Here is a 60,676-nt window from a genome sequence, read left to right as displayed (position 1 = left end):
ATTGAAGATAAAAGGGTCGGGACCTCATAAAAAAATCGAGTTATAGTAATATTCGAGTTATCGTACTTCGAGTTATAGCGAATTGACAATATATATATATATATATATATATATATATATATATATATATATATATATATATATATACTACAGCCGACTTTTCGGTCCAAGTGCTGAAAACCGCTACAATTGTAACAAGTGTTCGTAATTTTGATTTCACGATTCCCTCTCAAATACAAGCTAATAAGATTATCTATTTTTTATATTATTGTATTTTTATTATTTGACTACTGTTATTAAAAAATTTTTAGGAGTGTTTTATTTGAAAGAAATTGTGATGCAAGAGATTTATTTAAAGAATAAATCACAAATAAACACTTATATTGTTAACTCTGTTGTATTGAATGAGCCAGTTATGAAGAGGTTCGAAGTATTTCAGGAGAGACGACGATGTTATTTTCTTCTTTTTTATCAAAACTTTCAAAGCTTCTTCCCAAGAGGCGGAAGAACCAAGAGAAAGCATCCTCCTGCAAAAGAAATAGTCACATTAATTAAAAACAGGAAGTAGTTTATGCTTAAATTTGAAAGACTTATTATTATGTTTTCTTTGCTCACACTCTTTATGTCAGTTATGACTTATGTGGCACCATCGCAACGTTAGTATTTAAAATTTTTACAGCAATTTTAGAAAAATGAAGAAAATTATGATAGCCGCAAGGCGATCACAGGTTACCCATTGGCAAAATGGCTGTTGTCTAATTTTATTTTGGAAAATAAATTTTATTGTGTTTTCATCTTGGATATCTTTGACTGTTAATCCTGAACTGCTCGGTACACAATTTCGCAGACATATTTAAACGCAGCTCAAACGCATTCTGCGTAAATTCTTTTGATGACTGAAGAGACATTGAACAGCCAATCTAGATCAATATTAACATTCTCGGATGGGTACAATGGTGTTTGATGGAGATTGTAAATTTAAAATCTAAGCTTTTTTTCAATTTTACATGAATAGTGAATGAATCATTTATATTGCGTGGAAGACAGTCTACGATCTTGTGCAAGTTATTGGGTACGTTGACAACAGCGGATCCTTTTATCCCTAACGGGTGATCAACATCCAGTTCTCGTATTTGCATGAAAGGGGTTCGGAGAGTCACTATTCGCTTTTCGGTAGGATTCAATTCTCTCAACCACTTTAGTGATGGACAGGCTTCATGCTTGCGTTTCTGAATGGAATCCTTTCGTTTCTACGTTTCGTCTACGTTCTTTGACTTTGGCTTTTTAAGCCTCGGTAAATTTAGGCCTTGGCATCGTTTTTTTTTTTTTTTTTTTTTTTTTTCTTGCTTCAACTCTAACTTTGGGACCGTGTCAATCAGTTTGGACATTCACCCGAATAAGTATTGAAAACGATCCAGTTTGAACTGTAGGATAGAATTTCTGATTCTTAATTAAAACAATAAAGACAAAAAATATCGTTCAAATGATGAAATTCTCTTTTATTCACAACTCAAGAAGTATTTATGGGATCTCTCTTAATGCATAACAAAATTAAAAGCGAAAAAAAGAATTCTAAAGAAATTATCAAACAGCAGCGGTCGCCATAGCAACGCATGACCACTGTTCACTCTTACTCTAGATTATTGTAGTTGAAAAGTGAGGAAGCCATGTAATCCGAACCAAACCCATTTTGCTAATAGGTAATAAGCAGAATAAAAAGATTATTTCATCTTAAAGGCCATCTCCCAGTTTTATAACCAACGTTCAATAACCGATTCCATTTATGGATTTACACATCTCCACTTCCGATTAGTATCAAAATAATTATAAGCAAATCTATGATACGTAGGCAGCCAAAATTGATGAAAATAATGATTATTTTCTCTGTAAGTTTGTTTTCCCTGTAAAAAAGATTAAATGCATTTTCAATTATGATATTGAATATGTTATCATTATAATCCTATTTTAAGTATACAGTAGATATTATTTAAAGTTAAGTAAGGTATAGGGGTTATTTTTTCCTCAATTAACCCCTGAAAAATATTTATTTCAGGTTCGATACTGCTTAATAAATTTACTAAAAAAAAAAAACTTTTAAAATTTTTTCGAGTGGAGTTTTCAAAAATGTGTAGCCTAAAATTAATTTTACTTCCCAGAATTCTGCTAGAATACAAGATTTACTATCTTGTGAAAATACTTGAGAAACGATATGCGAAATTTCCTAAAATAATTAGATTAAAAAAATAACTTTGTGAGTAATTTATTAATATTTACTAGTATAGTATTATAGTAATGATTAGTATTTTAGAAGAAAAAATTCTAGATTTTTTTTTTTTTTTTTTTGCTGATCTTCAGTTTCTGCACGTAGCTTTGTCGAAAAATTTAAAATCAACATTTCCTACTGATGATTAAAAATTGAATAAACTTCCAAGAAACCTTTTTAGCAAGTTTTTTTTCTCAATAATATGTCATATAGCAGGTTGAATAACTTACTTGAGTCGCTCTCCTGCTACGTGAGATGTAAGGAAACAGCAAAAAGGATCATTTTTTGCACCAGAAGTATCACACAGTCCTTCCATAAATTCGTGCTCTAGAAATCTGCTCACAAAATATCTGGAACAAAAAAAATAATAATTAAGATTATTTTCGGAATTAGTTTAACTAGGATAATGGAAATTTTCAGGATGGAAAACTGTTAGACAAGTATTGATTTATGTTAAAATGTTAATTTGATTTAAACAGCTCAACATTTGAAACGCTTTGCTCTCCTGTTGAACAAATATTACATAAAATATTTTGGGTATAAAAAACAATGCGGATTTTTACCTCATGTACGGTATATTGTTTAGTATGTGGTACTTAGATCCCGGCTCAAACAATTCAGCGCTTTCGTCATCTGGTGGTTCTATCCCTTGAAACGCTTTTCTGGAATAAAAATAAATTCTAAGTTCTTCTTTAAATGTTAGCTTCAGCTTATAACACTCGTCCAATTGAATTAAAGTTAAAAATAAAAACACAAGTAATTTTAACGCTAGAAAGACTGAAATACCTTTATTGCCCAAAAGCAGTCAAAATGACTTCATTGTGTTTGTGAAAGAATAACTAATGTATAAAGAAATTTGTTTAAAATTAATTTTTGACATGACCTGTGTTGCCATTAGCAGTCGAGTGTATACAGGCCGACGTTGTGTGTGATCGAGACTGAGTAGCAACAGCACGAGGTGGTGGATGATGTCGCAGTCACAAGTCAACTGTTCAATATGGACCGTCCATCAAAGTAGGAGTGTTCAAATCGAAGTGGGCGTTACTGTCAAGGTAGGCGTGTTCACATCTCGACCAAAGGTCACCAATATGGGAAGAGTTGTTATTGACAATCTCAACCTTCATCTATGAAAAGGTACCCCACCATAGAACCGGGTTAACATGTCTTATATACTAGTGAATTGGAATTGTATTTTTGTAGTGGTAGACACACTACAATTTTTTACGAGTCGTATTTAAAACTACCCTAAAAAATAAACTGCTTGGGATTAACCCTTTACTTGCGGCAGGTATATTAAATGGATCAAAATGGTAGATCAAAGGTAGATCAAAATGGTTTAATCATGCTAAGCAGAAGGTCAATCTGAAAATGGGATGACTTACCTGTAATCCCACCATTTTTTAATGATATCATCGATTTGATGGGAGAAAAGAGCATATCTCCATAGTTCTACAGTTAGGGCAAAAGGAAGCAGTACAAACTTCGAAAGGGCTTGCTTCATCAAAATATTCAAATGCTGCTCTGAAAATAAATAAAAGTATTTATAAGTATTTGCGACTTTGAACCGCCATCTTCAGAGGCTGACTAAGGCAAGGGCTTATGGGGCACCCAAATTGAATAGAAAGTTTATTTTACGTTTCCTTCTTTAATGACCTTTTTTTTTAACAAAATATCAGTGCAGTGTAAAATCCATCAGTTATATGTTAGCTTCTTCATTAATCTATCGCATGAACACAAAAAATCTATATTTCGTAAATCCATGACTTTCTGGTGCGGAATTCAGCTAAATTTTTGCGATTACGATGGACAAATTTGACCTATGAAAGGCTTGCATTTTTACATATCGCAAAATGCGATATGTTTACAAAAATATGGACTCCTGATTGGCTTAGTCGAGCCATCGTCATTGCGAAAATTTATCTTAATTCCGCCCTAATGTCAGCTAGGATATGAATTTTTTGCTGCTAGATGACAAAGTTAACAATCAGAAAACTGCATTCGGTATGATGGACATAGAATGGTCAAAAAAATCAATAAAACGGAAAGGACGATATTTCGTCTGACCAGTGAAGGGGGGGAGGAGAATTTATAGCTATTTTATGTTCTGGTCAATTTTCTTGTTATATATGTATAATGAGGTGAAAAGTTTAAGTACCTCCATAAAGTTCAATTCTTCATTACTGAAGTAGTGAAGCAGAGGGGGGCCCCAAAGAAGTTTTTGCCCCGGGCCCCAATTAGGCTAAGTAGGGCCCTGGCTGTCTTATCGCCAATCATTTTTTGGTTATGTAGCAAAAAAATTTTATTAAACCCAGTGTTCAAATCCTATCAGCGATGGATAAAAATTCTGTTTCCGGTTCATGGGAGTAGAGCTGCGTCCCATGTCGCTCAGTGCCAGAGCACACCGATGGTTTGAGAGCTGGGGTAGTGAGCTCGATCGTAATGGCATACAAAACAACCGGCGTGTGTAATCAACAAAGTGCGCGTTAAATCTATTGTGACTAAAAGTCTTCTCGTTGGTTGTGGTGTGGAAATTTGACGAAAGGGGTCTTGAGCACTGTTCACGTGGCTGCGGTGAATGAATTAATGAATTTTGAACAAGAATAACAATCGTTACCTTTTGTTACCTTTGAGGAATGAATGAATTAATGAATTTAGAGCAAGAATAATAATTTTCACCTTTTGTTACCTTTGAGGAATGAATGAATTAAAGAATTTAAAACAAGACTAACAATCGTTACCCTCTGTTACAGTTGAGAGATGAATGAATTAATGAATTTAGAGCAAGAATAATAATTTTCACCTTTTGTTACCTTTGAGGAATTAATGAATTTAAAGCAGGAATAATAATTGTTACCCTGTGTTACCTTTGAGGAATGAATGAATTAATGAATTTAGAGCAAGAATAATAATTTTCACCTTTTGTTACCTTTGAGGAATGAATGAATTAATGAATTTAAAACAAGAATAACAATTGTTACCCTCTGTTACAGTTGAGAGATGAATGAATTAATGAATTTAGAGCAAGAATAATAATTTTCACCTTTTGTTACCTTTGAGGAATGAATGAATTAATGAATTTAAAACAAGAATAATAATTTTCTCCTTTTGTTACAGATGAGGAATGAATGAATTAATGAATTTAAAACAAGAATAACAATGTTTACCCTTTGTTACAGTTGAGAGATGAATGAATTAATGAATTTAAAGCAAGAATAATAATTTTCGCCTTTTGTTACAGATGAGGAATGAATGAATTAATGAATTTAAAACCAGAATAATAATTTTCACCTTTTGTTACCTTTGAGGAATGAATGAATTAATGAATTTAAAACAAGAATAACAATCGTTACCCTCTGTTACAGTTGAGAGATGAATGAATTAATGAATTTAGAGCAAGAATAATAGTTTTCACCTTTTGTTACCTTTGAGGAATGAATGAATTAATGAATTTAAAACAAGAATAACAATCGTTACCCTTTGTTACAGTTGAGAGATGAATGAATTTAGTGCAAGAATAATAATTTTCACCTTTTGTTACCTTTGAGGAATGAATGAATTTATGAATTTAAAACAAGAATAACAATCGTTACCCTTTGTTACAGTTGAGAGATGAATGAATTTAGAGCAAGAATAATAATTTCCACCTTTTGTTACCTTTGAGGAATGAATGAATTAATGAATTTAAAACAAGAATAATAAGTTTCACCTTTTGCTACCTTTGAAGAATGAATGAATTAATGAACTTAGAATAATAATAAACGTTACCTTTTGTTGCATTTAAAAGTAGGTAGGTACTTTATTCACGTCGCACTAGAGCTGCACTGTGTTCTATTGGAGACGGTCTGGGAAACATCCCTGAGGATGATACGAAGACATGCTCTCGCAATTTTGATCTTCTGTAGAGGGGATAATTACCCCTGTTTTGGTAACCCGATGACCTGCCGGCGAGGTCGAGCACTTTACGGTAGAACAACTTAACGAGGATCAATACCGTGGCGCACCATCGGACCCTATGCTGGCTGATCAAAGTGGTCACACTCTCGCTTCCTGACCGCAGCCAGTGATGCTTGACTTCGGTGTTATACTGGGAACCGTCTCTTTTTACGATCAGTCCACTGCGGGACTTCATTTAAAGGATGAACGACTTTAGAACAATAATAATTTTCATCTTTTATTAGATATGAGGAATAAATGAATTATTGAATTTAGAGCAAAAATAATAATTTTCACCTTTTGTTACATTTGAGGAATGAATATATTTAGAACGATAATAATAATTTTCACCTTTTGTTAGGTTTGAGGAATTCATGAATTTAGTGCAAGAATAATAATCTCCACCTTTTGTTAGGTTTGAGGAATGAATGAATTTAGTGCAAGAATAATAATCTTCACCTTTTGTTAGGTTTGAGGAATTAATGAATTTAGTGCAAGAATAATAATCTTCACCTTTTGTTAGGTTTGAGGAATTTAGTGCAAGAATAATAATCTTCACCTTTTGTTAGGTTTGAGGAATTTAGTGCAAGAATAATAATCTTCACCTTTTGTTAGGTTTGAGGAATGAATGAATTTAGTGCAAGAATAATAATCTTCACCTTTTGTTAGGTTTGAGGAATGAATGAATTTAGTGCAAGAATAATAATCTTCACCTTTTGTTAGGTTTGAGGAATGAATGAATTTAGAACAATAATAACAATCGTTACCCTTTGTTACAGTTGAGGAATGAATGAATTAATAAATTTAGAACAAGAATAAAAATTATTACCTTTTGTTACGTTTGAGTGTTGAATGAGTCCTAGAGTAGTGAGGCAGTGAGGGTTTTGAGATGCATAAACGAATGTTTCGCCTACTGCTTCATGAAAAGCAGAGTTGGCACCATTTCTGTAAAGCATGGGTAGATGATGATATGCCATGTAATAACGGATATGACCCATTTCATGCACGGCCTGCCTCAACGTTTCTTCATTCACTGATCCACACATCCGGACCCTGTGGAAAAATTAAAAGATTTGTGTTTCAAATTGTCGTTACTTTGACATTTTTATGCCTCATATATACAAACAACTCGGGGGACAAACCCACACAAAGTTGTTTTTTCTGTAAATATTTTTTTTTATTTCTAATGGCAGATTTAGAACAAGAAACAGAGATAACAGTAACAAAGCTAAAACTGCAGTAACTCTATAAATCGTTCATCTTATGCCGAGCTCTCCAGTATTTCTATAACTATAATAAAATAAAAAGCCTGTGTGAGTCTGTATACCGTTTTGAGTTGTTGTATCACAACTAACAGAAAATACTACTTATATTCTAAAAATTTGTTTCAAAACCTAATACACAAATTCTTAAAAAAGAAAACAAAAATGTCTCTTTTCCAATTCCTACTATTAGTTCACATTCTCCCTATTATCTTGTTCAAATTTTCAATCGTTAATTAAATACTCTTTATTCATCAACTCAAATTCAAATACATTTCTTTTAACTTGTGTAGTGGATGTCACTTGATGTTTGTACAGTTTTCATTAAATATTAGTTCATTAATTAAATTTAAATAAATAAATTTAGTTTTATATTGGAAGAAAATTTTTTAATTCTTTTATAAAAATAAAATAAAATAAAAACATTTCTTTGTTGACCTAAGTAGGAATTGAATTTTAAAACATTTTTTATAATACTTGTACATGTACAAGTATACATTACAAAAATGTATAATACATTTTTGTAATCATTCACCTTTCTTTAATAATTGGGATAAATTTTTCTCCTGAAAGTGGCTACGAATTTCACACAATAAATTGCTCGAAATATTTTTTTCCTATCTAGCGATCAGAAAAAGTGTCAGTGTCGGAAGTGGACTTGTACTTATGGTCAATGGATCTTACACTGAAAGTTTTGGAGACGGCTGGTGCAACAGTTGTACCCGGAATATTTTTTTTCTTTTTTGTTGCAAATGTATTTGATATGTAAGAGACACTTATGTTGAAAGACATTATGATGAAACAAAACAAATATGGTATAATAAAAAAAAAATATTTGTCCCCTAAATATCAAATACTTATATTTTTTATGAAAAAAAAGGACTCAGAGTACAGTTGTTGTAATAAATAAATAATTAAAAAAGCATTAGTATAAGGAGTGGCACTTTACCGCAATATAGAGAATTTTGGACTTTAAAAAGAATGTTAAAAATCTAAGACGTGCATGACTCTCCAAGTTCGTTAATGGGACACACATATATTTACCTAAAATCGTCGTTTAAGGCAAAATCGTACGAAACAGAATGGCAGTCTACGATTCGTCCATCTTTGGGTTTTTCAAACATGGATTTGTACCAAAACTGTGGGTCGAGAGCCTCCAGCCCCATGGAGGTGTACATCGTATCTGCTGTTCTAAACACATCTGATAGAGTGAAGCCTTTCTCTCTCAAAATGGAAGAGACATTCCAATTTGGATGTTCTGGATATGGCTGAAGGATATCGTTCAATCCTGACCAGTTCTCTCCCCACATGCTACCTGCAATGGAATCTCTCTTATAACTCTCTTTGGGACAATTTCAGTAACTCCATCGTTCGCTTGAAAATGAAATATATACTCAGATTTGATATAAATTAAAATGCAGACGACTCTGTTTTAATTAAATACCTTAAAGACAGCATCATTAAAGTTCGCTTACGTATTACTCTCATGAATCAAAAAAGAATTAATGAGATACTTGCAAGTGACGTAGAATGGGTATCTCGATCCTGATTGATTGTTGGAAAGGGGCATTTCTTTACGTTAGCAACTGTCTTTTTCTTTCTATTTCGAGTAAGTCAAGCCCGTTAGTATTAGTTCCCTCTTCTGACACCTTCTAAATTCCTTCACAAAGATTTTAATTTTTTCACTATATATTTGCATAGAGACATAACACAGAGACAGGCCCTAAGCCATGAGGAGCATAAACAAACTAATCATATATCAAATATGGTTAATTTTGAATATGATGAGATAGTCTCGAGCAAAAGCCAAAATAAAAGATTAATTTATTACGATGAAACAAGCAACTAAAAATGTTATTTTTTCCCCATCTAATAACGTAAATCCATTGGAAAGGACAAAGAATAATAAATAAGAAAAGTTTTAATGTAAAAGCGCAAAAAAAGTCATTTTCAGAATAATGCAAAATATTTATAGTAATTCCATGTTTTATTTTATTTTATAACCGGGTTGAACTGCCGTTCTAGTAAAACTACGAAAACCTCCCACGGTTAGCATGACGGCAAGGGGACTCTAACCCATGATCCGTAAGTCACTGAGAATATTTTACATTAGCACTGAGGTCGGTGCGACCAGCTGTCGTCGGTCATCGCTGGAATTCGAACCCAGGTCTCGTTATTGAGAGGCGAGAGCTCCATCCCCTGATCCAGCAAGGTTCTCCGTATTCATTAGGGGGAAAAACAATATAATTAGCATGGAGTGCAATTTTGGCAACAAAAAAAAAGTGACGATCGGGCGGCTATTGGAAGAAATTTATTTCATCGCCATTTTTTTATTTAGTGGGCAAGTGGTGACTGTCCTATAATTACGAACAATCAAAAATCTTAATGGTAGTGATATTATCTAAAAATATTTTTCTTATTTAGATTGAGAATTGATGATTATTTCTAATATTAGTCTTATTCATTATGTAACATTGATCTATTTTACAAATCAAATATTTCTGTTGATAAAGATATTTTATGAGAATATTTGAGAATTTTTTGTGAAATGGAAGAAGGTTCCAAGCGCATATAACAACTAACCACATGAGTGCTGGAGATTTATACATTTGAGCTTGCAGACAAGAAAAAGAAAATTTAAAAAAAAGCTTATTAACTTAAAAATGGCGCTTTCAATTATGATTAAATCTAATCATATTTTGATCAAAAGTAGTTGATTGCTTATAACAAATTGAAATTTTTATTTAATGGTTGAAAATAAATCAGCTATGACTTGCAACCCCCGCTTGGTAAATCTAATTTTAACAAACTAAAACCATATAACAGACTGTCATGTTTTTAAAAGTTATGGTTTATTGGCTATTTAATTAGTATGCATACTTTAATAACTGCTACAAATCGATATCAAATGATATCGATATCTATCGAATATCTACAAAATCAATAATAATATAGATATACTTAACTAATAAATGTGCTGGAATGTATCCTTCGTGCCTGAAGTGTTGATGACCATAGAACATACGTAATCTGTGGTTAGTGTAAGCGTGTAGTTGTCCGTAGAATCCTTTGACGTCATTCCACAAATTGAGGACGTCACTCACTAAATCCTCCATTCCTAGTTCTGCTCTCCACGCTTCTCCTGTGTCCGAATAACCTGATGAACAATAAGGAATACGATTAATTGGGTGATAACGAAGCTGTTTTTAATGTTTCTACCTTCATCTTTTCAAACTGTTAACCCTCCTAGTCAGGTTTTGGTATTGGGTGAAACTTGTATATTGCTGTCTAGACAAATGAGGTATTGTTTTCGCGGGTATGCTGAATCAAATGATAGTAAGTACGATACTATGGAATTTATAGTTTGGAAGTTATAATGACTTTACGTAGATAAGGCACAATGTTTGAATTGTAGATGGTTGTTTACGCATTGCTAACAAGATAAGTGAAGTATTGTTTCTTAGGTTTTTTTGAAGCTAACTTGATTGCGACTAAGATTATTCGTGGACCATTTGTTGCCAAATCCCCTTTAAATCTTTTCCAACGCATTTGCATTCGTATTACTGCTTGAAATATAAGTTTTCAAATTGTGTTGAAATGAATCATCATGTGTATCAAATGAAGGAATATAGTTTTGGCAAATGTAAATTTTATTGAATGGGTTTCTCCATTTATTGATATCAAGCTTTAATGGAAACGTTAGATTTTTTTTAAATTGTTTGTTGCAAGGGGAAAAAGAAGATTATCAACAAGTGTGACATTTCAGTTGAAATTAAAACTAGCAGATGAAATATTTTTTATAAGATACAAGATGTAAAAAACGTTTGGAAACGATCTAATATTTCGAGAAATATGCATGGAATCAAAAAAATTGAAACAGTAAGTATTGTAGTAAATTGAAAGTGTAACAGTAAATTGAAACAGTATTCAATATTTTTTTAAAAGCAATCCAATGATACCATCAATCTCTGGAGGTGGAGGAAATCTTAAATACGTAATTTTTTTATTTAAGATTTTAAAGTTGATCCCATCTAACCTCAGAAAAGAAAATCATGTTATAGTCTGTCTAAAGTAAGAACTGCCCTAGCCACTCGTCTGGACCCAGACTATGGTGACGAGGTATAATTATTTCAAGCAGGGGTGTTTGGTCACTGTTTAGGACAAGTTTGAGCCCGGGTCAAGGAAATCTTTTTATTCGGTCTATTGTGTTAGCCCTAGAGTTAATAGAGGCTATAATCTGTCTACGGCAAAAACTTCCCCGCCACAAAGTCTGAGGTTGTCTGCTGCTATGGAAACCAGAATAGTGCATTTCAGGGAGGGCTAGCACAATAGACCGAAGAAAAAAATTCTTTTTCTCTCGCCGACCAGAGCCAAAATCTGTCGTCAGCAATGACCCCACACCCCTACTTGAAATAGTTATACCTCGTTACCATAGTCACCACCATGGTTCCAGACGAATGGCTAGGGGAGTTCTTACTTTAGACAAACTGTACCCTTCTTGAAATGAGCTATTCTTGTTTCCATATCAGCAGATGGCCTCAGACTATTTTGCAGGGCGAGTTCTTTCTGTAGACAAACTATGGCAACGATTCGAAGAATATTTCTCGCGAAATGTTTTTAGACCTTGTGTATATTTTTCATATCTAATCATTATTGTTCTCAAATGTTAAAAAAAAGTTTATGTTACTGAAAATTTGATGAAATGCATTGTTTATAGGCTGCTCCTAAAATAGAATCCGAATTTAATGAGTTTTAATCCTTTTTGTGAGATTACTTACCACACTCAATACGAGTTCCACAGCATTTTGTCTCAGTCTCAGACACTTACGTAATTAAAGGAATACAAGTGTGTTCTCTCCGTTTGTTCTATTATTAGTAACCGCAGGCGTTTCTAAGGCGTTAATAACAAAGTTTTATAATGAAAAAAATTTTGAATAAACGAAATAGTGACAAAGAAAATACCTTGTAAAGAACAGTTGTTACTTCTAATCATTTTTACATATAAATCATAGCCATTCTTACGTAACTATTCTTACGTAATCATAGGAAAGCAAGTATGTTCTCCACTTTCGTTCTATTATTAATTACCGCAGGCGTTTCTAAGGCGTAATAGCAATGTTTCATAGTGAAAAAAAATTCGAATAAATGAAATAGTGAAAAAGAAATTACATTTTTAAGAACAGCTATTACCTCTAATCATTCTTAAATATTAAATATTCGAATGAAATATCTTTCAAGCTTTCATTTATCCTTAACCGTGAATGAAAGAATGGAAACGTTACGTTTTAATAATAATGCAGAAAAGTGAAAGATGTACTGGAAATTTTTAAAGAAAAAATTGCCGAATCCTTGATATTCGGCAGAATTCCTAACCCGGTTGAATCCTGGTTTCTTGATTTTGTACAGTAAATTGACACAAAATAAACTAATGACCAGGTAATCGTCCATTTCGCTACAGTTAACAGATTGTCAAAATAATGTTCCATAAGACTACAATAATTGTTTGTTTTGCTCTCAATAATGTTTGTTCTGTATAATGTTCTTGGTTTTTGCGGAAATTATTGACTTTTAAGGTAGGTAGGTAGGTACTTTTTTAACGTCGCACTAGAGCTGCACAATGGGCTATTGGCGACGGCCTCGGAAACATCCCTGAGGATGGTCCGAAGACATGCCATCAGAGTTTTTGATCCTATGCTGAGGGGATGACTCCCCTGCTTTGGTAGTCCGACGACCTGCTAGCGAAGTTTATGGTTGAATAGTTTAACGAGAATCGATAAAGCACACCCTCCGTCCCTACGCAGACTTATCAAAGTGGTCACTCACCCGCACACTGACCGCAGCCATTGATGCTTGATTTCAGTGTTCTAATGGGAACAGCGTCTTTACGATCAGTCCACTGCGGGATTTTAAGAAAAAGAAAACATTGGGGAACAATTACGGATGTTGGTGAGCGAAGCGAACAGGTGATTTATCCACCTAGTGCTTAAAACATGTTTACATTGATTTGGTAAGCATATCTTTTTCAAGAGTAAAAAATTTGGGTTTTTTACCTACTAGTGAAGACTGCATTTCAAACTATGCCTATTTTCATAAATATTTTGCTTTTTTAATTTTCTTAAACATTTCGTTGTTAAATTTAAATTTTGTTCCAAATGAAAACTATTGTTTAATTGATAAATTCGTCTGCCATAACATATAGAAAAATGAAGAGCTAAATTATCATCGTGGAATATCAAATGTATTGAGTTACCATTATCTCTGGCAGCTTTATTGGTCAGTTGAATTATTCCAAGGAGATGATGTTTTCCTTTCTCGCCCACTTCTTGTATCCATGTCTTCCAGATATGCTTCAGTTGAGATGGTTCTCTTATGCTCGCCATGGCAGCCATCACCGTTTCTTCACCAACCAAAGTTCTGTTACCAGGAATGGTAACTGTTGCCGAACTGTAGATTTCTAAAAGTTTCGATTTTATTTCAGAAATTTGCCTGAAATGAGAAATAATAGCTTTCTTTAAACATGATAAAAAAGAGTTCTGATGTGCTACAGCCCAAGTCAAAATTTTTGATGGCTTTTCATTGATGGACCAGCATAGTCTTGATGGTAACCATCAATAATTCCATCATGAACCATTATATTTCTTGATGGTAACCTACATAAGTAACCATCACTCCAATATAAGAATTCGGACTGATTTATGAGGGTATAACGTAAAAAAAAACACAAATTGTTTTGATGGTACATATATTCCTGCTGAACGAACAAGAATTTCCATTAAACCATCATAGAAATGTATATTGTTGTACCATTTTGGACTATCATGAATTTCCATCATATATCCTAGAAATCAAATGTTGGAACGATCATTAACAATCATCATACAAATGTAGGAATCCGGACTGATTTATGATGGTCCAACAAACAAATTTGTGAACGAAAGCAAATTTGCATATTCCTGAGAACCGACAAGAATTCCCATTAAACCATAATGGAAGTGTATAGTAGGAACCAACATGGACCATCACTGATGATCATGCATTGTTGGTCGATAAAAATCAAATTTCTCTTGATTGTTAACCATCATAGTAAAGTAGTATTTTCCATCATGGATGATGGAAGTTTGTTGACATAACAAATACCATGAATGCATAATGGAAAGTGTTGGATGATGGTGACCATCAAATGATGTTTAGCCATCATGAAACGCACTGAAACCAACATAAATCATCAAAAGTTTTTGATGGGGACATTAAGAATGAACTAAGAAGAACTAAGACATGGAGTGCACGTTGGAATAAAATTAATATTAGAGGAGGATTATATTTCACACTGAAGGCAACATAAATGAGACAACGGAATCAAAATTCGATGTGCTAAATTTTTATTTATTAACTTAACAAGAGTTTTATTTATTTATTTTTTTTTTAAACTTCAATTTGTTTGAAAGTTTTCCTATTTTTAAGAATTTTTCTTCCTTTCTATTTTTAAACTTAAATACTGATTATTTATTCAAAGTAGAAAATTTTTATGAATTTATGTAGAGATATTTATTTTATTTCAGTGATTTCAAGCAGTTTTAACTCCTGATTTTAAAAATCTTTAAAAATGATCAGGAATGTTTTTTTCCATTGGTTTAGCATTACAGATTTTATTTTATAACCGGTTTTATTTTATATCAAACGGCAAACAAATTATTGGAAGAGAAATTCTCCATTGCGCAATCCTAAGCTATCGTCTTATAATTTATTTTCATTTTGACTTTTTAAAAATTTCTTTTAAGTATTTGAAATTTCCTGGTTTACTCTAGGTTTGTCTGAACTCACTTTTTCTACACTTTAAATTTTAAATTAGTTATTGAGGTGAAAAAGAATTTGCCATGAAAACTTTCCCCCATGGTATGGCGTTCTTTTAAGTTAGCATGCTATCTGTTTATTTTTCAATATCTTAAAAAATCAAGAGACTACAATCAAACAATCAACACACTAGTTGATAGAATCAATCATCAATCAATGAAAAAACTATAATGCAAAGAATCCAACGGATTAAAATATTATTACAATTAATTGGGAATTATGCAAATTAAATTAATAAGAGTTACATACGAATTAAATTAATGAGAATTATATGCGAATTAAATTATTATATTATCCCAGGAAAACCGACAACAGCTACAAAATGTGTTATACCATTAAGAGAAACGAATTACGAGGAAATGAGAGAAATTTTAACCATTGACGAGTACAGGAAAACACTTTATCTTCAGATTAGTCATGTGCTTTAAGTGGAAACATATAGAGTCGCTAATAACTAGCACCGATTTGAATCAGAAGTTTGCAACTGAGGGGTGGTTTGTAAGCAATTACGTCGTTCCGGCACTGTGTGGTTTGAGCACAATGGTAAATTTCATTAATGAAAACCATTTTATTCTTTTTTATAGCCGTCATTGAACAGCCGACCCTTTTTTGGGGGGGGGGGTTTACAACTACCAACTTTCAACACTTAACTGTATTTTTAGAAGTTTTAGAAGCTTTAATGCCAAGGTAAATAAAAAGCTATAGTTTAAGCTCCTCACCCTTGGGGCAAAACTATAATTGTAAACAATAAAAAACATCTTGCCATAAAAAGTTATCCGTTCTTTAGAATGGATCTTGAACTTTAGTATTTTAAAGGCTTTTAGAAATTTTTTTAAAAAAATCCCCCCTGTGTGTGCCAAAATTTTTTTCACCTAGAACATCAATTTTTTTGATCACCGTCGTTAAACAGCCGACCTAATTTTATGAGTTTACGACTACTAATGTTCAACTCCGTAGCCTTGTCATTTTGAACTCAATCCTGAAGACAAAGGAACTCTTGGATTAAGTATTGGGAGAAATTTTCCTGCTTGGAGGACTTTTTGATGGAACTAACCAGCATTTCCGTCGTTGCATGGAGAGGGAAACCACGAAAAGCTCCCACGGTTAGCCAGACAGCAAAGAAACTCTAACCCATGATCCGTCTACCACTGAGGATATTTTACGTCAGCACTGTGGTCGGTGCAATCCGGGTGCGGGATTCATTTCGCCCAGCCATCGCTGGGATCGAAACCTGGTTCACCTCATTAGAAGGCGAACGCTCTATCCCCTGAGCCTTTACTGATCTGATGAATACCATTGTTATAGATTAAAATGTCATTGAAGCAGCAGTTTTACAAATTATTTAAGGAGCAGTCGAAACCACTAGAATATCCTTTATAGGACACCATACCGCGGAAGAAAATTTTCGTCGCGAATTCTCTTTATCCTTCATTACTAATTTAAAAGAAAAAAAAGTTCAGGCATGCCTAGTGTAAGTCGTGAAGTTTCAGTTGTTGAAAAAAAAATACTATACTTCAAAATATTTAAATGCAAACAAATTACTAGAAGAAAACTTCACCGTTGCATAATCCAAAGTTATCTTCTCATAATTTATTTTCATTTGTATGTTTGAAAGTTTTCTTTTCAGTATTCGAAACTTCATGGCTTGTTCTAGGTTTGTCAGAACATTACTTTTTCTACACTTTAAATTAGTAATGAAGGAAAAAGAGAATTTGTGAGGAAAATTTTCTTTCCTGGTATGGTGTCACCTGAAGGCTCGCTAAACTCATATTTAAAGTGCTTGAAATGCTGGCCAACAAAAATGTTTTCGTTTCTAAATTACTGACTTATATGCGTGAGTCCTGACTTTCTTCTAACGAGACATGTGATGAGTCATACTTACTTTGCGTCATCCGAGTTCATGAATACGACACCAGAAGCCATAATATCTAGATCCCTTTCCACTTGAGGGCTTAAATGCCTTGTGTAGCGTACCTCTCTGGCCCATAGTTTCCATTTTCTCATCCAGTCGCTGTAAGCTACAAGCGCATACTGGTGAGCTCGCGCATTCTCTGATGTGATGTTGGTTGAATAGTTCCAATCGGCAGACTGGTGAAGCCACCACATTTCAGCAAACTCATCATTGAAAGCAGCGAGTTTGGTTGCCACTTCATCAGCAAAAAAATCTGAAATTTATATATTCTTTTATTCCCTTATTTCATAACTGTTTAGACTTTGTGTTCGAATCGCTACCAAAAGCCAGTAAATCAATACCGAACACTACAAAATCATTTACAAAACTAAAAGGTACATACCGATACGATTAGTAAAGCTAAAATAACACAAATTATTTATTTTTTTATAATCGTCGTTGAACAGCCGACCCAACTTTTGGTTTTACGACTACGTGGCCTTGTAATTTTGAACTCAATCCAGAAGATAAAGGAACTCCTGGATCGAGCCTTGGAAGAAATCTGCCTTTATGGAGGACGTTTGGATGGAATTAACCAGCATTTGTGCTACATGGAGAGGAAAACCTCCAACGGCCAGCCCTACGTTTAGGGGACTCTATACCATAATCCGTCTACCACTGAGGATATTTTATGTCAGCACTGTGATTCGAGCGAGCCGGGTGCGGAACTAGTATCGACCAGATATAGCTGAGAACCCAGTTCACCTCATTAAAAACGAATGCTCTATCTCCTGAGCCACCACGGCTCAATTATTTACAATTATTTATTTCTAGTGATTTTACATTTTTTTGTAGTTAATTCCATTAAAATATCTGTATCACTTGGCATATTGCTATTGCTTGGCGCCAAGACATTCCAATATTCATGTACTTATTCTTTTTTGAGGTGTCTATTTCCACAGTATCTATATCAAAACTGCTGAGCATTAATAAGTACCAAATACACGAATAAAATATTTTGCAGGTATATTTGGTACCTATTACCTACCTAAATCGTTGAATTTTGTTCTAAATGCATTTCTAATTGGAAGCAAACCAAAAGCGAAATTAGAATTCTTATGAGACCATTGTGACCATTTCATTATTTGTCCATTAATATACCGTTTAAATTATTTATAAGTGGTGCTGGAAAAAGTTACTTCAATTGTGATACATTAAATTTAATCTTTATACATTAATATACTATATTTCCTATAACCATGTCATAATGGAGTATATAAATATATGTATATAATAGTATATAATATACTATATTTCCTATATACTATATTTCCTATATTATATACTATATTCCCTATTTGTTGTGTAGTGTATCTACCACTACAACAGAACAACTACCCGGTCACCAATATGGGAAGAGTTGTTATCGACCATGTCAATCTTCATCTATGAAAAGGTACCCAAACATAGAGTTAAGATGTCTTACATATTAGTGAATTGGAATTGTATATTTGTAGAGGTAGATACACTACAGTACTTCCCCACCAGAATTATAGCTGTTATAGAATTCGATGAACGGATACCACTAGTTGTATCATTGCTATTTATTGAGAAGCCAGTAGAGCTGTATTAAGATCACCGTACTTTTGAGTGCTGATCGTGAGAGCTGTATTAAGTTCACGGTCGTGGTTGCTCCTGTGTCGCCAGTAGCAATTGAGTGTACACAGACCGACGTTGTGTGTGATCGAGACTGAGTAACAGCAGCGCGAGGATAGTGTCACAGTCACAAGTAGCAAGTCAACCGTTTAATGCGGATAATCTATCGGAGTAGGCGTGTTTAAATCGAAATGGGAGTTTCTGTCAAGGTAAGCGTGCTCAAAACGAAGTAGGAGCATCTGTCAATGTAGGCGTGTTTACATCACGTCCGAGTCACAAATGTAGGAATAGTATCGACAATGTGAACCGTCATCAATGAAAAGGTACCCCTACATAGAATCGAGTTAACATGTCTTATATACTAATGAGTTGGGATTGTATTTTTGTAGTGGTAGATACACTACAACTGCGTTAAATCCGTTGCAGAATATGTACTTGGTTAAAACTGCACCAATTACCATAATGCCAGTAGTAAGTAGTATTACCAAAAGTAATGGCGCCAATATTAGTATAGCAATTTTTTACCGTTCCCTTCGATTGCCTTTTCTCCAATACTTTTGTTTTTTAGAACATAACTTAAAGACCCATTACCTAAATTAAGAAAAATTTCCGTGAAGAATAAGATGGCGATACTTAACATCTCTCCTAAGCGAGTAAGTATTAGTTTTGCTTCGTTTTATTATGTTTTATAAGGTATTAATTTTATTATTTACCTATTTTGTTTTATTAATTTTGTTACTTATTTTCTTTTTCATTTGAATTACCGTTGATTTTAAATGACTTAGTCTCATAAAAACACGTTTTAAAAGAATTTTTTGATACAAAATAAACGCGTGGTTTCAAATAACTTCATAAACACTAATTTGGTGACGTAGTCTGCCGAAGTTTTTGTATTAATTCGTATCATTGAATTTATCTGACATAGCGAATAAAAAATAATTTAATTTAAAGCACGTGCAATAAACTCTCTTTTTGATCAAATAGAGATATAAGCTACCAAATATCACTGACGCTATCCTTAAAACATTTGAACAAATTGAATCGTCTATAGTTTAATTTATTACGTAGGCTTAACTTTAAATAATGAGAAAATTTCATTTTTCAAATGACTTTTTAGAACTCTTTTTTCAGAAATATTTTGAATGAATTTTATAATTGGGACTGAAAATTGTTCCTTGCAGCCGTAGTCAAAATTACAGGACGATAGAGAAAATGCTTTTGGAGAAATTTCATCATTATTCAAATCATCATTTTTATTATATAATAGATTATATATCAAAGTCCCTGAATAAACTATTAGACGCACTCTGAGATTCTTTGTAAAATTTTAATTGGGTATACTATAGCCTACGTCACAGGTTGTGTTATTCCTACTAAATTTAACCCATGAACGGCATTTTCTGCGAGCCTAACTTCAAGTCACAAATAAACAAACGAAGTGTTTGATCGTTTAAATAGCTGCTCGCCAGATTTTATTGCATTATAAAGAAAAGTAATTGATATTCGATTTTTGATTAATAATTGATTTATGTGGATAGTGGCATAGAATTTAGCATTGCGTCATGGTAAATGTTATTCCTACTAAGTGGAAGTAGTTGTGTTTTTTTTATATTATACCCAATTATCAGACGATACTATACAGCTTTATTGATTTTACGAGACTGAAACCGATTTACACTTACATTCGTGTATCAATGTAATATAAATCAGACGATATGTAATATAAATTCGACGATTGGATAAATCAGACGATATATTATATAAATATAGAATATTTATTATATTAGAATATTATATTAGTACATTATAATAATTAGATCGAATTACTAGACGCACTGCAGTGTTATAATAATTACATGTTTTGCAAGAGTTTATATGCGATACTTTTATATTTAAACATACATGTAATGGGTTTTAATTCAAGTGATTTTTAATATACTTCCTATTTGTATTTATTTTTAACGTATTGCATTACAATGTTAACCCATGGATGCATGAACATAAACAAGTGCAAACCGGTTTCATCCGCGTAAAGACAATACAGCTATATAATATCACCTGATAATTAAGATTTTACATAGAATCTTATAGTGCGTCTAATAATTTGGTCACGGACTGTATAGATTACTCTAGATTATTCGTATCATATTATAAATAATTCGTTATCATTACAAATGACTTTACACGTGACTTCGCTTGCCATTATCCGATTAAATCTTACTTGAAAACTGATCCAGCGTGATAATAAGTCTTAAAGTTGTCAAGTTAACACGCCACGTGATTTTATGCAACCATGTGATTAGTTACAAGTAACTAATTAATTTTTTGCTTAAGGCTATACACTAGCAAACATCACTGATGATAAATATTTGAAAAACAAAATCGTCTACAATACAACCTAAAAGAATGCCTAATAGTAAACTATTAAGAATTTCAAAATGTCTCCTTTAAAACGTTCAAAAACTATATACAAACCTTGCATGGCTATCCAATCTCAAACGAATAAATTCACTTATCACAGATAAAATGATATTCCAACATTTAAAAATGAATTATTGAAAAAAAAACAAAGATGGTTTTTTAAAAAATTCAAAATTGTATTGTCAATATTGAGTGAAAAAATCCTCGCTATATAAAGGTTCGTTCGATTATATGAGTGTAATATTACCTGCTGTAGAGTGGAGTGCTGGAAGAATTAAGACAAAGACACACAATACCTAGAAATTAAAATTGTATCAATTTACAAAAATAATATAACATACAATGTGTGAGAATTATTGTATGCAATGCTCTGTCACGAAAAAATGAAAATAAAAAGTTCAGACTTGAATAAAAAAGAAAAACCATTTTAGAATTTAATAAATCAATTTTTTTTATCAAACCAAAATATAACCTGCTTAATTCGTTATTATTAACACTATAGAAAGACTGAAACTTAGTATATGCCTATATTGCCCAAAAGCAGACAAAACGGCTGGATTGTAAAACAATAAATAATGTGTAAAGAAATATGTTGAGTTAATTTTTTATATTATTTTCAGTTATATAACAAGTTATTAGTAAACATTAGCAATTAAAAAAATTATATGTTGTACACAAAATTCACGAAATTCTAAGAAATTGTGTCATTATATACATCATTGTTTATCTAATGGAAATTAAAAAGCAGTCAAAATGACATCCTTGGGCAATCCAGTGTTAATAATATCCGATTAACGTAAAATTGTCAAAAAACACTCGCTCTTTCTCTATTGCGTTACAACTTATGGTACCAACTAACGCAGTCCATTTTAAAAGACGAGTATTTTTTATAGCGTTTAAAAGACGAGTATTTCTTAGCGTATAAACAAAAAATATATTTTTATTTTCAATCAGCATTTGTTTAGAATAACATAAGCTAGTTTTGTGAAATTATTTAGACTAAGATCTAAATAACACATTTCATCATAGCGGTACTATTACTGGAAGAAAATATTTATTTCAATTAAGCGTTTCCCTCCTTAGTGTCTATATTGTTGTAAAATATACGACTAATATAAGTTAAGATATGGTTTTCTTAAACTTGTCGGGAATGGCACTTGATGTTAATGCAGTTTCTTCAAATTTTAATTCATTAGTTAAATGTAATAAATTAGTTTCAGTTTCATATGAAAAAGAAAATTGTAAATATTTATTAAATAAAAAATTTTTTAATTATATAATAAAAGAAACTAAGATAAAATTTTTCTTTGTTGACTTTAATTTTTTTTATTTTTTTGGATGAATAAAAAGTATTTTATTAACGATTGAAATTTTGAACAAGATTCCTACTTTGGCCAACACAGAAAAATTTCATCTTAGTTTCTTTTATTAAATAATTAAAAAAAATTCTTTCCCCTATAAAACTAAAACTAATTAATTACATTTAATTAATGAATTAATATTTGAAAAAAACTGTATTAACATCAGGTGTCATCAGTTTAAAAAAAAATTATTATACATTTAAATGTATTAAATGTATAATAATGTAATGTGGATGAATAAAAAGTATTTAATTAATGTTTAGGGTAAATATAAGTTAAAATTTTTAACTAAATGAATTATTCAAAAATACTTACAGAATTTTTCCGAGAATTCATAACAGGAATGAAATTTTCAGCACCTCTGATAAAATTGTCCCTTGGGGGGGAATTTCCATTTTGATTCCCACCAATCTGTGACGTCACAGATAGAGCTATCAGGTAACTGCGAACCGCGTTCCAGGAAATTGCCTCAATTATAAATGACTGAAATCAGATACTTAATTAGCATACCAAACTTGACTTGGCTTTGAAGGGATTCTCTCAAATATTTTAAATAAAACTTGGTTCTTCTTTTCTCGACTTCTTTTCTCTTCTTTTTCTTGATTTTTCAATATAATTTCTATGTCTATATAATAAATATTTTTAAAAAATAATTTTGAATTTTCTTTAAAGAAACACACTTTATTATGGGGTTTTACACAAAATAGTAGAAAATGAAATATTCGGTATAACGTAAGAACTGAGTTGATACAATCTTAGTTAATTTTTCAGATATTTTGCGCTCTTTATGTACATTTTATCATAAAATTTATCATATATCATTTATGTAAATACGATACGAATTCCACATCCGGCTTGCACAAAACACAGTCCTGACGTGAAATATCCTCAGTAGTAGACGGATCACGGGGTACAGTCCCTTTGCCGTTAGCCTAACCGTTGAAGGTTCTCGTGGTCTTCCTCTCCATGTAAGGCAAATTTCTCCCAGTACCTGATATGGGAGTTCCCTTGTCTTCTGGATTGGGTTCAAAATAACAAGGTTGCGGAGTTGAGCGGTAGCAGTCGTAAACCCAAAAATTGGGTTTGCTGTTCAACGACGGTTATAAAATTAAAAAAAATGAATGCATATTATTAATTTTAACATGAGTATCAATAATAATAGGGTGATTTTTCACGGTTTCCCCAAAGCGAATAAGTATTTTTTCTTCCTTATAAATCCCTGTAAATAATAATGTTAATAACATATCTTTAAATAAGAAAATATTTGCAATAACTGTTAGTTTATTAAAATAGACAACATTATTCCTTTATAAAATGAAACAAAGCTATTCATGTTATCAATAGAGACATTTCTTAAGAATTAAAAAAGCAAAATTCCTTATAATCAGACAAAATAATGAGCAATTTAAAATATAACTGGATAATTATTTTTTAGAATTTTTGTTAACATAAAATGTTATCGAACTTAGTATCGTTTGGAATCCATTTATTTCTGCCAATTCCATGCAGCCATACTTTCTGTCGTTCTTTATTGCGATCTCGAAGGTAAACGATGTAGCTTAAAACCTAATTTTGACTTATTGGAGCACTCAGATGCGCAACAACCTTTTTTTAAAATCATAATTTAAAAGTATAAAACAAATAAAGTAAAAAGAAAATAAGAAATAACAGACCGAGTGCATTGCTGCTTCACCGTTCAAACTAGTCAACAAAATGGCGTAAGTTTACGAATGTGATCGGAGACAGTCAGTTAAATTCGAAAGCGGCACAAAGGTCGCAAGGAAAAGTGTGACACTATAAACTAGGTAACATAGGGATTTGCAGAGCCTGACTGAGGCAGGGGCATACAGGGCAGTTGCCCCGGGTCACCACATCAGAGTGCGCCCCCAAATCTAATAGATAGTTTATTTTACGTTTCCTTCTTTAATACGTTGAATGCCACGCTAATTTTACGCGGCTTGCCCGTCTGGCAAAACTGATTTTCTCAGTATGTATTGCATTAATTTCTTCAAACCATTTTAGTAACGATAATAATATTTAAAAAAATTAAAAATTTACTCGAATTATGTGTTTCTAATAATCTTGGCTTAGCCGGTGACCCCCGTGGCGTTACGAACAAACTAAGTGCCGGTCACTGGTGACCCTCATGGCATTCAACGTGTTAATGAACTTTTTTTTTTAAACAAAATATCAATTGAGTGTAAAATTAGTTTTATGTTAGCTTCTTCATTAATCTATCGTTGTTGTTATTGTAGTATATTTACGTCGCACTAGAGCTACACAATGGGCTATTGGCGACGGTCTGGCAAACATCCCTAAGGATGATCCGAAGACGTGACCTCACAAGTTTGATCCTCTGCAGAGGGGATGGCACCCCTGCTTCGGTAGCCCGACGAACCTGCATGCGAAGTTGAGCACTTCACGGTAGAACAGTTTAATGAGAACCAATACCGCACACCCTTGGTCCTTACGCAGACTAATCCAAGTGGTCACCCACCCGCACACTAACCGCAGCCAGTGATGCTTGACTTCGGTGATCTGCTGGGAACCGCGTCTTAACGATCAGTTCATTGCGGGACCATTAATCTATCGTATGAACACAATCTATCTTTCGTAAATTCATTACTTCCTAAGGCTGAATTCAGCTAAAATTTCGCAATGATGATGTAAAAATTTGGCCAATCAAAGCCTGCATATTTTATATATGGCAAAGTGCGATATGTTTACAAAAATACAGACTTTTGATTAACTTAACTTTAACTGAGCCATCGTCTTTTCGAAAATTTAGCTGAATTCCGCCCTTGTGTCAGCAAGGATATGAATTTTTCGCGACTAGATGACTAAGTTAACAATCAGAAAACTACATCCGGCATGATGGACATGGAATTGTCAGAAAATCAATAAAATGGCAGAACGATATTTCGTCTGACCACTGGAGGGGAGGGGAGCTTCATAGGTTAGTTTACTAACTCATTTTTTAGGCATTAGGGTATATACATTCCAAATTAATGATTCCTACTTTATATTCTATAGCAGAAATAAGTTCACTGCCTCCCATGTGTTCTTTGATTTAACGGATATTATGTCTTTAGAGTTTTCAAAATGAGTTGGATTCGGAGCTGGAATCGTAACATTTAGGACCGCAATAACAAAACCGCAATAACAAAACAGACAAATCATAATAGCAAATTACATTGTTGCTAATAAGCAAACGCACACATTTAATGTTAAAATAGGAATAAAATGAATACATAAGGTAATCGGCATGTTAACCTTTCTTTTTATGGTGCACAAGCATTTTGAATTAAAATAATCTAGACTAGACTGGTTTCAATACAGTTTGAAGATTGAATTGGCTCTATACAAGGCAGTTATGTGTACAACGTTTGAACAAGAAATTTCCATGCCGTAAGAATTTTTTCCAAGAAGAAAATGAAGTGAAGACAATACTTTCGACGTCATTGATAATAGTGAAAGTTTATTTTAATAGTTTTAATTGTAAGTACTCTGGAAAGAAATATAAGAAAGCATAATAGATACTGGGTCAACAAAAGGTTGTGGGAAGTGTTGTTATCGACAATGTCAACATTCATCGATGAAAAGGTTCCCAGCCATAGAATCAAGTTAACGTATCTTATATACTAGTGAATTGGAATTTTATTTTCGTAGTGGTAGATACACTACAGTACTTCCCCACCAGAATTGTAGCTGTTATAGAATTCAAAGAACCGATACCACTAGATAATTCATTGCTGTATTGTGAGAATCCGGGAGAACTGTATTAAGATCACCGTACTTTTTTGACTGCTGATCGCGAGAGCTGTATTAAGTTCACTGTCACTCATGTGTTGCCTTTAGCAGTCGAGTGTATACATTGTGTATGATCGAGACTGAGTAGCAACAGCGCGAGGAGGTGGATAATGTCGCAGTCACAAGTAGCAGGTCAACTGTTCTATGTGGATCATCTATCGAAGTTGGCGTGTTCAAATCGTAGTGGGCGTTTCTTCCACGGTATACGTGTTCACATCACGTCCGAAGGTCACCCATGTGGGGAGAGTAGTTATTGACTCTGCCAACCTTCATCTGTGCCCCGCCATAGAATCGAGTTAACATGTCATATATACTAGTGAATCGGAATTGTATTTTTGTAGTGGTAGATACACTACAAGGTGCATACTTTTGAAGTGCGGAGCAGGAATTCTAAAGGTTCTAAAAAGAGCAGAACTTACCTTTTGTTTGGAAGAATGTACCTTAGCTGGTGGTCGCTCATACATTTATAAAAATTATAAGAAGGAAACTATATTTGTCTTATGCTTTGCTGTTTTGTTACTAAAATTAAATAATCTATCCAATTTAAGCCTTTTTGTATAAAATTATTCACTGGAGCAGCGGAAAATTGTATTTCCGCAAATAGAAAATAGTGGAAGTGGAATAGCGTCTTAATAGTGGAAGGATAGGTTCTTTTAAACTCGTTACAGACGTTTATTCTCTGTATTTTAGTAATAGCATTTGGACGGTGATTTGGGATTACGACGTAATAAGCGGATTCCTCGTAACGCACCGTACTTGTTATATCGAGCTTTTACTGTATCATATCTTTCAGTTTTCTAATCTAGATTAACTTAGAAAAATAGTGTCGGAGCACAAGCTGCAAAACTTCAGTGGAATAAAAATTTCAGATTTTCTTACCCTGAATTCAGTCAAAAATAAACTGTCGGTGAGTTTTGTGTTTTAGATAGTTACAATAGTTCTAACGATTAGAGCCTAGTGAGAAATGTTTTATCGAAAAGTCCCAAAATAATTATTATAATCTGGACTTTCTCAATCCTATATGCATATTTTTTACGGTTTAACAAGGGAACACTGTTACCACTTTTAACCGTTTGCTTACGGCTGATACAACATGAAGACCACATGTGATGGTACAACATGGTGCACCGTAACCAAAGGGTTAAACATTATTGTTGCATCCTTTTTTTTTAACAAAGCAGCCTAAAGTATAATTCTTTACTCAGTTACTCATGGAATAATTAACTCAAATTTTCCGTATCTGAAAGGGTTAAAGTTATAATTTATTTTACAACTGAAAAACTACCATCAAACGAATAAAACTACCCAAACAAAACTTGGCAAATTTGCAATTCAAATAGAATATTTTATTTTGTTGAGTGATCGATCTAAACTGGTCGATCGATTGTTAGATCGAGTTACTAAACTGATCCAATTAATAATTTTTGCTCCACCAGAGTTTTTTTAAAAATAAATATACAAATATACGAGATGATTTAGGCTAATCAAGGAAGCATTACTTATTAAAGCATACTTACTAAAAAGTTATGAATAATTAGTATATGTAAAGTTGATGTTTTTTTTCTTTTCAAAAATGAATTCTGATAGCAGGATTCAACGTTTCCAACGTGTGAGTAAAATCTGTTTTTCCCTATCGAAAGGCATATTTTCAGGGCCGTTTTATCCTTTAGGCACTGTAGGCAACTGCCTAGGGGCCCCGCCACGTTCAGGGGCCCTGTGCTACAGAGAAAAAAATTGACAATGTTTCTTAAACAGTAAAAATTTAATTCGAAATTTCAATGACGATTGTCTTGCTCTGTACATTACATCGACGCTATTTTACTACATTTCTGAACGCATTCCAAATTAGATATTAATATTATGGTAGTTAGTTCATATATAACGCAGTAATATAATCGCAAGCAATTTTATCGCGGTAATTTTAACGCCGACTAATCAGATGACTATACAGCAAGAGCAGCTTTTTGAACACAGCATGCTTGAAAAACGAAACTTTTCCAAATTGAAATGAATTAAAAACTGTCTTCGTTCAACTATGTCTCAAAACCGTTTAAATTCATTGGCCATAATGGCAATTGAAAATGACGTATTGGAAAAGGTTAACTTTTAAAGGTTTAAAGGATTTTGTAACAAAAAAAGTTAGAAGAGTTAATATTTAAGCTTATTGTATGATTTTTTTTAAATGCATATATTAATTACTTATATTCTTTTCGTTGGATTCAATATTTTTATTGAATAATGTGATAATATACCTATGTAGTAAAAAACAGCGTAATTATGAATAAAGTGTTGTGTTAGCGAAAAAATATATTAGGAAGTCAGAAGACAGTAGGGGGGGGGCCGGGACGAGCATTGCCTAGGGGCCGCGACATGCATTAGCCGGCCCTGCATATTTTCCCCATGAATAAGACACCTTGGAAATTCGCTAGCGCAATGTCAAAAAGGAAAGATATCCTCCACGATTTCAGTTCTGACCGGCATTGAACAGCCGACTCAATTCCAAATTTATGACTATAAATCTTCACCTCCACAGATTTTAATTTTGAACCCAATCCAGAAGACAAGGGAACTCCTGGATCAAGGCACTTCTACCATTGAAACAAAGTGAAGTCAATCTTCTTTCCATTGTTTTTTTAAGTCTTTTTAACAGAAACAATTCATTCATTTCATTGAAAAGATTGTGTCGGGCAAAGTGAATATTAGCAGCAATCAAAAATTTGCTCTCAAGTTTTAAAATTTAGCATTGTGTAATTAACAATGTTAATGTCAAATAAAAATGTTCCTTTTTTATTATTGTTGAAAATCTGACAAAAAGTTGCTAAATATGTAAGAACATAACCAAACGAATCATAGACATTTGAAGCTTTTTGATAAAGTAATTATAGGCCTATAGGTAATTACTGTTCCTCTTGACTGGACTTTTTGTTTTCTCATATATATTTCTCTTATATCGGATGATATTTTGGCGAGCTTTCTTTTTATTTCCTTTCTTAGTTTTTTATTTAAAAAAAAGATTTGTTCTTTCAGCTAATTTTACCAGTGAAATTGTTTAAAAACAGTCTATTTTGGCATTTATATTTTTTGTAATAATACTTTTTTTATAGTTTTTGGGACACACTATTTAAAATGCAGTTGTTGTAGTTTATTTACGTCGCCCTAGAGCTGCACAATGGGCTATTGGCGACGGTCTGGGAAACATCCCTGGGGATGATCCGAAGACATACCTTCACAATTTTGATCCTCTGCAGAGGGGATGGCACCCCCGTGTCGCGCGCGAAGTCGAACACTTGATGGTAGAGCAGTTTAACAAGGACCCATACAGCACACCCTTGGCCCTTTCGCGGGCTGATCCAAGTGGTCATCCACCCGCACCCTAACCGCAGCCAGTGTTGCTTGACTTTTTTTTAAATATCAATTCACTACGGCACCTATTTAAAATTGATAACACCTCTTATGTAAAAAGATAGTATAAGCATAAAATTTTAAACCATTAGTATTCGTATAAACATTTTAAACCATCAGTATTCGTATAAACATAACATTTTAAACCATTAGTATTCGTATAAACATAACATTAAGATATTCTTATCTTAATCTCCAGTATCTGAAACATGGTTGCTATCTTGGCTGGCCAAGATGGTACTAAATATATGGTGCGTAACTGAACTCTCACGTGACAGGAGAAGAATTCCTACAAATAAGGGCTTGATTAATTAATCCATTATAAAACACCTTCTAAGAAGATACATAATTAAAGAGTGTCGAAGCAGCTCAAATGCTTTCTTTAGAAAACAGACTCAAACCGTCAGAACTCATTTTCGGCAAATTTTGATAAGTGTCTGATAACAATGAGTTGCAAGATAGAAAACATTGACACCATTCCAGCTAATTTTTTTAGATAAAAAAAAACCCTTTTTCAGGAAATATTACCCCTCATTCGGAACTATATTTTTCACTTTAGGAACTCGGCACTTTGAGTCTAAATTCTTAAGAGGACACCATACCGCTGAAGAACTTTTTGTCCCATATTCTCTTTCCCCTTCATTATTAATTTAAAAGAACGTCATGAAGTTTCAATGGTTGAAAATAACACTTCAAACTATTAAAACGAATTATATGAAGAGAACTTCGCCGTTGCTTAATCCTAAGTTATCATAATTTACTTTCATTTGTATATTTTAAAATTTTCTTTTTAGTATTTGAAACTTCATGGTTTACTCTATGTTAGTCTGAACTCACTTTTTCTACACTTTAAATTTGTAATGAAGGAAAAAGAGAATTTGTGAGGAAAATTTTCTTCCGTACTATGACGTCCTCTTCTATTATTTAAGACTCTTTAGGCTAAGAAGGGGGTTAGAAACTTATATATCGAGACAATTAGTCCAATGATTGCAATAAAAAGTTAAAAATAAACTAAATAATTTTTAAAAAAAAATTTTCAATTTAAGGAGGTGAAACTCACAATTTCACCGCTTGCAACGATTGTTCTTGTATTCGAACTTTTCTTCTCTCTTCCCCTAAGAAGATATTTAACGATAAAAATAATCTTTTTTTTCCTCCCGTCAAATAAAATCATTAAAAATTAATAAATACAGGTGTTTGTTCTCAGAAAATGATGATAGTCCACTTATGTGAGTTTATAAACCATTTCCAAATCCAGCACTTTTTATTTGAAGAGTATTCTTTTTGAGAAAATGAAGAGCGTTTGCCTTGAGTTATAACCTAGACCAGTGGTCGGCAAACTTATCAGCCAAAGAGTCAAATATGAACATTACAACAATTTTAAAAAAAATTGGGAGTCAAATCTGCTTGTTTAGTAAACTTTTATTACATTAAATAAGTAGTACACTAAATGAAACTAAATTTCATACTTAATAAATATTTATTAATGCGAACAATGTGCTTGGAAAGTTTGAGTAAGTCAGGTTTGTATGTTGTTGTTTTTAATTTTAGGCATGAATCCAAGTTCTCACCAATAAGACGACTTCTCAGTTTACTCTTGATAATGTTCATGCTTGAAAAAGATTGTTCTCATATATATGTAGAACCGAAAAGGGAAAGAACAGCAAAAGCGATCTTTTTCAGCTGATCGTAAGAGTCAGGAATACTATTCCAAGCGTTGAAAATGATCATGTCTTCCTTCTCCAGGTCATTCAAAGCAGACCACTTGTGTTGTGAACTAAGATCAAATTTTTTCTTCTCCAATTCAACACAAAGACGTTCGAATTTAGAGCGCCATATCTCCTTGCTTTTTAAATCCAGCAATTGTATTTAAAGCTTCGAATGTCAATTTCAAAAAGGGAAAATTTCAACTCGGTTATCATAGCATTAAGAGGATTTTTGACAAATGCTGAAGTTGCTCTGCTGTTTTCTTACCAAGTTTTTCTTAAATTAAAATATTATTGCGCCTTCCGTGGATATTTGTGCCAGAGCCGCACTTAAGGAGCCAAAGAGCCACATGCGGCTCTGGAGCCGCACTTTGCCGACCACTGACCTAGACCAGTGATTCTCAAGCTTTTTTTGGCGGCGGCACACTTGTAACGATTTCGAAATTTGACTGCACACAATGAAAAAAATTAGTTTAAAAGTTGTTTACTTACCTATAACACAGTCTGTTAAATAGTTTGTGACAATAATTTTGAATGTGAAATAAAATAATATGTACTACAAAAGCACGTTTATTATGGGATTAATGATTTCTTTCGACTAATTTTTTATTAGTTAGTAAGAATTATTTATATTTTTGCTAGTTATTAATTGTTAGCTTGTTTTCTATTGTTATTAACTGTTAGTTTTTTACATTAATTATAATTTATTTTGCGATTTCTTAATAATTAGCAATAAAACTAATTAACAATTGTTAGCTTATTTTTTGTTAGTCATCCTTTGTTAATTTGTTTTTAGAATTATAAATTGCATAGCTTACTTTAATGATTAGCTTTTATTTCCGTTTGAAAGTTAATATTTAGCTTTCTTTCTTCTGTTAATTAGTAATTTTAATAGTCATTGAGTTTTTTATTTATTTCAACATTTTTTGTCAAAGACAATTTAAACTCTTCCTTCTTATTTTAAGATTGTCATAGACAAGACAATCACCGAGAAAGATGTTCACGTGGTTAAAGGGTGGAAAACTTGTAAAAAGTATAATAATACATATATATAATATTATATATATACATTTTTCTTTAATTTAAACTTTACTCGTAATAAAAAAAGGCCTTCTGACTTTTATTGTACCATTTCTAATATTTAGCGGCACATTTTAAAAATTTGGCGGCACACGCAAAAGTGCCGCGGCACAGTGGTTGAGAATCACTGAGCTAGACTAATCCCTCAAGCAGCTGTTTAATTTTATCTAAATAGAACAGTCAAAGTCAATTCCTACTTCGGTCAATAAAGAAAATTTTATTTTAGTTACGTTTTATTTAATAAAAAAATTTTCTCCCATATAAAACTAAAATTAATTAACTTAAAATTAATTCATGAATTAATATTTGAAAAAAACTGTATTAACATCAAGTTTAAAAAAGTGCATTTGAACTTGAATTGATGAATAAAAAGTATTTTATTCAAAATTGAATAATATTCATAATTGAATTGAATAATATACATAAATATATATATAGGGAGAGATTGAACTAATAGTAGGAATTGAAAGAAGGAAAACTATAAAAGTATAAATTGGGTGACGTGCACCCCACGTGCTATCACGTCATGTTCTTTACTGAATTTATCTGACACAGAGAATGTAAAATAATTTAATATTCAAATGCGCGCAATCAACTATTTTTTTGGTTCAAATAGAGCTATAAGTTAGAAATTATCGCCGATGTTATCTTCAAAATATGTGAAAAAATGAATCGCTTATAGTAAAATTTTAATCAATGACTAATGCTCAGCCAATCAGAAAATTCAATTTCGATTTTTGCTCATCACTATTTAATGAATGAATTAATATTTTAAGAAACTGTATCAACGTCAAGTGTCATCCAGTACAAGTTTAAAAAAATGTATTTGAAGTTGAGTGTATGAATAAAAAGTATTTTATTAAAGATTGAAAATTTGAACAAGATAATAGGGACAGTGTGAAAAAATAAATTACCTAACGATTACCAAGAGCTTCATATATTTAACTAATAATATTAAAAGAAAACGACTAAGTCATTAATCATGCTAATAGTCAGGCTTTTTGTCATAGCGGAGCACTCAAACTATTTGGGTGAGAGTGTTGCACACTAAATGATAAGTTTTTAATTTTTAAAAATTGTTTTGAGACTTACAATGATATATTCTGTTATTTCACGAATGTCATAAGTTGAAGGTTTTTTTATTTAGTTTATCTTGCAATTTTAAGATTTTTTTATGCATGAGAAATTTTAAAGTAATAGAAAAGAAATTTTTAAAAAAGTATTTTTCCCAGTGTGAATTAGAAAATGAGAAGAAAAAATTTTTTTTCAAAAGAAATTCCAAAGATTCCGGTTAATTTTGATGAAACTCAAACTAAAACTATCTAATCTATAGCACTATAAATTGTACCGTAACACATTTTCGTATAAAGAATGTTCGATATTTGTTCTTTACTTTTATCATGGAAATCCTTAAACCAAAAGTTAAATAAATATTCATGGATTTAATAGATACATATTTATGGAAATGTACAAATAAATGTTCACTAATCATTTACAAACTTAATACATCACAAGAAATACTGCATTTTAAGATATTATTACTCGCAATATGAAATTAGTTGTAATTAAGTAAAAGATTTTGATAAAAATAATGATTTAATCGCAAATATCATCTCAATATTAATTACAAGTCATTGCTTAATATGCTATATAATTAGTATTTATTATATGACATTTATAAATTAATTAATGCCATTAAACAAAGTGTTTTGTGCTTGAAAAAGCCAATTAATGATTGTCATTGAAAAACCAATTCGACGCTAAAGCTCAAATGTCTTATTTATATCTTTTCAATTTGTAGCTTTAACTCAGTGCCGGATAAGGCGTAAGCGGGCTAGGCCATTGAAATTTTTGGGGCCCTTAGATAAAAAAAATTTTTGTATATTTTATTTTTTTCAAATATAAAAGTATTTATATATCTTTTCATTTAAGAAAGATTAAGTATGAGTAACGTTATGTAAAAAAGTAATCGCATTTTATTAATATATATTTGAAATTTACTTTTTTTTTTTTTTTAAAAAAATCACTATTTTTCCTGATTTTTTAAAATTTATCTTCAAACAATCCATTTTAAGGGTGCCCCTAATCATTGGGGGCCCCAGGCCTAATGGGTAATGGGCTTTAACTGTTTTTATGTGAGAAAAAAGAAACTGGAATATTAAATGCAGTATAAAACGCTACTAATAGTTTGTTTATAAAGGTTATTTATATTATCAAGGATGTATTTATAGGGTTTATATTACAGAGTTACAGTCGCTAACACCATTATTGTTCCTTATGAGTGCCGGAATTTAATGTCTCGATTTTCAAAATTAGCTGTTATGTAAGATTTTTTTTCAAATTTAACCTAGTGTTAACATATTACATTGCATGCTGTGCAATGTTTTAAGTTTGTGAGGAAAGAGCATTCGATAACGTCAATTCTCATCTACCAGTTGTAGTTCATTGACGTCGCAAAAGAGTTGCACAATGGGCTATTGGCGACGGTCTGGGAAACATCCCTGAGGATGATTCGAAGACATGCCACAATTTTGAACTTCTGTAGAGAGTATGGCACCCTTGCTTCGCTAGCCCAACGACTTGCACGCGAAATATAGCACGGTATAACAGTTTATCGAGGATCCATACCACACACCCTTGGTCCCTACGCAGACTAATCCAAGTTGTCACCCACCCGAACACTGACCGCGACCAGCGGTGCTCGACTTCGGTTGATCTTCTGGGAACCTTGTCTTAACGATCAGTCCAATGCGGGGCGAATTTTATCTGAGATAGAACTCTATCAACGGATACCACGAGCTATTTTTAGTTCACAGAGTTTTGAGAGTTTGTTGTGAGAGCTGTATTAAGTAGTCGGTTGTCTGGGTTGTTTCTCCAGTGATGTCATTAGCAGTCTAGTGTGTGCAAGATTCAGTTGTGTGTAAATGAGAAGCAACAAGATGCCAACGCAGTCACAAATAGTAAGTCATAACTCTTTCAATGTGAGCCTGCCATCGAAGTGCGAATGATCATATCACTTCAACAGTGTGGGGAGAGTAGGGAATCGAAAATGCCAACTCTCATCTATTTAAAAGGTACCCCAAAAATTGAGTTGACATTTCTTATACACTAGTGTATTGATGTTTATGAATTATAGTGGTAGTTAAACCACGTTAGTGGGAACAATAAAATATTTGCAATAATAAACACATTATCAGTGGTCTAAAATACTACATTATTCTTGTAGTTAACTACAATTATATCTACATTTGTAGCAAAGTAGTTAACACTTTTTTTTTAAATTTTAGTGATTGCAAACTACTTTTAAGACAAGAGCTAGAGAACCTCATTTACACTTATGTCCAAAATGATTTTGAATAAGGTATTGACTTACATTAAATATAAATTAACAATTAAGAAATATCTATTCATGTTTTTAAAAGAGAGTTTGATATTCCAAAATACTCTTTTCGAATTTGTTAATTTAACCTTCAACTTCTTATGACTTTTTAGACAGCGAATATTTCATTTAAGAAATGCGAAATTATTTAAATGAAGAAGAAGAAATGCGAAAATTATTAAATACTTGCAATTTTTTTTTATTGTTTTATGCACTTTCATTTCACCCAAGAAATTAAGTACATCGAAAATACGTTCCTTTCCTTTGAAACAATGTTTCACATTCGCATTTGAAAGTGTGAACAAAATGATTATTTCTCGTAATAGCTAGTTTATATATTAGTTATAAGTTGCGCAATTTCTGTTAACGCTAAGCTGCAGCCTCATGGTCATTTTCATTGCAGTCATAGACAGATCCGTGTAGATTTGTACCCACCAAAAAATTAATTTCTTTAGAACTTTCTAAATTGACCTTATTGTTGTACAGTCGAACTCGTTTATAACGAGCACAAAGGGACCGTAACATTGTACTCGTTAAATCCGAGTGCTCGTAATAAACGGGTCCTTAAGGCAGGCGTGCCACCAGAAGAGGGGGGGGGTCAAATGATTGAGTTTACTTAAAATTTAATTAATACTTACTTACTTTATTTACATTAATTAGTTTACTTAAATATTTTTCTTGCTTACTAAATTAGTTCTTACTTACTGAATTTAATTAAATACTTTTATCGGTCATGACGTCACGACCTGACGTCATGACCGATAAGGCACGAAATCGATACGTCACCGCCTACTCTCACGTGACTTTTCCCCTGCTTTAGATTAGAGCGATAAAGGCAATTAAGTTTTAGTTCGAGCTTTTTTTTTTCTTTTTTTGATTTCGCACGCATTTCTTATAATTTTGAAAAAAAGATAAGACTAGAAAGATGAGAAAAAAGATAGCAAGACAGAAAAATATTGCTCGCTGAAACCGGGTCTTTCTCGTTAAAAGCGACTTCTGTTCCATAGACTTAACATTGATCCAACCAAATATTCTTGTTTCCCTCGGTAAATCCGAGTTCTCGTTAAATCCGAGCTCGTTATAAGCGAGTTCGACTGTAGTTAATTTACGTCGCACTAGAGCTGCACAATGGGCTACTAAATTAACCTTAAAAGTAGTTTCCAGGCATCACTGATTACTAAACTACAAAAAGTAGAGACTACAGTAGTTTCTCACTATTGCAGTTCGGTGCAAAGCAGTTTGTTCTAAGTGTTGAATTATAGAGGGCAGCAGAAATTTGCATGGCGAACTGCACAAAACTGCATTTTGAACGTCAAAAAAAATAATTTTAGAAAAAAAAAATTGATGCAGATTTTAATTTTTACCAAAGTTAAATAATCTAAGCCTAGGTAATTGAAGTTTAATAATTACGGAGTAACTGAGATTTTACTCAAACAACGAATTACAAAATTCTCGCTTTATAATTTCTTATTATGTCTTATTTAAAAGTTCACTTTTAGACAAAAGTTTAGTTATTTAAGGTTAGGAGGCTGGCAAATTTTGTTTGAATTTTACTATATTATTTACCAAATATTTGCTTAAGTACACGAACTTAAATCACAAGAATTTATGAAGCGATATATTAATTTAAAACTTTAAACAGAGGAAAATTGACAAATTAAACTAAAAGTAGACTTAAGTGCTTAAAATATGATCGACTTACAGTACAAAGTGATAAGTTTTTTTTTATTGAAACAAATTGAAAATTTTTAAACTAATAAGAAAACAGTTTAGAAGTTCGTTTGTCATGGAAAAATTCACCACACAATGTAGCTAAAGGACAGAGGTGAGGAACCAAAACTTTGTTTGACTTTTAATTATACAAATTTACTTTTTTTTTTTAAAAAAAATATATATAAACTTAGTTATACATTTCGACCGAATCAGAAAAGTTCATTTAAGGGAAAAATCTAAACTTTGAGACAGTTTAGAACCAAATTAAACAGATAAGCTCTTTCAAAACATTTTTGTGCTAAATCATTTAAGCTTAAGTCTCAAATCCAGAATTTCGTGTATTTCTTTATATTCATTATTAAAGTTGTCCTCGCAGCTTTTTGCCAACCAACCTCAAGAGTTTCACAACATGTTACATTTATTTCAAATTGGCCCAAACTATTTTCATGAGAAAGCGGATTTTTACTGAAACCTCAAAAATATTTATTTTTAGCGAAGTATAGAAATTCCTTATACCCGTTCTTTAATCATAAAATAAAGACAAAATCGAAAATTCAAAACCAAAAAAATTTTATTTATACTAAATATAAATACATAGACCAGTTAGACTTTTAAATTTGTCTTATTATATTCTAAGAATAATTGTTCTAACGCAAGATTAAATCTATAACCAAAATACATTTATGGAACATAGTATAGATAACAGAAATATTTCTTTCAATTACAGCATTAAGTTTCGAACACTAGTGTATTACAATTATACATTATAAACATTTGTCACTAATTTGTTTCGTTAAAAAATTTAGTAAACGAAATCAGGATTTACATTTCCTTCATTAAAACATTAAGAAAAGTCAGGTGATTAATAAATTTTAAAATTTCTGACATTATCGACATCTGATATTAAATTTCTGACATTATTGACATCTGATATTAAATTTCTGACATTATTGACATCTGATATTACATTTCTGACATTATTGACATCTGATATTACATTTCTGACATTATTGACATCTGATATTAAATTTCTGACATTATTGACATCTGATATTAAATTTCTCACATTATTGACATCTGATATTAAATTTCTCACATTATTGACATCTGATATTAAATTTCTCACATTATTGACATCTGATATTAAATTTCTGACATTATTGACATCTGATATTAAATTTCTGACATTATTGACATCTGATATTAAATTTCTGACATTATTGACATCTGATATTAAATTTCTGACATTATTGACATCTGATATTAAATTTCTGACATTATTGACATCTGATATTAAATTTCTGACATTATTGACATCTGATATTAAATTTCTGACATTATTGACATCTGATATTAAATTTCTGACATTATTGACATCTGATATTAAATTTCTGACATTATTGACATCTGATATTAAATTTCTGACATTATTGACATCTGATATTAAATTTCTGACATTATTGACATCTGATATTAAATTTCTGACATTATTGACATCTGATATTAAATTTCTGACATTATTGACATCTGATATTAAATTTCTGACATTATTGACATCTGATATTAAATTTCTGACATTATTGACATCTGATATTAAATTTCTGACATTATTGACATCTGATATTAAATTTCTGACATTATTGACATCTGATATTAAATTTCTGACATTATTGACATCTGATATTAAATTTCTGACATTATTGACATCTGATATTAAATTTCTGACATTATTGACATCTGATATTAAATTTCTGACATTATTGACATCTGATATTAAATTTCTGACATTATTGACATCTGATATTAAATTTCTGACATTATTGACATCTGATATTAAATTTCTGACATTATTGACATCTGATATTAAATTTCTGACATTATTGACATCTGATATTAAATTTCTGACATTATTGACATCTGATATTAAATTTCTGACATTATTGACATCTGATATTAAATTTCTGACATTATTGACATCTGATATTAAATTTCTGACATTATTGACATCTGATATTAAATTTCTGACATTATTGACATCTGATATTAAATTTCTGACATTATTGACATCTGATATTAAATTTCTGACATTATTGACATCTGATATTAAATTTCTGACATTAATGACATCTGATATTAAATTTCTGACATTAATGACATCTGATATTAAATTTCTGACATTATTGACATCTGATATTAAATTTCTGACATTAATGACATCTGATATTAAATTTCTGACATTAATGACATCTGATATTAAATTTCTGACATTAATGACATCTGATATTAAATTTCTGACATTAATGACATCTGATATTAAATTTCTGACATTATTGATATCTGATATTTAAGCTAAACATTAACTATATCTTGTTAAACGGCTTGTCTATTTTAAAATAGAGCTCTACTGCATTTAATAAAAATCAAAGCTCCCGAATCTTGTAAAATATTGTAGTGGGCAAGAAAAAATAAGTTTATTCTATGAAAGTTGATTTATGAAAGTTAAGTTTAAATTAATAAGAGTTTAGATTTTATTTGTTTAAAAACTTAAATTTTGAAATAACTTTTAGAGTTAAAGCTGAACTTATCATTTTAAAAAGGGGATTTCTTCATTGGATCCAAAGTGAAGGGGATCCTCTTTTCAAAACAATCGATTCAGTTTTAAGCCTTAAAGTAATAATACATTTTAAGTCCTACTAAAACTTAGCCCATCTACATTTGTCAATTTAAAAATGCTTACGGTTAACCATTTTTATGCGTATCTTCGTTATTAAATCAAATATTCGGTAATCTAAACTTATATTCGATATCAGATATAGCCTGATGTTCGTCGAATCGTTACGAAATTCTGCGATTAGAATGTTTAAATTTTAAAATTAAGTCAGTTGTCATAAATTTAGAACATTTGTTATATTTAGATAGCTAATTATTTAAACTGGCATTTTTATTTAATTCTTTTAAATATTATATGCTTAACTGATTTAAATTCTATAATAGCATATTGATACAGTAGAGCTCTATATTAAAGTTTTCTATTTATAGTTTGAGAGTTAAGGACAGGATTTCTGCACTAATCATTTTCTTTCATATGTATACTTATAGTGGCAAATGCGCCCAACTAATGAAAGAGTTTGAAATAAAAATTAATGCAACATATCTTTCCTCATACAGCAGTTTTTCAACGACACAGCAGCATTAACATTATGAAAAAATATAAAAATTAATGAATCTTTTCAAGTACTCATATTTGATAGTATTAATTTCATTTTAAACTATACGCAGAGATTATACATTTTACATTAAAGACTGATTATACATAACTAAAAAACAGCAGAAAACGCCCCTAATATACAGTTCAGGTTGATGTCAATTTAACTGATACAAGATATTTAGAAAAAACTGACCTTTAGGATTTTAGTAAGCCTAAATTGCGCCTCAGCGCAGAGCCAAAGTTGCGCATAGAAATAAAATAGTATTAAATGTGAATTTAATAAAAATGTACAAGTTAATGCAAGTAATAGAATTTTCCATCTGCTATAAAATTTAGGTTTTGCAAACCTAATTCTAGAAATATGCTGGCCCAAAAATAAATGTAACGCAAATGAGAAATAATTTATTAATGTAGACATATTTAATAGTTACTTTAAAAGAAACATTTTAGAAACTTAGAATTCAATGAAAACTATTAAATGCTAATTCTAAGCAATTAATCGGTCGATAATGAAATTTGTTTTTATTAGATTTTAATAAAAGTGCGAGTTAATTGTTACAGTTAATTTTCACTGAAACTTCGCAAAAATGTTAAAAATTTTGCGAAAGTTTTATCATTTTTATACAAATTTTAAACTTTTAGAAATCTAACAAGTATGATAGCTGTACTAGTTAAACTTTCGGCATAAAACTTTTAAATATTTGTTTAGCGATATCATCAAAATTGAGATCGTAGACTAAATCGATGATTACCTGTACACTGTTCCCTGCTATCAAAAAGTTTTAACATTTTAAGCGCGTGAGATGCTACCTTTGCCCCCAAAAGATCCCTCCCAAGGTCTATACAGCCTGATTACACCCCTCTGAATTAGGCTATTTCTCCAAAATTTAACTTGTCTGCTAAAGCTAGTATTCACTCCTCTAACGGTTCAAATTGGCAAAGTTGGGAGAATGTTACTCCTTTATTCACTATTTTCCTATCTAACTACATAGAGAAACTGGTGTTTGCTAATCGGAGAAGAATGCAAAACTAGACTAGTTCTTGATCATTTTACTTTGAAATTTCCTTATAATTAAAATTGCTATCAATTTATTGCATTTTACAAACTAAATTACAACTCGTATAAAATCAAAACCGCATTGCCTGCCTATTGCAACTTAGGCAACTTAACTATTAAATAATTGCAACTTAGCACATCAGGCACACAGATTTACACAACAGACAGGGTAGAATTTAAATAACTTAGAAAACTTGTATGAGCTGTCGACAAGTGCTGAGCACCTTTAAAAAAACTCAGTTTACGTCAAATATTTATGCTTATTATTTAGACTAAAATATTTTAGTCTGAAACATTTTTAACAAAGCAAACCAGAATCTTTAAATCCAGCTTATCAACACAGATCACGTTACAGTTTGCATTGGTTCGTCCTTAGATCTTTAATTATAAAGTCATTTAAAAATATTCCACAACTTATAAATGCCTATAAATTTATCAGTACTGTTGATCATCTCACATAGTCAAAACAGAAAAAAAACTATCCGATAACGAATGTAGTTTGCTATAATAAACCCATGAAAAATCTCAACACTTAGTACTATGACCTACGTACTTAAAATTGATCTCTTTCTGTAGCTGAGCAACTACAAACCAATAGAAAAAGAGCAGAGATTTCCTAAATATAGCTACATCAGAAGTTCTAAACTGCTTTTTAACTCTCAAATTTGTAATGATTCAAAATAAATTTTATATATCAAACTAACATTTTCCCTTACTGATAACAAACACCGAAAAATTGCAAGCCTTCCATGGCCTTGATTGCATCATCGAACACAGCGAAAACTGGTGTATTACAGGATAACATTGTATTGAATGGGGGGAGTTAAGAAAAGGTGCACTGTCTTCGTAAACAACTATATTGGTATTTTGGATAACTGCTGTTGCTTTGTAAATATTTGGAACACATTTTGTTTTGACTATCTCTTAAATGTTAAGATTTAAGATTCTATCAGTGAAATTTTTTAAAGTTGTTAAGATAAAACATGATTCTAAGAATAAAGTTTTCTTTTAACTCTATTTCTAGCGCAAAACTAACTAAAGAAACTAAGATAAGTTTATTATAAATACTCAAAATATTTAAATTGCAAAAGGTAAAGTTTGAAAGTCCCCAGGAACGGTACAAATTATAACACTGAACTTTCACAATAAAGTAATAAATTATTTCGTAAGATATTAAGTATTTATTTCTTTATAGAGTATGATGTGTTTTACTAAAAATTCACCGTTTCTAAAAAAAATTTAGATTTTGTAACTTTAAACTATTAGATATTTGAAAGAATTAATATTGTATTCCTTAAAATAAACTGACTGTTCTACATACTATTTGACTTTCAATAAGTCTGATGTATTGTAATGGTTAAAAGTTTTCAAAAGTGATTATTAAATCTCAAAATTTCTAATAATATGCTCTTATTCTGAAAAATCTAATTCACCTATTTCTGAATGATTATGTTCTAAACGAATATAAAGAACTTATTTCACTACTGAAGCAGCAAGTTAGTGTTGGAGTAATGTTAAGGTAAGTTAAGTGATTAGTAAATTAGGTAGATTAGTATTTAGATTAGTATTTGCTACTCCAGTTGCAAAAATAAGACTCAACTTTCTACAAACTTAGGAAAGTTTGTCAAGATTAAAAAATTTAAATGTCATCAATCTTTAAAAAATAAAATAGCATTTAAGTACTTTGATAAAAAAAATTCTCACAATTCGTAAAAATTTAAGAAACTGACAGTTTCTACTTTTAACGCGTATTTTCTAAAATGGTTTTAAATTATGTATCCCAAATTTTACATTAATCTAGAAGCAATTTATATTTTTATTGAAATTTTATTATTGACGTCAACTTTACCAAGTCTATACACATATTAATTTTATCTAGATATTTTAATTACAACTTTCAGTATGTAGAACAGTAAACATGTTTATTTAATTAACTCCCTCTGTTTCGTGAGTGTTTAATATTTAGCTTCATATCTTGTTTCGTAAATTAGATTTTTAAATCGTATATTAACCGTTTAAGTATAGTAATTCTGTATTTATGAATTGAAAATTTTTAATTTAAATCCTTTAAATTATTAAAACTTATTTATAATAAGTACATTATATTTGGATAGATTTATGTAATGTAAATAGTTTCGAAAATTATCTTTTTTAATAGTATTTGTTTTTACAGACAAATTAAAGGTATTTCAATAGGGAATTGTCATTCAAGAGCTTTCGCTAATATTTTCTTATGTTATGAAAGTTTTACAACAGAACTTGATTTAGTTTGTATTTATTGCTGATTTAATTTTTTGATTTTAATGATTTTGATTTAATTAATGATATTAAATGATACTAATTCAGAAGATAATTGCGCATATTTTTTTAAGATTTTGATATTAAACCTCTTAAAAATAAAATTTTAATTGGATTATACGATAAAAGGGATTTTAAGTTTAATGTTATTAGTTTAACACATTTTAATACCAACCTTTACTTTAAGATTTTTAAGAATATTGCGATTAGTCAGATTCTTAAGTTTAAATTTATTTGTAATAATTAAACAGATTTTCTTTCACCTATAGGGACTTTCAGGATTACCTTACAGAATAATTTTCTTCCTATTAATTACTATAATTATGTTGTTTAATTCAAAATGTTTTGAAAACGTTCAAATAGTTCAGCCGATATTGAAGCCCGCATAAATAGGTCTATGCGAAGAAATGTAAGATTTTTTCCCAAAGCAGTTGGTAGCACTTTAAAAAAAAATATTTTGTTCACTGAATATCTTTGTGCTTCAGTTTTAAAGATTTTCAAATGGGGTTAGCACTTGATTTATTTATAATATTTTCTAACTGATTTGGCAATTTATATTTTATTTTGATTTGGTTACATTAACTGTGACTGCAGCTATTTTTTTTTTATAAGTGGGCGTATCATTTTTAAGTCTTACTATGCACTTTTAAGTAATGTTTGCTAGTTCATTATTTTTGTGTACTTTTCAATTTTTATGATTTTCTCTTATTTGTTTATCCATTATGGGCCCTCGGGGAACTTGTCAGTTTTGGTTTTTCGACTGACAACAGAAAGGCTCCTGTGTGTCGACAGGCAGTGAGTCGCCTGATTAAGTGCTGTCCTGGCAACACGCATAAGTTTTATTTAAAAAAAAAACAGGAGAAAGCAATATCTAAATTAAAACACTCTGTTTAAGAAAACTGGTGTAAAACAGGATAACATTGTATTGAATGGGGGGAAGTGAGTCAAGAAAAGGTGCACTGCCTTCGTAAACAACTATACTGGTATTTTGGATAACTGCTGTTGCTTTGTAAATATTTGGTTTACATTTTGTTCTGACTATCTCTTAAAGGTTAAGATTTTATCAGAAATTTTTTTAAAGCTACTAAGACAAAGATAAAACATGGTTCTATGAATAAAGTTATCTTTTATCTCTGTTTCTAGCGCAAAACTAACTAAAGAAACTAAGAGAAGTTTATTATAAATACTCAAAATATTTAAATTGCAAAGGTAAAATTTGGAAGTCCCCAGGAACGGTACAAAGTATAACACTGAACTTTCTCAATAAAGTAATAAATTATTTCGTAAGATATTAAGTATTTGTTTCTTTATAGAGTATGATTTGTTTTATTATTTGTTTTATTAATTTTATTCGTTTCTAAAAATAAAAAAATTGATTTTGTAACCTTAAACTGTTAGGTATTTGAAAGAATTCATAACGTATTCGCTAAAATAAACAGACTGTTCTACATACTATTTGACTTTCAATAAGCCTAATGTATTGTAATGGTTAAAATTTTTCAAGAGTGATTATTAAATCTCAAAATTTGTAAAAACTAACTACGGCTCTTATTCTGAAAAATCTAATTCACCTATTTCTGAATGATTATGTTCTAAACGAAAATAAAGAGCTTATTTCACTACTGAAGCAGCAAGTTAGTGTTAGGGTAATGTTAAGGTAAGTTAGCTGATTAGTAAATTAGGTATTATTTGCTACTCCAGTTGCAAAAATAAGACTCAAATTTCTACAAACTTAAGAAAATTTGTCAAGATTAAAAAAATTTAAATATCATCAATATTTAAAAATATGAAATAGCATTTAAGTACTTTGATAAAAATGTTTCTCAAGATTCGTAAAAATTTAAGAAACTTGGACATTCTACTTTTAACGCGTATTTTCTAAAATGGTTTTAAATTATGTATCCCGAACGTTACATTAAACTAAAAGCGATTTATATTTTTATTCAAACTTTAGTTTTAGACGTCAACTTTACCAAGTCTATGTACATTAATTTTAATATTGATATTTTAATTGCAAGTTTCAGTATGTAGAACAGTAAACATGTTTATTTATTACATGTTATTAACTTCCTCTGTTTCCTGAGTATGTTTAATATTTAGCTTATAATCTTGTTTCGTAAACTAGATATTTTAAATCGTTTATTAAACGTTTAACTATACTAATTCTGTATTTATGAATTGAAAATTTTTAATTTAAATCCTTTAAATTACTAAAACTTATTCACAATAAGTACATTATATTTGGATAAATTTATGCAATGCAAAAGTTTTTGAAAATTATATTTTAAATGGTATTTGTTTTTAAAGACAAATTAAAGATATTTCAATGGGTAATTGTTATTCAAGAGCTTTCGATAATATTTTCTTACTTTATGAAATTTGTACAACATAATTATTAATTCGGTTTATATTTATTGCTGATTTAATTATTTGATTGTAATGATATCTATCCTGAAGAACTAAATTTAATTAAGACTAATTCAGAAAATAACTGCATAATTTTTAGATCTTGATATTAAACCTGTTAAAAATAAATTTTTCATTGGATTATGTGATAAAAGAGATTTTAACTTTAATCTTATTAGTTTAACACACTTTAATTCCAACCTTTACTTTAAGATTTCTAAGAATATTGTGATTAGTCAAATTCTTAGGTTTAAATTTATTTGTAATAATAAAGCGGATTTTCTTTCAGCTATAGGGACTTTCAGGATTACCTCAGAGAATAATAGTTTCTTTTAATTACTATAATTATGTTTAAATTCAACATATTTTAAAAACGTTCAAATAGTTCAGCCGATATTGAAGGCCGCATAAATAGGTCTATGCGGTGAAATTTAGGATTTCTTTCCAGAGTAGATGGCAGCACTTAAGATTTTTCTTTTGCAATTGAATATTTTTTGTTTCATTGTTCAAGATTTTCGAACAGGGGTCAGCACTTTATTTATAATATTTTCTTACTGATTTGGCAATTTATATTTTATTTTGATTTGGTTATACTAACTGTAACTATATTTATAAGTGGACTTATTAAAAAAAATTAAACCAGGAAAAAGCAATGTCTAAATTGAAATGAAGCAAATTTGGGTTTAGCTGCGTTGGGTGCTTTTCCATTTTGATTTAATGTCTTAGTTGTTAAATTACCTTTGTCTTTTTCTGTATTTGCAAATTAGATTCATTTTCTGATTACATGTTTAAATATTTAATTAACTCCCTCTCTCTGTTTCGCGAGTATGTTTAATATTTAGCTTTATATCTTGTTTTGTGAACTAGATTTTTTATTATATTAAACGCCTAAGTATACTAATTCTGTATTTAAGAAATGAAAACTTTCAATTTAAATCCATTAAATTGCTAAAACTTATTTATAATAAGTACACTATAATGTGTATGTATCCTTGTTCTGTCTAAGTTCAATTTTAATCTGTAAGTAATTCTGAGCAATAAATTAGTGAAACATGTAAATTGAGTATTTTGAAATGATTTTATTCATCCAGATTTCAGTGGATTAATTCTTTGTATAGAATTATTTGTGTGGCAAAACTAGCATCCATTTGGAATGACGGTTCGTTTGGCTCCGTATGACATTTACTATTTACAACAAAGCAGTACTCCACAAATTAAAGGCAAAACCAAATAAATGGAAACTTTTGCACATGGATTTTTAAATTTTTAGCTGAAAGCCAAAAGTTGTGCAAAACCGATTGAACTAGCGCAAAACACTCATAAATTATTTAATTAGAGTTTTCGAGATTACGATATAAAATTTTAAAGTTTTGTTTTAATTCCCTTTTCTTCGAAATAAAAACTAGCAGTTTAAAATTTTAATTGTGCAAACTATTTGTGCACAATATATAAATTTTGTAATTTTTGAAAAAACTTGAAGTGCTGAAGATAATTTTCAATTCCAAGTTATTGTACTAAATTATAATTGTTCTATTTTATTTTAACGTTTTCTGTAATTAAATTATGCAAAAATATACTACACAGCTAGGTAGTTCTCGATTTGATCATTTTGATCACTAGTTTCTTTTTAAATATCTAAGCCTTTAGTTTCATTTTTTATACTTTAAAATAGAGAAAACCTAAAATAAAAGACTTAAAACTAAATCGAAATTTGAGGCAAGTCGTTATTAAACTTCAGAAAAACGAGATCACTGAAAAAAGAAAACTTTAGTTTTCGCTACTATAGGCCAAAATTACACGTCACAAAAGAAAGAAAAAAAATGTTAGAATCTGAACACTTTTTCATCAGAATGCACGTTAAACATTCTAAAACGTTCGGTGCATAAGTTTTTAAATTAATGTTTTTTCAATACGGGAATGAGACCCGGATAAAATTACTTCTTAAAATCAGGGCGGTATTTGTTTATAAATATAGAATTATACAATTAAACAGCGTGAATATTCTACTGTTGAGGATGCTGTGTGCCTGAAGATGAAACAGATAACTGATTTCTCAAGAGTTTCATTTAGCAGAAACGTTCATTAAACAATGTTATTTTGTTCGCAATTATAATAAATTCGAAAATTTGACTTAAAAAAATCTTTATAATGAAGATTACTTTTCTGAATGTTATATTAATTCAAAAGCTACTCGAATATTAAAGCCAAAATGTGATTTTTCTTAACTGAATGTTACTTAGCTTAAGTTTTTAAAAGTTAATTTAGATTTTCAAAAGCAAAATAGAAATTGATATCTAAAATACCCGTATCAGAAAATTGACATCTTACAACAATCAAATTTGTGAAAAGCATGGAAATTACAGGAAAACTAGTCAATAAAAGATAACAAAGAGACCTGGATGGAGCAGTTTCAATTGAGACAGGTGCTATAGCAGATAACTGTAGTTGGCCATGAAGTCTTAGAATGAACATTGAATCAGTGACGGCGGCCATTTCTAGCAGCAATTCTGAAAACAAAAATATTCGTCACTTTCTAATGTATGTAACAGAAAAATGGTTAATTTTTGTGTTCAATACACTGTAAAAATTTTAATGTATTGCAACACCAACAATGATGACAACTATTTTACAGATAAGTGGTGCAGTGAAACATCATACGGATGGTGTTGCATTACACCAAAAATGTTTTTATACACTACTTTACACAAAGTATTTATTGTTCAGTATCAAAATTTATAAAGTGAAACCCTCCAGAAGAGACCACCTCTATGTAGCTACCTTCATTAACGAACACTTTTGGGAGCCATTTGCTTAAAATAGTTCTATCCTTCATAATTTTATTTTATATCTGTCGTTGAACAGCCGACCCAATTTTGGGTTTACGACTACTAATGCTCAACTCTGGGCTTACAACTACTAATTGCTTTTTAATTTTGAACCCAATCCAAAAGATAAGGAAACTACTGGATCAGTATCCCAGAGGTAATGATTTGTTAGGGGAACATGGAGGACTTTGAGACTCGACAGATTTAACGTGCATCAGTCATCATTTACTACACGGGGAGTCTTCGGCCGGCTGGGATCGAACCCACGGATTAGGGCTTAGTGCCCTACCAACCGGAGTATCCCGGCCTCATCCTTCGTAATTGGTAAATTTGTTTTAACACATAATTATATAAATAGGATTAATTTTGATTGATGCTAAATTTCTTCATCTATCCTGTGTTTATGACGCCAACACAAGTGGCCTTTCCTCATCATCCCTATCAGCAAAATGACTGTATCATTTGGACCAATATTCACGAATCTTGGCACAATACGCGGCAATACGAATCTTGGCAGAATACAGTTGTTTTTCTCATATTGGCCCTATACAAAATTGTCCGATTCAAAGGATATTTTACAGCCCATATCGGCCCTATATAGAGTTGTCAAATTCACCCGATATTTTACAGTCATTATTCGGTCAACATAAGTATTAAGAAATCTAGACATTCCAATGTTGATCCCTCAGTGCATGTTCTTATATGACTCATATTGAGCCTATTTTGAGCCCAACTGGGGCCAAGATAAAATTGTTGCTAGGGATGAGATGCCACTGACTAAAATTAAAATAGTTTTAAAAACATCATGTATACTTTCAACATTTTGAAGTCAATGGATGTAACCCCCTAAGAACGCACAGCACTTTGGTCGGTGCGAGCTGGGTGCGGAATTCGTATCGACCAGCTATCGCTGGAATTCGAATACAGAACACCTCATTCGAAGGCAAACGCTCTATCCTCTGAGCCATCATGACTCTAGTTTAAAATATTTTTATCCCATGGTTTAGATTTCATACGAGCGTTGTAAGACATGATGAAAGTACTGGTTTTTATCATACAAAACTCTTATCAAAAACTAAATTTTTTAAGTAATACGAAGAGATTTTTGCTAACAAACTTATTAAATTTTATAAAACTTAAATGTGAGTGTTTTAAAAACACTATTACAAGAGTCAATCTGTACATTAACATAAAGTTTTATAGTTCTAATCGGGAAAAAAATTGAATTTTACTAAGTTTAAAAATAGTGTTTAAAAAGTCAGAAAAACAACTCCTGCAGAAAACAAAACCATAAAAATTAAGACATGTGTATGAGCAGGACAGTAGTTCATCCGGGGACACATTGCCTGCTAACATAAAAGAGCCTTTCTGTTAGTGGTGAAACCTAGTACTGACAGTGCCCCGAGGGCCCCCATAATGGAAAGTCAAATAAGAAAAAGCAATCTTATATAGTATGCTTATAGAATATAAAACGTGTTCACTTAAATATATTGGGCAAATAGGTACCGAGTTTAGACTTAATCTTAGATCAGTCAAAACTTTCATAAACACAATAACTGATATTAAAATTTTTAATTTTCAAAAACATTCTTTTAAATATATTAATATTTTTACTCTTAAAAATAGTGATGATTTAAACTTAAGATTAGATTATGTGAAAATATTTTATTTGTAAATTAAAAACTTTAAACCCCTATGGGCTTAAGTAAATTAAATGGAGAAGGTAACCTGGATTTAAAATTATATTTTTCATTTATAATAAATTGAACACTTTTAATAATCATTTTTCAAGTAAATTGAGGGAATGCAGGGATAAAAGAAAAAGTAAAGATAAAAATAAATGTAATCTGGTTCTTTTTAAAACTTTGTGTTTATTGGATGTCAATGAATTTAACATTAAAAAGATGAGGAGCTTCATTTTTAGTAATAAAAATTTAGTGTTGAAATGGATGATTAAAGAACGTTTCTACACCCGAGTTTAAATACGTAGTATTAGATCTTATTAAATTTAAAATTGAAGTCAACAACTTTGATTTTTTAAATATTTCTAAAATTAAAAATAATTTAGTTATTAATTTTCTTGATAAAGATTTTGAAAGAGGTTTACTACCTATGACTGTTGATAACCTTATTGTTTCCCAATTAAAGACAAAATCGGAGTTTGTTTTAGATATTGTAAGACTTTATAGAAGAGAATTTGTAGCTATTTCTGTAGTAAAAATTTAAATGGGATTTGTTTATGTGAGCTGCAGCATTTTAAAGATTTTGTTAATAACGAGTTTAAGCACATTTTCACAGGTGATCTTAACCTAATCAGAAATAAAGATTTTAAATTTCTCATGGGACTTTGGACTAAGTTTAAACCAAGGAAAAAATATCACTTAAATTGTATTCTTGCTTCAATCAGTATGGATTTAGATTGCTTTATTGCAAAATGCTCAAGAATATTTAATTGGCCGATAGAGGGATTTAGTTTATGGAAATTTTGTTTTAAAAGATTTTAAATTAAATTTTGAATAATATAAACTACCAGGGTTTTAATTTTAATTCTGATATTATTCAATCTATTAAGGTATTAAAATATTTTATTATATGTGCTGTTGACAGAGCTTCTAATAATTTTTGCTTTATTTGAAAAAATTTTTAGACATTTAATGAGTAAAGAATACGTTAACTATAATACTAGTCAAAATTTATAATTCTAAAAAGAAATTGATAATCAAACAGCTTTTTCAAAGAAAATAGGTTTAAAAATAAATAGCATTAATTATCCTTATTTATTTCCGACAATTAAATTCCACAAAACTTCGGTTAAATTCAGATTTGTAACTTGCAGTACTGGCTGTTATAATTCTGCTTATGGTAAAAAGTTTTAATTATTTAAGCATTTTAAATAAGATTATTTCAAATGGTAAGCATTTTATTATTAACAACCAAGACGTTAAATATTTGAATTAAAATATTAATACTGTTCTTGCATGTGATTTTGAAAGTCTTTTCACGATTATACCACGCAATTTAAGGAATATCTGCTTGGAAATGTGATAAATATTTGAATAATGAGGACATTAATAAGGATGACGAGATAAATTTATGTAATAAACATTTTTGAAAATTATCTTTAATGGTTTTTGTTTTTACAGACAAATTAAAGGTATTTCAATAGGGAATAGTTATTCAAGTGCATTTGCTAATATTTTCTTACATTTTTATGAACAAAAATTTTTACAACATAATTTATGAGTTGGATTTATTGATGATTTAATTACTTTTGATTGTAATGATTTTGATTTAATTAAAAAGATATTTATCCTAAAGAACTAAATTTCATTAAGACTAATTCAGATGAAAACTGCGCTTATTTTGTTAGATCTTGATATCAAACTTCATAATCAGAAAATTTTCATTGGATTACACGATGGAAGAGATTAAGTTTAATGTTATTAGTTCTACTTATTTTAATTCCAACCTTTACTTTAAGATTTTTAAGAATATTTTGATTGGTTAAATTATTAGATTTAAATTTGCAATAATAAAACAGATTTTCTTTCCGCTATTTGAAATTTCAGGATTGCATAAGAGAATAATAATTTTCCTTTTAATTTCTATAATTATGATGTTTCGATTTAAAATATTTTAAAGACTTTCAAATAATTCGGCCGATATTGAAGGCCGCATAAATAGGCCTATGCGGTGAAATTTAGGATTTTATGTTCCAGATGCCAGCACCTTTAAAAAATTTTTACTCATTGAATGTTTTGGTTTATTTTTTTAAAGATTTTCAAAAAGAGGTCAGCACTTAATTTATTTCTAAAGTTTTCTTAATAATTTGGCAATTTATGTGTTATTTTGATGTGGCTATTCTAACTTTATCTTATTTGTGGGCATTTATTATGTCTTATTTTGTGTACTTTTAAGTGATTGATAAGACGTTACTTTTGGGATTGTCATTTATTTATCTTGGCATTCACATTTAAATTTTTCTAATAGCTTTTTCTTATTTGACTCTCCATTATGGGACCTGGAGGCACTGTCAGTTTTTGGTTTCACTACTGACAGCAGAAAGGCTCCTGTGTGTGTTAGCAGGCAGTGTATCCCCTGATGAAGTATTGTCCTGCTAACACACACCTTTAAAATTTTTAGGATTTTTGTTTCAGATTTTTTAAATTAAAATAAAACAAATTTGGATTTAGCTGCTTTAAGCCCTTTTCTATTTTGATTTTGCTTAAGATTTTAAGTCATTAAAGTATGTATATTTGACAGAAGCGCCACCTTTAATTTTCTTTAGATTTAATTGTTTTAAAATTTCACTTTAGATTGCGTGGCAACCTGAGATAGTTTTTTTGTTCTTTTTTGTTGTAATTTAGAATTATAATTTTTAGAATCCGTTTTTGATGCTAAATTATTAGTTATTAAAAGATTAAAGTTTTATATTTGTTGTCATTCATCTGCAGAACTTGTTCATTTGATTGATTTTATTTAAAAGGCGTCCGCATTATTTATTTTAACTTATTAGCGACAGATTTATAGATTTAAATGTAATTTATTTTGTCTTTTTCTGAATTTGTAAATTAGTTTCATTCTTTTATTAAGTAATTAATGAGTGTTTATATTTAATGAGATAATGCAACTAAATTTATTGGAATTCAAACTCATAAATTTTTATAGGCTAAGTAAAGAGAATTTTGAAAATTAAAATTGTACCCAGGTATTCCCTAAATAAAATTTAAATTTATTACGAATAAAAATCCAGATTACCTCGTGAATTAAATCAATGTGAAACTTGATAAATCGATAAATTTTAGAGTTTTCCAGATATTTCAACATTTCGAGCATTATGAACTACAATATACGCTCACTTTAAGAACTAATTTTGAAAAATAAAAATTTTAATAACTTTTTCAAGCAGACTACATTAAAAATGTAAAGTCAGATCTAAAACTAAAAACGTGGTATTAGAGGTCTCCAATTGGTCGTACATTGACGGAATCTTTGGAAATTCTCCAGCACAAATCTAATATTTGAGCAGAACAGTTTGTTGAAAAGATGGCAAATTTAGATTGACTAAGTTCCCTTTTAATTTTTATTTGATGGTCAGAAAAATAATTCACTTTGTTGTTGTTAAGAGTCAAAAATCTAATTAAAAAGTTGATGGCTATAAAATTTGGCTGTAAATTTTTGTTCAGTAGTCAGAAAATTTTAAACTTTTATTACTGTACACGGAGTTTCATTAGAGATTTGATAGTTCTAACTATTCGGAAAGTGATTAAGATTCAATCCTCACGTACAATAAAAAGCTAAAATATTTAAAACTGAGTACTAAGATATTAAGTCTTATAAGTCCTGGTCGTAAAGTCATAGCGCGATAATTGAGAATTTTTTTATAAAAGTATTTTCAGAGAATAGACTAGCTCTTAGCTCTAAAACGTTAAATGACTTAAGAAAAATCTTTCAGTTTAACAGTTTCCATCTTTAACTTAAGATTTAAGTACTCATATGCATAATACATACCTTTTGAGCTTGAAAATAAACTTATAAATTTATTTGTTTACTTTAAAATAGTATGCATCTATGATTAACCAGTTTCGTAAAATTTTAGAATTTCAAAAATAATTTGGGAAGTCTTGGAAATTCTGTGTGAAGGAAAAAATTTCACTTATATTTTACAAGTCTCAGATGAATGAAGTGAACTTTCTGCAATTGAAGCAAATTTAACTACAGCACTTTCCTAACATTAAGGAGACTATCTTAATATTCACGATAGAATACAGCGGCATTGCATTTTGAGTATCAAGAAAGAAAATTTTACAAGAGATTAAGTTGCAATTAAGCTTTCAATATTCGGTACTCTGTGTGTTAGGTTTAAAAGTGTTAAAAATAAACTAAAACCTCTAAGATGATTTCAAACAACATTTTTACTCTGATTATAGACTCTGTCTTATTTATATATATTTCTTTTACATTAAACAATTTATCGTAAATTAAAATACTCCTACATTTCATTTGAAATCAAGATTTTCAAAGTATTACAGTGACAAATCTAATTTTACAAACTAGCAAAAATAGCTTTAGAATATTACACTGGTAAGGGTTAAAACAATGTAAGTTAAGGAGAAAAAATGCTTACCTTTGTTTTCTTCATGTACTTTCACAGCTCCAGCAAGAGTTTCTTTCTTTTATTATTGTAGTCTCCTTGCCAGACGAATTTCTCCTTACAAACACAGTTTTCACCCTCCTTATTGTAGTCGCATCTCCAGTTAAATTCTATTTCCAACAAAACTCCAGTAATCATTGCCATGTGATCTGAAAGAAATATCATTAAGATATAGCGTGGTTACTTTTAAAAAAAACTAAAATTACAGATACTTAAATCATAAAAGGAGAGCAGTATTTTGAACTGCCCAGAATGGAGTTATAAATAGTCTAAAACTACGTAAATTTGTATGAAAAAAAAAATCAGAATTTTCAGTAGAGTATTAGAAAAATAAATACAAATTTGTGCAGATTATAATCTTCGAAGGAGTTTTTTTTCTGTTGTCAAAACTCACTTGTTGACATCGCTCTATCGATTCCACGAGAATTATTGCCAAAAACCTGAACTTCAAAAATTGTTTTTTCTAGATAATTTGAGCAATATGTAAATAGATTGACGTGAAATGTCCCCATAACGTTATTGTTTTAGTAAGACTAATTACTTGAATTTAAACGACACATAACGCAAAATAAACAACCCGAGAACAGAGATAAAAATAATGACAAATTAGATTTTTAGTTAGAAATATGAAGTTTAGAGGTAAATAAACTCATAAGTGCATTAAAATTAAAAATAAATCTCAAATTTTTAGCTCGTTTTGGAAATTTTAGGATATTTGTATAGTGTATTTCTTCACATTCTAGTCTCGAAACGAACTCAACTTGACTAATAATATGCGTCCTAAAATTGTACTAAAGGTAACAAAATTTTCTACCAACAACTGTAAATTCTAATATATTTTTACATAAACGATTGCTTCATAAAATCATAAAGAAAAAAAAAAGTTCTTGGAATATTTTCCGTAATAAAATTGCATTAAAAAGTTGTAAAATATATTGAACGCTGGGTTTTAAGAAGTTATTAAAATAATCTAAAAATTCCTGTATTTTCTTTAATAAAGAAAAACCTGGATATTTTCCTGGATAGACGTTTGCTTCCGAAGATGCCTTAAGTTTTACAAGTTCGTATGTGCTACATATGGTACTAATTGTTGCTGGTCACTGACTAAAAATTAGATTTAGAAAACTTATTTTCTAACTACTGTTACAGCAGATGCGAGAAAGCGAAGGTAAATTTTTAAAAATACGTTAATTTGTTTTCATAAAGTAAAAAGCAAGGAGAAAGTAAATACAAAATAGTATTGTAAAAATATTGCAAAAAGTAATTCATTAAGTATTACAAAATATTAATTAGGATCAATTTTAAGAAAGAAAAAAAAATCAGGTTTTTTCAAAAAGTAAAAACCTAGGTGTCGAAAATTAATTTTAAACAGTTTTTCAAAAAATTGTTTTTCAAAATAAATACTTTAACCAGTCTATATAAAAGACAAGAGCTTGAAAATAAGAAATAAGTGTATTTTTCTTTTTCGAATTTAGGCAATTTTTTTGGTATAAATTACAGAATGTTATGAATACTTGACATATTTTAAACATAATTTGAACATAAATTTTTGTAAACAGATATATTTTAAATGCTTTTTCTCGAATCTAAATTCAAGTACCGCTAATTTCTTCGAATTAAATTCTGTATATGATGTACATATAAGGATTATAAGGATAATATTAAGATAAGTTATTTAGCGTGTAGTAAAAAAATTAGGTTAATTTATTTTATGAAAATAAAGTCAAAATAGCTGAAAAAGAACAAGTGCAACACTTTATTGAGATTAAAGTACTCATTTTATACTCGTTTAACGCCTAGAAGAGCAAACTGAAATATGTTAAACTTCAAAACCAATTTATAAATATATAGTTCAGTAGATATTTTGAAAACTTTACCTGCTAATTTAAAACGAAAATACTAGATGTAACTTGTAATGATAGTAAACTTACCTTATACGATAAGACTTGATAATTTTTAGGGCCCACAAACTTCTATAGGAAAGGCATATTATTCAATAATTGCAACACTCGTGGGCGAAGAAAAAGTGATTGCATGCGCTTTTATATAGGTTTTTAAAAAATTTGTGTGAGACCACTTGCGGCTACTTGTTTTTGTTTAATTAGCGAAATTTTATGTGTTTAGGTATTGTCCTTTTATATCTTTGAGCTCTACTTCCTTATTTAGTAATCCCGCAGTGGCCTGATCGTAAAGACACGGCTCCCAGTAAACCACCAAAGTCAATCATCATTGGCTGCGGTCAGTAGGCGGGTGGGTGACCACTTTGATCAGCTTGCGTAAGGATCGAGGATGCACGGTATCGCTCCTCGTAAAACTGTTCTACTGTAAAGTGCTAAACTTCGCTCTCAGTTCGTCAGCCTACCAAAGCAGGGGAGCCATCCCCTCTGCAGAGGATCAAAATTACGAAGGCACGTCTTCGGATGATCCTCAGGGATGCTTTATCAGACCGTCGCCAATTGCCCATTGTGCAGCTCTAGTGCGACGTAAATAAAATACCTACCTACCTTCTGATAATGCTGAGAAAAATTCCGCCAAACGTTGTGAATGTTTGTTGTTTGCCGTAAGCTAGATATATCTTTGGGCTGTACTTACTTATTTAGTAATTTCTGATCGCAAGATATATCACTTTGTATCAAGCACATATACACGTACGGATGAATAAATAATTGGGGTCTTTATTGCAACAAAATAGTATCAATCTGCTAAACATTTCGAAGTGTGAAGGCGTTCGATTCCCCTCTGGGTATATAGGTCATGAACTCTGGATATATAAATATATATATATATATATATATATATATATATATATATATATATATATATATATATATATATATATATATATATATATATATATATATAATTTTTTTAATCTGATGTCTAGTGCCTTATCCCTTAATGGCAAATAATCGAGAACACAGGCATGCATTTATTTATTGCCATATGCTTGCTTGTATGCTCTTTAGGAGACCGGAATAGCTTGGATGGTAGGGAGTTGGACCCATGTCCGAGGGGTCATGAGTTCGGTGAGGGGTTCATGAATGTTTTCTCCGGATTATCCTCAGAGATGTTTCCCACACCGTCGCCAGTAGCCCATTGTACAACTGAAGTGCAATGTAAATAAATGTACCTGTATACTCTTCAGGAAGTACGACTTATAGGCTTTTGTCGATTTGTTGAGAAGATAGTTCAAGTAAGAGACAGACATCACAAGGTGCATCCAGGATTGTCTCGGAATTCGAACCCGCTGCGCCCACGCTGTGGAGGGCTTGCCGGAATGGCGAGACTACTCAGCCAGGGCTGCCCCCTCTCAAACTCATAGAATAATTAGGGTGTCCGAGAATCAAAAAACTAAATCAGTAACAGAAAAAGTCCTGGGTTCCTTCTACGAGAATCAGTGAATAACATCAGCGTTTTGAAAACAGAGAAATTTTAAATCGAGATTAAAAACAACAACAACAGCAATGGTGGTCTGAAATAAAGTTACCAGTCGAAAAGTTTATCATTTAGCAAGGGAATACCACAAAAGCCTTTAACTTAAGAACTAGACATGGTCTTATATTTTGCCGTGATAAAAACGTTAACATCTGGATTTTACTACTAATCGAAACTTCATTCAGAAAAGGTAAGCAAGTACTTTATTTACGTCGCACTAGGGCTGCACAATGGGCTATTAGCTGGCCTCATTAAAAACTCAAAATTCTGGAAATTATAACAACTATGCTTACTTATGTTTGACACTTATGTTTAAATAAGTATTTTTAAAAAAAAATTAAACTACTTTATTGCTTGGGTAGTAAATATTCAGAGTTTTCGTTGTTCGCGTAACACAAATATTCAGAAAGCAGATTTATTTAAATTAACATATTAACCAAATGATACAGTAATAAAATCAAAATTTAATAATAATGCTTTTCTTTGCCTCGCATTCAGATTTTGTCTCCGAAATTGTTTTTTCTTCTTAGTTGCTGCTGCTGCTCTTTTACCTTTTTCTTCCTCGCTTTCTCTCTTTCTCTGTTTTTTGTAGATACTTAAGGGGGTTTTCATTAATTTCTTTCCGAGATCCTTCATAATCATTTTGTGCTATTCCCCTTCCGGAAAAAGAAATTTATAAATTGAATAAATGTGGCTCTAAAAGTCTGAAAATACATATATAAGAAATTGGAAATAATTATTATTAAAATGATTTAAAATTTTGAATCTTAAAGAAATTTATTGTGTTAAATTTTGCTTAATTTCAAATTCAGAATCTACAATTTTATGCTAACTTTATAAATATGTGAATATAAGAGTTTCTATGATTTTCCCATTTTTTATTTAAGTAAAAAGAGAAAAAATCTGCCCCATATATTATACTTATTTAAAAAAAAAATGAAAATTGCTATAAAATAATGCAATTTTACGTGTATATTTAATTGCTAATTTTTTTTCCTTATTTCTAAAGATTTCAATCTTTTTAGTATATATTTATACAGAGACTTAACACAAAGACAGGCACGAAGCCATAAACAAACTAAATTATGCGTTGAAGTTGCCAGGTACACAAAACAAAAATTGCTTACAATAAAATACATAAACAAATAATAAATCTAAGTACAGTAAAAGAAGTAGACGAGCAAGAATTATATTTCAACTAATTGGATGTGTGATACAGCTCTATATTTAATTAACTTCCCGTTAATTAACATTCTAACTTATGTAAAGAAACTTAGCTCACCTATAATACGCCATTTTGCTGATAAAGAATAGCTGGCGCTGACGTCATAGGTCACATGTGTGGGTATGAGAGGTCTTCTTCTTGAAGTGCAAGTATTCAATTCAAAGCATCTTAATAAACTATTTTTGAATAAAAAGTATCAAAACTATAACTCTCGGTTGCAGATTTGACGATAGTTAGAAATACATTAATTATGTGCTTACTTTTTGAAATGAAGATTAGAGTATACTTTTGTGTGGACAGAATATATATATATATATATATATATATATATATATATATA

At 30.6% G+C, this 60,676-nt stretch overlaps 1 protein-coding gene and 1 long non-coding RNA gene across 2 annotated transcripts; both read right to left on the bottom strand.

The window, feature by feature from the left end:
* Positions 1 to 328: 328 nt before the first annotated feature.
* On the bottom strand, positions 329 to 26,912 carry LOC107453218 (angiotensin-converting enzyme). The gene is made up of 12 exons (XM_087162340.1): positions 26,868 to 26,912; positions 22,954 to 23,121; positions 21,525 to 21,573; positions 17,192 to 17,474; positions 13,709 to 13,944; positions 10,420 to 10,615; positions 8,503 to 8,769; positions 7,026 to 7,249; positions 3,646 to 3,784; positions 2,827 to 2,925; positions 2,494 to 2,613; positions 329 to 527 (listed from the first exon to the last, which is right to left on the bottom strand). The coding sequence occupies exons 1-12, from the start codon at positions 26,910 to 26,912 to the stop codon at positions 365 to 367; spliced, it is 1,989 nt and encodes a 662-aa protein (XP_087018466.1). The 3' UTR covers positions 329 to 364.
* Positions 26,913 to 47,255: 20,343 nt separating this feature from the next.
* LOC147812529 (uncharacterized) lies at positions 47,256 to 57,732 on the bottom strand. The gene is made up of 3 exons (XR_015433253.1): positions 57,608 to 57,732; positions 55,650 to 55,825; positions 47,256 to 49,204 (listed from the first exon to the last, which is right to left on the bottom strand). It is a non-coding gene; the product is annotated as an uncharacterized LOC147812529 (long non-coding RNA).
* Between the last annotated feature and the right edge of the window lie 2,944 nt (positions 57,733 to 60,676).

The sequence above is a fragment of the Parasteatoda tepidariorum genome, chromosome 4, assembly GCF_982258835.1.
Source record: "Parasteatoda tepidariorum strain Cologne lab strain chromosome 4, Ptep-v5.0, whole genome shotgun sequence".
Classification (NCBI taxonomy): Eukaryota; Metazoa; Arthropoda; class Arachnida; order Araneae; family Theridiidae; genus Parasteatoda; species Parasteatoda tepidariorum.
The sequence above is the reverse complement of the archived record's forward strand: the minus strand, read 5'-3'. Positions and strand labels throughout refer to the sequence as shown.

What these genes read in the sequence shown, in the direction of transcription:
- LOC107453218 (XM_087162340.1), bottom strand. Translation starts at nt 26,912, where the DNA reads ATGTATGAGCGACCACCAGCTAAGGTACATTCTTCCAAACAAAAG. An exon ending in CCAGCACATTTATTAGTTAA is followed by an intron (nt 8,770 to 10,419) that starts GTATATCTATAT and finishes CATTGCAGGTAG; the next exon opens with CATGTGGGGAGAGAACTGGT. An exon ending in AAAAAATGGTGGGATTACAG is followed by an intron (nt 2,926 to 3,645) that starts GTAAGTCATCCC and finishes TTTTTATTCCAG; the next exon opens with AAAAGCGTTTCAAGGGATAG.